This window comes from Sarcophilus harrisii, chromosome 4 (assembly GCF_902635505.1).
Source record: "Sarcophilus harrisii chromosome 4, mSarHar1.11, whole genome shotgun sequence".
Taxonomy (NCBI): domain Eukaryota; kingdom Metazoa; phylum Chordata; class Mammalia; order Dasyuromorphia; family Dasyuridae; genus Sarcophilus; species Sarcophilus harrisii.
The window spans coordinates 355,650,532-355,721,705 of NC_045429.1; the positions used below are offsets into that span (position 1 = coordinate 355,650,532).

The 71,174-nt window shown below is 39.3% G+C and overlaps 5 protein-coding genes across 7 annotated transcripts; all 5 read right to left on the reverse strand.

The window, feature by feature from the left end:
• Positions 1-17,179: 17,179 nt before the first annotated feature.
• On the reverse strand, positions 17,180-19,262 carry S100A6 (S100 calcium binding protein A6). The gene is made up of 3 exons (XM_003768008.4): positions 19,152-19,262; positions 17,957-18,118; positions 17,180-17,434 (listed from the first exon to the last, which is right to left on the reverse strand). Exons 2-3 carry the CDS (start codon positions 18,092-18,094, stop codon positions 17,297-17,299), a joined length of 276 nt encoding a protein of 91 aa, XP_003768056.1. The 5' UTR covers positions 18,095-18,118; positions 19,152-19,262; the 3' UTR covers positions 17,180-17,296.
• A 10,623-nt stretch (positions 19,263-29,885) lies between these two features.
• S100A5 (S100 calcium binding protein A5) lies at positions 29,886-41,539 on the reverse strand. 2 transcript variants are annotated; one of them, XM_031966586.1, is made up of 3 exons: positions 41,298-41,539; positions 33,060-33,216; positions 29,886-31,332 (listed from the first exon to the last, which is right to left on the reverse strand). In XM_031966586.1, exons 2-3 carry the CDS (start codon positions 33,195-33,197, stop codon positions 31,189-31,191), a joined length of 282 nt encoding a protein of 93 aa, XP_031822446.1. In that variant the 5' UTR covers positions 33,198-33,216; positions 41,298-41,539; the 3' UTR covers positions 29,886-31,188. The 2 variants fall into 2 exon arrangements, with proteins under 2 accessions (XP_031822446.1, XP_031822445.1); XM_031966585.1 differs by lacking the exon at positions 41,298-41,539 and adding an exon at positions 33,503-33,939.
• An 87-nt stretch (positions 41,540-41,626) lies between these two features.
• Positions 41,627-45,227, reverse strand: LOC100913525 (protein S100-A4). 2 transcript variants are annotated; one of them, XM_003768009.4, is made up of 3 exons: positions 45,112-45,227; positions 42,611-42,771; positions 41,627-41,987 (listed from the first exon to the last, which is right to left on the reverse strand). In XM_003768009.4, exons 2-3 carry the CDS (start codon positions 42,749-42,751, stop codon positions 41,823-41,825), a joined length of 306 nt encoding a protein of 101 aa, XP_003768057.1. In that variant the 5' UTR covers positions 42,752-42,771; positions 45,112-45,227; the 3' UTR covers positions 41,627-41,822. The 2 variants fall into 2 exon arrangements, with proteins under 2 accessions (XP_003768057.1, XP_031822447.1); XM_031966587.1 differs by lacking the exon at positions 45,112-45,227 and adding an exon at positions 43,785-43,870.
• Positions 45,228-50,680: 5,453 nt separating this feature from the next.
• Positions 50,681-57,416, reverse strand: S100A3 (S100 calcium binding protein A3). The gene is made up of 3 exons (XM_003768010.2): positions 57,343-57,416; positions 53,715-53,860; positions 50,681-51,329 (listed from the first exon to the last, which is right to left on the reverse strand). Exons 2-3 carry the CDS (start codon positions 53,853-53,855, stop codon positions 51,168-51,170), a joined length of 303 nt encoding a protein of 100 aa, XP_003768058.1. The 5' UTR covers positions 53,856-53,860; positions 57,343-57,416; the 3' UTR covers positions 50,681-51,167.
• A 7,162-nt stretch (positions 57,417-64,578) lies between these two features.
• On the reverse strand, positions 64,579-68,714 carry S100A2 (S100 calcium binding protein A2). Its single transcript, XM_003768036.3, has 3 exons — positions 68,581-68,714; positions 67,364-67,512; positions 64,579-64,847 (listed from the first exon to the last, which is right to left on the reverse strand). Exons 2-3 carry the CDS (start codon positions 67,502-67,504, stop codon positions 64,698-64,700), a joined length of 291 nt encoding a protein of 96 aa, XP_003768084.1. The 5' UTR covers positions 67,505-67,512; positions 68,581-68,714; the 3' UTR covers positions 64,579-64,697.
• Between the last annotated feature and the right edge of the window lie 2,460 nt (positions 68,715-71,174).

Genomic DNA, 71,174 nt, shown 5'->3' on the forward strand with positions numbered 1-71,174 from the left:
TATAAAGTGAGCTAGAGAAGGAAATGTAAACCATTCCAGGATCTCTGCCAAGAAAACCCCCAAATGAGATCACAGAAAGTCAGACGTGACTGAAACAATTGAACAACAAAATATGGGTATTTGTTTTGCTTGACTATAAATTTTTATTACAAGCTTTTGTTTTTTGAGGGTGGAAAAGAAGGAAAAGAGAGAAGGTGAATTTTTTTTCATTGAAAAATTCATCTGTAATCTTAAAAATAAATTTTTTGAAAAAATTTCAAAAAGAGTGTAGGCTCTTTGAAGGTAAGGACTGTCTTGCTTTTATTTATCCTAGCACTTGGTAGTAAGTGTTTAAAGTGTCCTGTACTTACTAAAATTATTCAACAAAAGAAATGAGCCACCTTGAAAAACAATAAATTTCTGCCACTGGGCTTCTCCAAAAAGAGAGTTGGTAAGTGTTGTCCAGGATATTATAAAAAGAGTTACTTATCAGGTATGGGTTGTACTAGATTACCAACAATGTCCTTGGCAAAATTGAGATTCTATATCCTAATTATCAAATGGATGAAATACACTTCGTGGAAAGTCTACTGAATACATCAGTATGCATATCTAGGAAGACAGATGGACAATGATCTGGGCCCAAAATGGTATAGAAGAAAGAGATATGTTGAGATTTCATTTAGGAAGTTGTATTGTTTTTAATTTAAAATAATAATAATTCACAATAGTGTCATGCTTAAGGATTTTAACTATTTTAAGCAAGAATTATTATTCTCACTTTACAGATGAAAAAACTGAGAGTAAGAGGTGAAATAAATCGTCCATGATCCAATAGTAATCGGATCTAATAAGTGTCTGATGTGGAATTCAAACCCACATCTCCTGATTTAAAGTCCAGCACTCTATGCCACCTTATTTAACACTGCTTTTAATAATACCAATCCTTACTGTTATTCAGTCCTGCCCAAGTCTTCATGATTCCATTTAGGATTTTGTGGGCAGAGATGCTGAAGTGATTTGCCATTTCTTTCTCAGCTTATTTTATAGATGAGGCTAATAAGGTTAAGTGATTTGCCCAGGATCACACAGTTAGTGAGTGTCTGAAACTGAATTTGAACTCAAGTCTTCAGTGTTCTATAAATTGTGCCACCTAGCTACATACAACTGTTCTCTTGGCAATACTTTATAATTGAATTCTAAAATGATACAATTTCATTGAGAAATTGTATTATTATAGAATACAATTTCTCAATGATCAAAGACTCAGGTAACCCAAAGTGTAGAAAAAATGGGCAAAATAATATAAATAAGCATGGTGAATGAAACAGACTTTGGGATATTTCTAACTATGAACTACACACATATAAGAAATTAGAAGAAAAAAACAGATTATTCAGGAAATATATTGTAATACCTACGGTACCCCCCAGTTGGTAGAATAGATATCTTGGGAAATAACTACACCAAGATTCAAGACATTCTATAGATTTGTATCCCTAAAACCATAGCTTATATGCCTCCTCCAATTTATCTTCAGAAGCTAATCATAAAGAGAAAATGAGGCGTAATAGACTGTTTTTCAGTTATGACTGACTCTTCATGACCCCATTTGGAGTTTTCTTGGCAATGATACGAGAGTGATCTGACATTTTCTTCTCCAGTTCATTTTGCAGATGAGAAAACTGAAGCAAATAGAGTTATTTGACTTATCCAAGATCATTCATCTAGTAAATATCTGAAGACAAATTTGAACAGAGGTGTTCCTGACTCAAAACTCAAGTTTTCTCTCACTGTTCCACATAACTGCTCACGGATAATCAAAAAACAGCTCAAATGCTTTTGGTACAGGATGTATTTCCCTATGGCTTATGGGTATTCACATAAATCAGTCTATCTGTAGCTCACTCCCTCTTAGAAATCTTTTAAAAATCATTTTAATATTGTCCTGAGGCTTTTGAACTAATCTGAAACACAAACTTTATCACTCCTTCTTAATTGTCAGTTCTGTAACTATATCCATGCACTGAAATCTTTCTTCTTCACCTTTCAGACTCCCTTTTCTGATCAGCCTAGGAAGAACTGGACAAAAGCAGAGGATTAATTGACTCATCTTTGATCAGTTGCCTCTTTACCCAGTCTTTCAGTGGATTGTGGCAATAATGGAACTAAGAGAAGGAGAAAATCTTGGATTAGTTCAGCCATGGTAATTATTTCTTGCACTCACCTTTGACCATATGAAAAGGTGAATCATTTAGAGATAGTGGTCAAAAAATAAAAAATAAAATAAAGATAGTGGTCAAAGAAGAGTGAATGGTTTAGAGAAAACAAATCTCTAAGGCTGTGCTAAAAGTTACATGACTTTTATGCTGCTTAATAAAGTTAAAATGTTACTGATCTTTTTCCTGAATCCTGTAACTGTGTTTTATCTTATTGGGAATCATGCCCATTGTTTGAGGCTATAATAAATTATAATTCAAAAAAGGCTTGTCAGAGAGATATTCTCAGGGTCAGGAAGTGAATGCTGTTCTTTAGTTCTCTCTGAAAGCAGAAATGTTCATTTGTTGCTGTTCAGTCATTTCAGGTACCTGACTCTTCATGGCCCCATTTGGGGTTTTATTGGCAAAAATATTGGGGTAATTTTCCATTTCCTTCTCCGGCTCACTTTACAGATGAGGAACAAACCGGATTAAGTGACTTGCCTAGAGTCATACAGCTAGGAAGTAGGTGAGGTCACATTTGAATTCAGGTCTTCCTGACTCCAAAGTCAGTTCTCTGTACACTGAACCCATTAACCCATCCTTCTCTCTCTACTACTTCTGTTTAAAGAGATAAATAAAGGTATCCCTACTTCTGTCCCAACTTCTCCATAAGATATTGCAATCAAGTTTACATTCTGTACAGATGTTACCCTTAGTTGAAATATATCTTTCTGCTTGTCAAGTAAGTCAATGTTTACTGACTAAATAGATTTTTAGGTTCTTTTTATTTTAGTGACACAACTGATTTACCTCAAATTTCTATATTAAACTATTGTCAATAATTATCATGTCCTTTTACTCCATCCATTTTCCTTTTTATGGTTTGGTTTTAAAGCCAGACATGTAATTTCATTATTGTGAGGGTCCCCCCACTTCCTCCCTTAAAAAAAAATTTAATTTAATTTAAAATAAAAAAAAAGAAACTTCCTCCCTGATACAAATCAGTCACGTATCTGTAATTCACAGGCTTATAGTCATAGTTGTGACTTGCCCAGGTCACATAGCTAGTGTATGTATCAAAGGCAGGACTTAAACTAAGATCTTCCATACTCGAAACTCAGCTCTTTGACTTTTAAAAGTAGATAAAGTCATGGCTCTTTTCATCAATGAGGTGATTTGCACATATTTAACCTATACTGGATTACTTGCTGTCTAGGGCAGGCAGAGAGAAAAATTTGGAATGCAAGGTTTTGCAAGGGTGAATGTTGAAAACTGTCTTAGCTTGTATTTTGAAAATAAAAAAACTATTACAAAAAATAAAAACAAAAAAATAGGTAAAGTCAAGGTTGTTTTAATTGAAAAACATTTGTTTTCTCATTCTTATTCTTTCTTTTAGTTTTGAATGAATTTTGTTCTTTGCTCTAACAAGTCACTGACCTGATTATGTAAATAACTCATTCAGAAATGACTCCCACATCAATAATGAGATCTTTCTATTATTATTGATTTGGCATTTATTTATTTATTGAATTTTTAATTTCTTTAATTTGGTGCCTATCATGTCCAATGTTTTCTGATTCTTATATTTTTTTTTAAACCCACAATATTCATGATTTATCGGTATGAGATTTATGTGTAGCTTATAAGCCTTTGGGTTCCATCCACATTCAGTAACTGAAAATTACCCTATTGAGGTCTTCTTCTTCTGCAACAAATATCAACAAATAAGCTCAATTATTTTCCTCTGAATTATATAATATAAAATGACAAAGCATCCATGAAATGATATTTCTTCTTGTCTGTTTATACATGATGAAATCAATTCCTTTATTTGCTTCTCCAAGAAAAATCTGTGAGCCATCTTTTTATTCAACTGCAACTTGCTTTTGGCAATGTCAGGTCTTAAAATAAATATCCATTTGTCATTGGGCACGGATATCACGTTTATAGCTAGTCCCAAAACTCTGCCATTTTTAACAACTCCTAGCCTTCTCCTTACAGAAGCCGAAGAGTACCACATGAGAACGAAAGCTTTTTTGTTTTTAAAATACTTTGAGCCCCACACAGATGATACCAAAGGACTCAACTTTGCACATACATTTAGCATGATATATCTGTTTAAGCCACAAGGTGGCGATCTAAACTTGTTCTGTCCCCTCACTCAAGGGAGCACCTAAGAGAAAGCACCTGGCTATTCTCACCCAGAGTTACGAGATTGCTTAAACTCCATTTGCACGGATAATATCAACCATGTCAACCTTCCTAAACTCTGTGAACTCCTCAGTGCTTTCCCTGATTTTGCATTCCCATCCAGGGGCACAAACACCCCAATAGTGATTATATGAAGAATTAAACACGACTGAATAATAAAAGGATGAAAACGATTTTTCTCCTAAATATCCATCAAACAATGAACATTAATCCGTTTTTACAAAGGGATATTTACTGAAAAGATATAGAAAGAAAAGTATAAATACATCCTGCAAACCTGTACTCTCCCTTCTGTGTTCTTGGCCCCTAAGGGACAACAGGCTCAGATTTCAAGTGGAAGTGGTTGCAACAAAGCATTCACTCTACCAAGTTCAATTCCAGGTGTGCCATTGTCTCTGGGTACAGTCACTCCCTTATTTGCAGGGCAAAATGGCATAATTTCCTGGTCAATCCCCTTCTGCCCCAGTTAGACCAGATCCTGCAGGTCACTCAAGAGTTTCTCTTCCCACCAGTCTTAGCTGCTGGCAAATTCTGATTCATTTTCTGGACCTCCACTGCCTTTTCTAACCATTTGAAGCATAAAAGATTATAGCTATGCTTAATGGGAAGTGAGAGTGGGAATAAGGGAGGGACTCAAAGTTTTAAAAACAAATGTAAAAAAAATTAAATGCAACTGGGGAAAAATAAAAATATTAAGAAAAAAATTTTAAATTAAAAGGTTTTAGAGATTATAGCTAGTGCATTCCCTAAATAACAGGAAAGAAGGGAACACAAAATAGACAGTAAACCAGCCATACCACATATTCATTGCTTCATGTCAGCTTAGCTAGAAACAATAGGCTTCGGGCTTTACTTCTTTGTCAACCCATAAACTTATCAGTCATTTCAACTGTGACCTCTTTGTGACCTCATTTGGGATTTTCTTGGCAAAGATACTAGATTTTGATTGGTTTGCCTTTTCTTTCCCAGCTCATTTTTACAGATGAGACAACTGAGGCAAAGGGTTAAGAGTTGCCTAAAGTTGCACAACTAGCAAGTGTCTGAGGCCAGATTTGAACTTCAAGAGATCAGTCTGATTCCAATTCCAGCACTTAACTCTTCATCCATAGACTTACAGTACTCCTTACCTTTATCACCATCAGGAAAAGAGACCAGTTTGTCTGTTTAGCACCACAGTTCCATTTCATTAGCCAATCAAAAGGTTTTTGTTCACCAACCAGTGAAAAAAGAAAATGCTCTGAATGAGAGGAGGGGTCCTCCATTCCATGTCATCATGAATTTCCAGAAGTAGGTTCATCCCCTCCTTGCTCAAGCTTCCAGAACTAGGCCTGCATTGATCAGTCCCTGATTATACAATTAACAACTCATTTATACCCCCCCACCACTAGATTCTAATCTCTTTTTCTTTCTCCAAATAATTCACTTGGTTGCCTAGTAATTAAAATATATATTTTGCATTAAAAATGAAAGCATAAACTATTAACACCTGAGTAGTGGAAGCAGATCAACAGTTTCCTGTAAAATCTGAATGTTTAATTCCCCCACTGCCTATTACACAGCATGTCTCTGCTCTTGAGAGAAAAGAACAGATTCATCCAAGACATATGTACAGGACCTTTTCCAAGCATTTCTGCTATCAAGATCACAAGAAGAGGAAAATTGTCTCATTGTTCTCTGACTTCCCTATCTCATTGCTGTCATAAGGAACACATTCAACTTCTAACAAGGGCATGTAATGTTCAGCTAGGTACTCTGGAAGGCTACTTGATATCTTCAGCAGGCTGATTCCTAAGGGGAAAGGGATACAGGGCCTGGTACTATCCCCACGCTACTTCCAGACTAGCTTCTTTCTCCTAGTTTCCTGATATAAGGCTCAGATATACACACAGACACACACACACACACACACACACACACACACATATATATATACATATATACACAAAACATTTACATATATATGTATATATATACACACACACATATGTACACAAACATATCCACAGATATTTATAATCATATATATAGAGAGATATATATATTCGTATGCATATGTATTCAAAGTATACTCATATAGATATCCACTACAAAGTGGATATCTATACAAAAATAGCCTCAGATTCTCCCCACTGAGTATCACACATGGTCATATACCTGTGATGTTGTAGTCAAACCCTGGAAATCCTCTAAGAAGACTAAATTTACACAAACACACAAATTAAATTAAAAAGAGTAATCATAGGGATAGGAAAGGAAAGGAGAAAAATCTGGAATACAAAATCTTATAAAAGGGAATGCTAAAAACTATCTTTAACAGAGAAAAAACAAACATTGTATACTCATATAGATAGATATGAACGTATATGTCTATATATATATATCATTATGGATATCTATAGATATGTTTGTGTATGTGTATATATATATATATATGTTTGTGTGTATATATGTATATGTGTATGTGTCTGTGTGTATATTTGAACTTAATTGTAGCCTTTGGTGGGAAGGGAAGAAAAAAGGGAAAAAGTAAAAGTAAAAAGTACACAGCAGATAACAAAAAAAAAATCTACAAGGAAGCAAAGAAAAGATGGACAGTTCTGAACACAATGTGTAGTATTCATTATATAGGCTTTCTTGAAATGGAAATTTATTGCTTTCTATTTTGAATCATCTCATGTTCTGCTGTGCACATGTCAATGTTTTTTTTTTTCTTTTCCTATTTTGCATTTAAGTTTTAAATAATTTTTTTAAAGGGAGGAAGAAAAAATATTCAAAAAAGAAAGAAAAAAAAGAAAACTATCTTTACATCTCATTGGGAAAAACAATACTATTAAGTACAAAAACATAAATTAATGAAACCCCAGAAAATTAAGGGTGTTGTATCTCTCCTTTGAAAAAATCTCTTGAAACAGAGAATATGTCCTGGATCATCCCTGACAGCTGTTTTTTATCATGGAACCAAGCTTTTCTCTTTTCTGCACTTCTATTTGCCTTTGATGTCTAATGATCAGGAAGATTACAAAGGGAAACTGTGGGGGTTGGGGGGGAGGTTGTGACTGTTTTTCAGTTTTGTCTCAGACTTCGTTATTCCTTTTGGAATTTCCTCAGAAGAGTGGTTTGCCATATCCCTCTACAACTCATTTTACAGGAAACTGAGGCAAACAGGATGTCAGCTTTTCCTGATTCCAGGCCCAGAACTCTATTCACTGTGTCATCTAGCTACCCAAAAAGGAAAACAGACCCCACACACACTATACAGCTGGAGTCTACCACATGAAAGGATATATATTATTCTTTATTTTATGGTTGCCATGGTCACTGAATCCATCACTTAGTAGCCTACTGGTAGAGCCTCTGTCTATTCAACTAGCCTGCTCTTCAGAAAAACAGGGGACAAAGTGTTTCCAGGTCTATGCTCAAATCCTTTCCAGCACAGAAGGATCTGCCATTGTTTGCATTGCCTTTTGTAATAACCTTCAAGAAAGCAAAGTCAACTCCACGCTCTGGGAAAACATCAGAGAAGGATTGAGAGCTTTGTTTTGTTTTGTCTTGTTTGTAAGATCTCCCCATTTTGGCCAGATTAGAAGTGGCCCCTATCCCACTATTGATCAGCTTGGAACCTTTGACCTGATCCATTGACCACCCCCACCCCTTTGCTCCAAAAGACTCATAATCTTGAGATCAAATTTAGCACATCAATTATTCATATGTATAATACACTGAAGCTCAGAACTCCAGAATTCAAGAAATTAAAAGCATGGAGTATCGTTCCTGGCCAGATTTGGACTTTGTAGGAGGACTTGGTGTCCAGGACCCGATGATTCAAATAAGCAATCTGTTTTTTAGAAATATGCACAATATGTTTAACCTATATCAGATTGCTTGCTGCCCTGGGGAGGGGAAGAGGAAAAAAAGAAAAATCTGGAATACAAGGTTTTGCAAAGATGAATGTTGAAAACTATCTTTGCAAAAATTTCAAAAAAATAAAATACTAATAAAATTTTTAAATGTAAAAAAACATATGCACATATTCCAAGACAAAAACAAGTCCCAAGGCAGTTTAAAAGTGAATTGCAAGAAGAGAAAAACTGGTAAAAATCCACTATCAAGATAGTTAAAAGTATGGAACTCCTTTGAGGTCTTGAGAGCTCACTATTGATAGTCTTAGAGCTGACTTTATCTCCTCCTTGCCCAGAGGGACCAAATGAAGGGAGTTGGGGGTAGTCACCCCAAATTGTCCCAAGTGTGTTCCTTAACAAATGTGCCCCCAAACATCCCAGCTGACATGTAGAGGGGGAAAGTATAACTTAAGCCTACCCAGTCCCACCCAATTAGTCCTGGCTAACAACAGATCCCCAAGTCTTTTCAACCTCATGAAAAGTTAGTTACCTAGTCAACAGAACATGGGAATAGTAGTGCCTCTGCCTCGTACCTACTAGAATTATTAAAAGAATCAAAGAAGGAAGGAAAAAAGCATTTAAGTGCCTACTATGTGCCAGGTACATTACAAATATTATTTCATAAAGAACTGATGGAATACAGACCAAAGCATACCAGTTTTTGCTTGCTTACTTTCTTCTTTCCTACCTTTCTTTTTTCCTTTCTTTCTTTTTCTTTCTTTCCTTCCTCCTTCTTTCTTTTTTTCATTTTGGTTCATTTTCTCCCACAAAACAAGATAGAAATAAGTTTTACATATTTGCATACATATTACCATATCAGATATATCATCTCAGGGAGGAGGAAAGGGAGAAAGGATAAAATTTGGAATTCAGAACCTTAGGGGAAAAAAAAACTAACATTAAACATTGTTTTTACATCTAATAGGGGGAATAAAAAAACTTTTTTAAAAAAATATATCGCATTTGATCTTCACAACAACCTTATGAGGGAGCTGTTTCTAATGATCCCCATTTGACAGTTGAGAAAACTGAGGCAGGCAGAAATTAGGTGAATTGCCCAAGATCACATAGCTAATGTCTGAGGCAAGATTTGAACTCAGCTGTTCCGATCCCAGCCCTAGTACTTTATCTGCTAAATTATCTGGTATCACTGTTCAAAAACAATCAAATAATTTTTTAAAAATTCATTTTTTCATAAGCTTCTATAACAAAACCTCAGAACTCTCAAATGAGTAGTCCCTCTGGATTATAAGACTGATTTCACCTTATCCTTCACAATTTTTTTTTAATCACTAAATCCATATAGGTTCCTGTAGTATCAGCTAGAACCCAAGGATTATGGTTCACCTTTGTGGTAACACTTCCTGCTGAGTCTCTCTCTCCTCAACTATCCCTCACTTCCCCATCCTCATTCTGGATAGATGAGCTGAGTTATTCAAATTAATCCAGATTGTTCCAAAAAAAAAGTCTAAGAAAGAGAGTGGGAGAGAACTAATTTCTCCCAACATCATCCTGAGCCAAAAGAGACTTAATAGTCCCTGCTATCTTTATAAATGTCTGCTATCATCATCATCATTATCATTATTATATAGGAAAGTCACAGCTCGCTGTATGACAAGTTAATAGAGGACTCCCTATGGAGTGAGGATCCCATAGGATCAAAGACCTCAAGCTGGAACTTTTCATAGACACCATCCATTCCAATGCTCCTTCATGTTACAGATGTAGAAACTGAGGCCCAGAAATATCAAGTAATATATATGTCCAAGGAAACACAGGTAATCAGTGGCAGAAATGGGATTTTCAGTCCTAAGACTCTAAATCCACTGTTCTTTTCAATCAGCAGAAAATCTGGTCAATAGTAGTTTAATAAATGCTAATTGACTTGATGGGGTGCAGCTTCTAAGGGAGATATAGCAATAATCCTACGGTCCCCTAGCCTTGGGAGTGCTATGATAGCTTCACAAACATTACTGGATGTCAGATAACAATCTGTTGGTCAATGATAAAAATAAAGTTTAAGACAATAATGAGGTGCATACCAAATGGCTCCTCAAATCCACCTATAAGCCATAAAATGAGCATATCAGTATCATGAAGCACCTGGTCTCTCTTTTTCCTATAAATTTATCTTCTTGTTCTTGGTTCTTTGCTAAATTCTTTTTTGTTTTTTTGCTGAGGCAATTGGAGTCAAGTGACTTGCCCAAGGTCACACAGTTAGGAAGTGTTAAGTGTCTGAGGTCACATTTGAACTCAGGTCTTCCTGACTTTGGAGCTGGTGCTCTATTCACTGTACCACCTAGCTAGCTACCTTTCTTTGCTAAATTCTTTTAGAACTTAGCCTGTTTTAGGATGATTTCAGAAAGGCCTGGAGAGACTTACACGAACTGATGCTAAGTGAAATGAGCAGGACCAGGAGATCATTATATACTTCAACAACAATACTAGATGATGACCAGTCCTGATGGATCAGGCCATCCTCAGCAACGAGATCAACCAAATCATTTCTAATGGAGCAGTAATGAACTGAACTAGCTATACCCAGAAAAAGAACTCTGGGAGATGACTAAAAACCATTACATTGAATTCCCAGTCCCTATATTTATGCACACCTGCATCTTTGATTTCCTTCACAAGCTAATTGTACAATAATTCAGAGTCTGATTCTTTTTGTACAGCAAAATAATGTTTTGGTCATGTATACTTATTGTGTATCTAAGTTATATTTTAATATATTTAACATCTACTGGTCATCCTGCCATTTAGGGGAGGGGGTGGGGGGGGGTAAGAGGTGAAAAATTGGAACAAGAGGTTTGGCAATTGTTAATGCTGTAAAGTTACCCATGTATATATCCTGTAAATTAAAGGCTATTAAATAAAATAAAAAAAAAAAAAAAAAAAAAAAAAAGAACTTAGCCTGTTTTAATTGACATTACAATTATAATAAAGTTTGCCCCTTGACTTAGAGATGGATCTGAGCCTTCAAATTCTTTTGAGACACCTCACAACACTGGTCTGGAACCCAACATTTTTGGGATCTCCTTTGAGCTTCAATAGATTGGATGACTGCCTTTCAATCCAGATCAATCTCCTTTGACCTGAAATTCCAGCTCTGAATCTTGGTACCTACATATTGTTTATTGTTGTTGTTGTTTACTCATTTTGCAGTCATGTCTGACTCTCTATGACCCCATTTGGGGCTTTCTTGGCAGAGATAATTGAAGTTATTTGCCTTTTTTTATTCCAGCTCATTTTACAGAGGAGGAAACTGGGGCAAATGGGCTTAAGTGACTTGCCCAGTGTCACATAGCTAGTAAGATTCAAAGTCAGAAAGCTGAGTCTTCCTGACTCCAGGCCCAGCTGCCCTCAATCTGGGTTTAAATCTTAAATTCCAACCCTTTTCTTTGGTACCTATCTGGTGTGTGGCAAATCACTTCAAGCTGTCTGGGCCCCAGTTCTCTCTTTTGTAAAATGAAAGATCTAGATCAGATGAGTTTTCACATTGGTATATCGATTATAAATCTATAATCCTTTATGAGTTTCTTTGGACCTCATTTGTTAAAGAAAAAGGTCAAACTTGATCATTTGATTCCTTCCAGCCTTAAAATTCTGTGATTCCCCCACAGTCAGCTGGGTGCATCCCTAAGCAAGCCAGGATTCAGGAGGCAGAGAGAATATAGCTCTCTTCCAATCCCTGGGAGCAAGCAAATGTCTCCAAAAGCCCCAAAATTTCTAAGAGCTGCAGTCCCCTGGGGGAAACACATGGCATCCCTGAATACTCATGGGGTATTCTTTTTCTCTGTGTGTCACAGTAGAAAACTATGTCAGTTTGATAGGTATTCTCTGAAACACAATTGAAACTCTGTTTGGAATAGTGGCCATAATACTTTCTCCTTCAAAGGCCCCATTATAGTTCCTACAAAGTAAGCCTTAATCAAGCCAAAATGTTTCCCATCTGTTTCACTTTTCCACACAGGCAGGCCTGCTCTATCTCCCTTTCCAAATTAGATCCCACAAAGTTTGCCTTCCTATCTCCTCTCTATTTGTGACAAATAAAAAGTTTAAAAGACATATTTCCTGGGTAATTAATCATTTCATTAATCATGCTAGCCAGTAATTAATAAAAGGCATCAGTAGCACTCTCAAATGCCAAAGATATCTCATGGAACACACTCGACCCTTATATATGCCCTTGGAAGTGGGGGGAGCATGTTCCTGAGGGTGTCAATCAACTCTGGTTAATAAGTGATGAGAAGATGAACATTATAATGAGAGATAGACCTGTTCTAATGAGGGGCTGAGGGATGTAGCTTTGATCACTCAGTTCAATGGGATTGGATTTCACCCCCATTTGATTAAATTCTTTGTAAACATTTCTAGTTAGCTGGGGTCTCCCACCCAGTATCCAAAGGCATATACAAGCAATTTGGGCAATCTCATCTATCAACAATGTCCTTCAGAGACTGAATAACCCACAGGCTTCTGAAAAAAACAATCCTGGTACTAATTCAATAATTGATAAAATAATAATTTCTCTCACATTCATCTCTCATTTTTCAGGTCAATGGATCTGTACCATCTCCCTTCAAAGAAATAAAACCTGGGCTTCTCAGACCTAAGTATGCAATTTGTACTATATTAGAATGTAATGTGGATTAGAAAGTAAACTCTTTGGGGGCAAACACTGTTTTTTTTGTCTCTGTACTTCCAGAACTCATTATAGTATTTGGCAATATAGTAAATATGTAAAAAATGTTTGCTGATAGATATGTCCACTTTCTTGACTGCCTTCCAGAGAACTCTAAGCCCTGCTATCCTGTTGGCTCATGGAGGAAACCTAGAAAGTAACAAATTCGCAAAGAGGCAGCATGAGAATATATATGTAGATATGAAAAATGATGGGGAAAGGTAAACTACCTTGAGCAATAGAGAGAATACTATCTGTCCAGGCTCAAGTTTAATTTTTTGTTTAATTAGTTGGTTTGGGTTTTTCAGCACCAGTTCCTTCTTCCTATTACTGCAGCTTTCCTGAGGGTAGGAGATCCCAACTAACTAGAGATGTTTACAAAGAATTTAATCTAATTGAGTGAAATCCAGACCATTTGATCTAATTGACCAGCAAGGTAGATAAAGTGAACAGGGAAGAGGAAGGGGAACAATGGTCCCATAAAAATTTCAGTCTTCAATATGTGTTCTAACTCCCCACTCCATGACATGGGAAGCTTCCTGAGAATAGGACACATGTCTCCTCCCTCTCCTCATCAAATGAATCCTGTATCCCTCATCCAACTGACAACTCCTTAGGGAGAGGGATTATTTCTCCCCCACTGATCTGCAGGCCTCTCAGAGAAGAAACTTCCTCTTTCATCAGCCTTGGGCCAGCAAAGGAACATTTTCCCTTCTTCCCTTTAGCTCTCCCTTGAATTCTCCACACAAGGATTGTTGATTCTCTAGGCTTGATAATTCTCCTTTTCAGGCCCAGATTTAGGGAGCAGAATCAGGGGCAGAAATGGGGACTGAGGTCACCATTATTATTTCAAGTCCTTGCTGCAGGTCCTGGTACCATTGTTCCCCATACCCATGCTGCCTCCAGTTTTCACAGACTACACCTGCAAGAGATCCCTAGCCAGAGTAAGTTCTGAGAAACTTATTTTGTGACCTTCAGCAGAGCTTAGACTTCCTAGATTAGAAGGGAAGAACTAAGCTAGAGGTGCCTAAGCAGGTTTACCAGAATTTCCTTCATGAATAGCTCCTAAGGAGATCAGGATGAGCAGGTAGTTCTCTGACAGTTGCCCCAGTGTCTCTCCATCAATGTCAATGTCTCTCCCCTGATGTCAGTGGTATGTTTCTCAAGCCAGACTGGGGAAATCCAGAAGAGTACTTCTCAGAAAGGGCAGGTCTCCTGGGAGGAGAGATATAGGCAGGTTTCAGCAACTGCCGTTGCTTCACTATTCAAAAATTCCATTTTTCTCCTCTCTTCATAAACAAACCAGATCCTCCTTAGGCATCCTTCCCCAAAGTAAAATGTGACAGGAAAATAAAAATTTGGCAATAGTTAGGTTACAGGTGGCTGATTCAGTCTACTAATAAAGAAGAAATGGGTCAAATCAATATTGACTTTCATTTAACTCATTTTCTGCCCTTCCCAGTAGACCCAATCCCATCCCAACTCCAATTGTCTTCAAACAATAATTATATTTCAGTCTTTCTGTTCCCCTCCTCATCTCAGCTTTCCAGAGTGATTCACATGTTTGCATAGCTGTCAGTTGAGGGGAGAATACATGGCACATACAAGAGGGAGACTGGACCCAGGAGTCCATAAAATGTGAAAGTCTCATTGACCCATTAGCTGTGGAGTCAGGAGAACAATTTCAAATTCTCCTTGAAAGTGAGACTGGGGAGATTGAAGGTCTAGCATAAGGACCTGAGAACACAAATGTTTCCAAACTTAGGGTCAAAGACAGAGGATATGACAAAGACAGAGATCAATGTAGGAAATGTACCTAAGTGTTAGTGATGAATAGAGGAACTGAGGGGTATTGAGTATCAGGGATAGGAGATTCTGGGAGTAAGGAATTAAAGGAGTGTCAGGTATATGGAGATGGACAATGAGATCTAAGGGTCAGGGTCAGAAGATGAGTATAAAAAATGGAGAAGAGAGTATCAGTTATAGGGAAATAGATGTAAGGAATGAGGGCCGAGTGTTAAAGACAATGGATGGGTATAAGAAATGAGGACTGATCTATTTATGGTGGCAAAGAATTGGAAAATGACTGGATGCCCATCAATTGGGGAAATGGCTGCATAAATTATGGTATGTGAATATAATGGAATATTATTGTTCTATAAGAAATGAATAGGCTGATTTAAAAAAAAAAAAAAAAAAAAAAAAAACTTCACATAAACAAATGCCCAGTAAAGTGAGCAGAACCAGGAGAACACTTTACATAACAACAGCAAAATTGTGTGATAATTGACTATGATAGATTCAGAAATTCAGTGAGTCAAGGCAATTCAAATAAACTTTAAATGGAAAATGCCATTTGTATCCAAAGAGAGAACTATGGAAACTGAATGCAGATCGAAACATAGTATTTTCACCTTTTTTTTTCTTTCTTGTGATTTTTCCCTTGTGTTCTAATTTTTCTCTCTCAACATGACTCATATAAAAATATGACATAAAGAAAAAGAATGGACATGTATAACCTTAAAAAATTTTAAAAATTTAAAAAGAAAAAAGAAAAGAGAAAGAAAGAAAAAGGAAGGAAGGGAGGAAGGAAGAAAGGAAGGAAGGAAGGAAGGAAGGAAGGAAGGAAGGAAGGAAGGAAGGAAGGAAGGAAGGAAGAAAGGAAGGAAGGAAGAGGGAGCAGAGAGAAGGAGGGAGGGAAGGAGAGGGAGGGAGGGAAAGAAAGAGGGAGGAAGAGGGAGGGAGGGAGGGAAGGAGAGAGAGAGAGAGAGAAAGAAAGAAAGAGACAGAGAGAGAGAGAGAGAGAAAGAAAGAATAAAAGAAAGAAAGGCTGAATGCCAGGATAGGGGATAGTTGGAGGAACAAAGGACTGGATTGTCAAGCACAAGGAGTAATAAGAGTTATATATCAGAAACAGGGGAAAGATATAAAAAGGAGAACTGAGTGTCAGGAACAATAGATGGGCTCAGTGAGGTAGATGAGATCTAAGGAGTTGGACATCAGGTTGTGGACCAAGATAGTCTACGAGATAGGAGCAGAAGGGAAAGGCTTTCAGGTACAACTTTGCCCCAAGTTCAGGAACATCCTGGTCTAATCCTATCACAGTTCACCGTAGCCTGAGAAGTCCCCAAGGGTAGAGACCAGGACTGTGTATCTCACTCTTTATAGGTCTTGATCAACAATTTCAGGAGGAGTGAGAAAGGAGAGAGCACATGCTGGAGATCACGAGCTCAGAATCAGAATCTTAGTTACAAAGATCTTAGACAAGTCACTTAAGGGTAGACGAAAAGTGACCTTGCAGTCCTCTGAAAGGTGAAAGGTTTGGCCTAGATGATCTCAGGAGTCCCTTGCAGGTATCTGATTCTATAATCCTAAGAGACAAGCCCTTCCCAACAGCCCCATTTGACTGCAGCCTGACCTCACCCCACCTCTTCTCCAACAGCCCACATACTTGGATCGGGTCCAAATTCTGAATTCTCCAGTCCCAGGAAGTCTTCCATGATTAAACCTGCCCCACTCAGATTCTTAGAAAAAGGTTTGATACAATCAGTTTTCCTTGATGATATGTTGCCTGAAAAATTTATGTCTGTGCAGATTGGTAAATGGTTAAATGGTAAACTACCAAGGAGCAGGGCCTTCTCCTTCCCGAGTCCCCTACTCCCAAATGGAGCTATATTACAATAGTAACCCACTCTGGGGAGCTCTTCTAATAGTACAGAAACCAAGGACAGTGGGCAGAATTCAAAAATGAAGGAAAGGATGTTGGGGGGAGGGGCCCAGTGCAGCTAGGTGGCACAAGAGTGAGAAGGACTAGAGTTCAAATATGGCCTCAGGCACCTACTACCTATGTAATCCTGGGCAAATCACTTAGTCCCATTGAGGAAGGAAAGAAGGGAGGAAGGAAAGGGAGAGAGAGAGAGAGAGAGAGAGAGAGAGAGAGAGAGAGAGAGAGAGGAAGAGAGAGAGAGAGAGAGAGAGACAGAGAGACAGAGAGAGAGAGGAAGGGAGAGGGAGAGGAAGGGAGAGGGAAAAAGAGAGAGGGAGAGAGGGAAGGAGGGAGGAAAAAGAGAGAGAAGGAAAGAGAGGAAGAAAGGGAGAGAGACAGAAAAGAAAAGGAAGTAAAGGGGTACAGAATAAAGAGTAAATCAGTGAGAAAACAAATCCAACCATATTAGGTATCAAGAATCATAGAGAGACCAAAACATAGGTTCAGACTTTATTTAATATACAAAACACCCACCATGCACCCATTTACTGTGGCAGGTTGGTTAGGCCACAAGGGGGGCACTCCCACTCCCATTTCCCTCTCTGCGGACTCTTTATTCTCCTTTCAGTAGATCATTATAGAGCAAGGCCAAGGCTCCCAGGAAGGAGAGGAACTCCTGGAAGTTCACTTCCTGATCTTTGTCCCGGTCCAGACCGTTCATCAGTTCGGCAATTTCTTCATCTTCAATTTTCTAATAGGGCAGAGTGGAAAATCCAAACTCTAATTAGGAGAGCTTCTTTTCCATTTGTGGGTTCCCCTCCCTCCATTACTACCCTCAATCTAACCCCCAACCGCAATCCTATAGTCTTCTCCTAAACAGGAGGCACTGTTGCTAGCTAGTCAAGTCATCTGACCCATTCCCCATTTTACCCATTTCTTTTTCTTTTTAATCCCAGGCTCTTTTACATTGTCTCCTGACTCACAATTTCTTAATTAAGGAAATAAAGAATAGGGATCTTAGATCTCTGGAATGGTTGAGAGCAAAGGTTACAATGGGAATTGTCCATCACTTTCAATTATCCCATCCTCTCTACCTGCCTCCAAGAACCAAGTAAGGGCAAAGTGCAATTGGCTCTCCACCACCATCACCTAGCCCTCCCCCACCCCAAATGGGTTCCAGAAGGAGAAAAAGCTGGGTAGGAGAGAGACCCCAGCATTTAATCAAAAAGGGAAAAGAAAGGACTGGCCATGGGGTCAGGGATGAGATACTAACAGCTCCAAGGCAGAGTTCCTTCTGGATTAATTCCTTCAATTCCTTCTTGCTTAAGGTGTTCTTGTCACCTTCCTTGCTTGAATATTTGTGGAAGATGCCAATAATGGTGCAAATAGTTTCATCCAGCATGGAAGCCATAGGTGCCAAGTAGACTTTAGGAAACTGAAAACCACAAAGGAAGGGATAAATGGGTAGAGGAGGAAAGAGTAAAAGAATTATTGTTCACAGGGCCGGACCCCAGGCCAAGGGGATGGGTTTTTCAGTCACTGGGACTCATACCCCAGTACTGGAATAAAAATCTTGAAAGGTGAGAATTTAGAAGGGCTTGGACACCTCAGAGGTAGGTGGAATTTTCAGAAACCTAAATCAGATTGGGTGGATAAGGAGAAGAGTCCCAGATAGCAGATTGGGCTACTCCTTCATCCCGGACTTAGTAAATGAGGGCTTGGATTTGACCATGGGACCATGATCTGGGAAGCAAGAAAGTCTCCCAAGTAGAGAGGAAGGAGTCAGACAGGGAGCAGCAACTGACAGCTTCCAAATTCACAGCCAAGCCCACACACACTATCTGAATTTCCTATACCCAAACAGAACCACATACTTTTAAAATTTTCCAAGATTGTTTAAACTCAGGGGATTTCTCTCTTAGAGAATTCCTTTGGGCAGCTAGGTGATTCAGTGGATAGATCACCCACACTGGAATCAGGACAGACTTGAGTTCAAATCCCTACTCAGACATACTCCACCGAGGTCACACAATTAGTTAGTAGCAGAGCTAGGTGGCTGAACTCCCAAGTGCTATTTTCCTTCCACTACACAGTTACACTGCTATACACATTCATCACCCAGTCAGACACACCTTTGCACATAAAACCAAAAAAATTGACACAGGAATCTACTTTAAGCATGCCCTGGGAGCAACTCTACCCCATCCTAGGAGCTAATACCCTACCCCCTGCTCCTCCCGTGCCCCAAGGCATCAATAAACAGGGCAGGGCTCCCCAAAGGGATATGTAACCTCACAACTCAGGAGTTCTCCGCTGCCACAGGAGTACAAAGAGGCCGAGCTAGGGTGGGGAAGAAATCCATAGGGCCCACCCAGGGGGAGGATGAGAGGCACGTCCGGGGCAGGGAATGATCTGGGCGTCAAGGGAGAGCATGTTGGGCAGAATCGAAAGGGAAAGGGAGAACTCACCGAAGGCAAAGACAAGCAGAGGCGAAAAGAGATGAGATGGGTCAGTGTCCAGCCCCTCTTATAGCGCAACCCCTGGCTGCTGGGCCCCTATCCCCACCCCTCGGGAATAGCGGGCCGGCCCTCCGAGGCCCCACCTTCCCCACGCCCCTGGGAAGGCCCTCTCCACCACGCCCATCCTAGGCCAGGCCTTCGGCCCCTTGCGTAATTACGCTCTTCGCTCCCCTGCCTGAGCCTCCCATCCGAGCACTTCGGGCGCCTTCTAACTCGCACCTGGCAGAAAAGGTGGAACGCTATCCCCGTGGGCAGGAAAGCCGGCTGCGTCCAAGAACTGCAGGCTGAGCCAGCAGAGCTGGCAGTCTGGTCTAAAAGTCTCAGTTTTTCTACTTGTGAAATGGAGTAAAGAAAATCACCCGTATTATTTCCTCCCCATCTATCTTGGTGGTGTTTTTCTGGATAAGTCTACTCTTCACCCCACCCCACCCCCGTCTCCCTCCACCACGGATGCAACTAACAGGACCACTGGACACAAGTCTTTGCGTTGGGGGGTGGGGGGTGGGGTATGTGTGGGTGTTATATGTATGGATTTTGGTGTCCCTATGTGTGTACCGGAAAAGTCTGTGTACCGGAAAAGAAGTTGAATAAAAATTCAGATGCCCTGATCGATGTGGGGTATAGAGAGAGCACTAGGCTTGATGTATGTGTCTGGAGGAGAGCAGAATTCAGAGTTCAGCCATACTAGCAAATGGGAATCTCTTGAAGTTAAGTGTGACTTCAGAGACCCTTGGGGAAAGATCCCAATCAAAAGAAACAGACCACCTTATCCCCAGATATTCCACCATTAGACCTTTGATTTAAGACTTTCTTTCCTTCCTGATAACACCTGCAGGAGTAAGATGTTAAGTCTTTTAGACATTTGACCATAACTGAATATGTCAAAATATTTCCTGAGAGCCAGGCTTTTGTTTTAGTAGGGGGTGAAGAAGGAAGGTGAGATGAGGTAAATAATAACAATCATAACAGCAACAACTAATTTCTATTGTGTTATAAGATTTGCAGAGTGTTTTCCACAAAAGAACCCACTGACCCTAGAATTCAAAGAGGGTTAAGCTAGCAAAGGTGGGAAGTGAGAGGGGCTATCTTTGAAAGCCCATCTTTGAAAAGGGGCCTAACACAGCCCTTTTTGTAGTGGCTAAAAACTGGAAACTGAAAGAATGTCCATCAGTTGGAGAATGGCTGAATAAATTGTGGTATATGAATATTATGGAATATTACTGTTCTGTAAGAAATGACCAACAGGATAATTTCAGAAAGGCCTGGAGAGACTTACACGAACTGATGCTGAGTGAAATGAGCAGGACCAGGAGATCATTATATACTTCAACAACAATACTATATGATGACCAGTTCTGATGGACCAGGCCATCCTCAGCAACGAGATCAACCAAATCATTTCCAATGGAGCAGTAATGAACTGAACCAGCTATGCCCAGAAAAAGAACTCTGGGAGATGACTAAAAACCATTACATTGAATTCCCAATCTCTATATTTATGCACACCTGCATTTTTGATTTCCTTCACAAGCTAATTGTACAATATTTCAGAGTCTGATTCTTTTTGTACAGCAAAATAACGTTTTGGTCATGTATATTTATTGTGTATCTAATTTATATTTTAATATATTTAACATCTACTGGTCATCCTGCCATCTTGGGGAGGGGGTGGGGGGGGGTAAGAGGTGAAAAATTGGAACAAGAGGTTTGGCAATTGTTAATGCTATAAAGTTACCCATGCATATATCCTGTAAATAAAAGGCTATTAAATAAAAAAATAATAATAATAAAGTTAAAAAAAAAAAAAAAAAAGAAAAGGGGCCTAACAGATGGATATAACCAGGGAGGCTAGGAATGGGGGGATGAGACTATAATATAATATAATATTTAAGGGGATAGGCCCTGAAGACAGACTTTGACCCAGAGTAGATGTATTGTGTATGTGAAAAAATCATAATTATAACCATAATCGTGACATCATACCCATTATAATTATAGGAGGGTTTCCCATGACACATTTCATTTCAAGGAACTTTACCCTCTGATTCCTCTTCATTTTCCTGTTTTCTTTAGGAGCTTGGATCTGCAGAGCTAGAACTGATCTCCTTGTTTCATAGAAAAAGATAACAGTAGGTTTTTTGGAGTTAGTTAACTAGGACAGGGATTCAACAGAGGCAGGAGGGAGGTGTAAGGAGGAAGAAGTTGAATAAAAATTCAGATGCCCTGATCGATGTGGGGTATAGAGAGAGCACTAGGCTTGATATCAGAAGAGCCTGGTTTGATTTTCAACTCTAGAACAAAGCTTCTTAAAATATGGTTCATGACCCCATATGACAGGGTTGGTGAAAGCTTAGATATAACAACCTCCCACTGTGGCCTATAAGTTGATAATTGTGTACAGGCTGTGAATGATATTATAAATATTGATAATTAATATTGATTGCTTGTGATTCAATTCCATAAACATTTATTGTGCAGAAAGAAGCAAATTTCAGTCCCTGCCCTCAAAGACCTTACAATATCTACCTCACAAGCTTATTATGAGGCCCCAGTTGGTATCTAGGTAAGAGACTTCCCCTAAGACCCACCTGCCTTTCCTTTAAGTTGTCAGAAGTTTCTCCCTTCTTAAATTTCCTTGTAAACTTGTCTGGTTGTGTTGTATCTCCTGATAGCATTTAAATTCCTTGAGGATAAGGGGCTATATCATTTTTGCTTTCAAATCTTTGTTTACCCAACATATAGCCCAGCTTTAAACTTTCAGTACTGTGATCATGTAATATCTCCCAGCTCCCTAAACATAAAGTACTATTTCATTTAGTAAATATTTGTTGAACTGAACTGTCTTTGAAAATACTGGTCAACATGTGTAAAAAGGTTTGTAGCAGCTCTTTTGGTAGCTCTTTTGGTTTGTAGCAGCAAAGAATCGTAAATTGAGTAGATACCCATTAGTTGGAGAATAGCTGAATAAGTTATGATATATAATATAATGGAATGTTATTGTTCTTTAAGAAATGATAAGCAGACTTTATGTGCTGTTGCTCCTAGGAAGGATATAGCATTAATCCTAAGGCTACCTGGTCTTAACCTTAAGACTACCTGGAGTGCTATAGTTCCACAAACAATGCCAGCTGTCAGATAGCAATCTGCTGGTCAGTAATAAAGTTTCTGAGACAATAATGAGGTACATACCACAGTACTCCTCAACTCTGCCTCTAAGATTACAATTCCATTCTATCTCTAAGCCATACAATTAGCAGATAAATTACATGAAGCATGCAATCTCTCTAAATTTTTCCCTTTATAAATTTATCTTCTTTCTCCTAATTCTTTGCTAACTTCTTTTGGAACATAGCCTGCTGTCAGCAGTATAATAAATCTTTGCCCCTTAATTTGGAGACAAACTGAATTTGCGAATTGTTTCCCCATACCCACAACAACATGGGGACCTGACATTGTTGGGATGTCTTGCACCTCAACATTTGGTAGCCTGAATTTTATGTCCTCTTTGTTAAGGTCGGTCCCTTTTCTCCCCTGTCCTGTAGCTGAGACACTCCAAGCAACTCGGAAGACTTTTCAAGTTGGATCAGTGAGCTCCACACTCAAAAAACTTTGCTTGACTGGGGATGCCTGAACTTGGAAATTCTTGCAATTCTTGGCATAGTTCCCTCCTGGCTAGGGAACATCTGACACTTTTTTACCCTGCTTGGGACCCCAAGGAGATGAGATGCTTTAGGAGTAGGAATTCTAAGGCTTGTGGCAAAGATGATCCATCTCTATCTCTAAGGATTCTCACTTAGGCTGTCTATTAAAAAATAGAGACAAATTAGGTCTAAAAGATCTTAAAATTAAGATATTTATTTTCTTTTGCAATATTGCCTGACCTCAGTATACATTAGAGGACCAAGAAAAATGGCCCATTAATGGGTCCATTAATTATAACATTTTGATTTGACAAGGCAAGGCAGATTGTCTGAAGGTCCACATGTGCAAGTCTCTATGGCCTTGTCCAAGATTCTAAATTAAGACAACACTGTAGGATGCTACTGGTAGAGGAGAATTGAAAGTAGACACTGGCCTCCTAAATGACTCCTTCCTTTCTACTTCTTTAGGGACACAGAATCCACTGTCTGTCCCCTCATGCAGTCCTTATCAGAAGACCCAAAAATTCCTTCCAGGACCATCCCACTATCAAGATTCAGCAATGTTTCTTCAACTTAGTCCCCTTTCCATGGGTCCCCTGGACCCTCACCTCTTAGAGCTGAATTCTGAAACCTCCCTGCATCCCAATCCTCAGTCCCTCCCATCCAAGAAGCCGGATCCCTTTTTCTCTCCCCCAGGATCCTCTGATTCAGCCATCCTTCCTAAACTCTGCCCATTAAGATAATTAGCAGATTCTACTGGTGGAACACTCAGGGTGCATGTGTCTTTTTCAATGTCAGTCCTTTCCCAGATTAAAGAAAACTTGGCTATTACTCTGAGGATCCCACTAAATATATTAGGGAAAGCCATCTCCCTCCAATTTGATTTTACCTGGGGAGATGTACATATCATTATTTCCTCTTGCTGTATCATAGAGAAGAAAAAGAGAATCTGGAATTTAACCCAGAATTTGGGGTTGATATGGCTGAGTCTTCCTCCTCCTCTGGTAGATACACCGTAGGGACTATTGCTGTCCTAGTTGCAGACCCCGGGGGGATTACCAGGAGGGAAGCAGAGATAGAGAGAGAAGGGATCATTTTCTATTCTGCCTCACTGAAGGCATGAAAAATGGAATTAAGAAGCAAATTAATTATGAAAAACTTAAAGAAGTTATACAAGGAGCTAAAGACTATCCTGCCTTCTTTCAGGGGCACCTTGTAGAGGCCCTAACGAAATATAATAACCTAGACCCCACCACTCCAGAGGGGACCATGTTCAGCATACATTTTATTAGTCAGTCTACCCCAGACATTTGGAAGCTAGCCATGAGTCTTCAAACTCCCCAGACACAATTGTTGGAAACAACTGTTGGACTAAGCTACAACAAAAGATCAGGACCACAGGGCTAGGGCTAGGAACAGAGAACAGGCTCAATTTTTAGCTGCTGCCATATCCAGGAACCCTGGGGATTCTTGCTTCAGATGCCACAGTCAGGGCCATTAGTCTCACAACTTTCTTCAAAGAAACCCCCTCAGGCTTGTACCCTAAGTGCAAACAGAAGGGACACTGGAAGAGATACTGCCCACAAAGTGGTCAAGCTGCCTCTTCCCAATGCCCTATCCTCCTTTCTGCTCAGGACCAAGAGTCATGGTGCTCTGGATTTGGCTAGACTCCCCCTTACTCCATCACTATAGCCAAACCCAGGATCACTTTGGACATGGCAGGCAAATCCATTGAATTTCTCTTTGACTTTCTGGGAGCCTCATATTCTGTCCTATCCCAGCACTCTTGACCACACCCACCCTTCCCCTCATAGGGTGATGGGAATTGAAGGAAAACTTAGGAATTGTTTTGAGACCTTCCCTCTGCCTTGCCAGTTTGGTGACCTGTTATTCAAATACTCTTTTCTTACCTTCTCCTCCTATCTTGCCCCCTTTTTGGGACATGACTTGATGGTGAAAATGGGGACCCAATTTTCCCTTCTCTGACCTCCAGGTACATTTTTGTGCTTCTCTTAAAGCCCTCCCTTATATCATCTGAAATCTAGAATAAAGTAGATTCCTCTGTCTGGGACCAAGAAATCCCCGGGAGGGCTACTCATGTCACCCCAGCTTTAGTGTGCCTATGGGATCCCAGCGTGTTCCTTCACAGATGCCAGTACCCAATGAAGACAGAGGCCAGAGAGTGATGGCAACCCCCGATTGAAAAAATTCTTAAGCACAAGTTTTTGGTTCCTTGCCACTCTCTCCCTGTAATATTTCTATTCTCCCCATTAGGAAACCAAATTGGAAAAAAAAAAAAAAAAAAAAAAAAAAAAAGGAAACCAAATTGGGTACAGGACCTCAGAGCTGTTAATGAGGCATTATTCCTATTCATCCCATTGTGCCTAATCCCTATACTATACTGACTCAGATCCCAAGGGATACACAATGGTTTTCTACTTTAGATCTTAAAGATACTTTCTTTTGTATACCACTGTGTAAAAATTCACAAATCCTTTTTGCCTTTGAATGGGCAAATTTGGGGTAACCTAACCAATTAACATGGACACTCCTATACTCCAGGTTTCCAAAGCAGCCCCAACTTATTTGGACAGGCACTGGCTTAAGATTTAAGGGCTGCTTACTGGTAGCTTCATCCAGTGTGTTTACAACATCCTGATCTGCAGCCCAACCCAGGAGGTTTCTCTGGCTGCTGCCATAAAAACCCTTAACTTTCTGGGTTCCAGAGGTTATAAAGTATCTTTGTCTAAGGCTCAAGTTGTCTATTATTTGGGCCATGAATTAACTCTCACTTCTCGTTTGCTCTCCTTGGAGAGAAAATAGGCAATCTTGTCATTCCCTGGACCTGCCTCAAAGAAAGAGCTGCATACTTTCCTGGGCATGGCTGGATTTTGTAGAATCTGGATACCTGACTTTGGGATTATTGCCAAATCCCTCTATGATTTTATTCAAGACCCTGACACACTTCCCCTTGACAGGGACCTTGATCAGACCGAGGTTTTTAAGACCCTAAACTTTTAAGATCCTAAACTTGACTCAGTGTCATGGGGTGACCTTCCTGTCTTGGAGAAATGGCTGTCCTTTTAACTAAGGAAGCCTCCAAACTCACCTACTGGAGGTTCTAACTCCCCACTGGATTCAGAGCATTTTGGAAGCCAAAGGTCATCAGTGGCTTGCTGATAGGAGGCTTACAGATATTAGGCTCTCCTGTTAGACACCCCCTATTTGACTCTCTGGGTGGTATGGGGACCACACTCTCAATCTTACCACCCTGCTCCCTGACAGCACTGAGTCAGGTGACATTATTCACAATTGTGAGGAAGCTGTGAATTCTGTCTATTCCAGTCATCCTGGCTTGAGAACTCCTCTTGACAACCAAGATGGTGAATGATTTACTGATAAGTCTACTTTTCTTGACGGGGAAAGGAAGGCAGGTTACTCTGGGGTGAGCCTCAATAGGACCTTGGAGGCTAAACCACTCCCCACTCCCCAACCTCTGCTCAGAGGTCCAAACTCATTGCCCTCACTAGAGCTCTAGAATTGGGAAAAGAAATGAGAGTGAACATCTATACTGACTCCAAATATGTTTTTGATATTTTGAATGCTCACAGAGTTATATGGAAGGAAAGAAGATTTTTGACAGCCAAACATTTCCCCATTAAGTATACAGGGGAAATTCTACAATTACTGCAAACTGAGCATGGACTTAGAGATGTTTGTTATGTTTTGTAAAGGATACCAGAGAAGGAATTCACTTCAAGCCAAGGGAAACAGACTTGGAGATTCAGCAACCCATGCTGCTACCCATTTGTCCCTGCCCATAGCACCTTTGATTCCCCAACCTCCATACTCCTATACTCCCTTATATAGGTCCTAGGAACAGGCCTTTTCTCCTTCTGAATAGTTTCAAATACCCTCAGGCCAGCTTCTAACCCCAGAGGCAAGCCAGTGGAAACTTCTCTTTGGCCTAACCAGGGAAAAGATGCCCTCCAATCCCTTATGAAACCTATTTTCACTGGTAACAAGCTGGAAGAAACAATTAGACAAGTCTGCCAGATCTGCCCAGTTTGTAAATCCTGAGGGGACTGTTAACCCCACCCTTCCTGAAGCCCATCCAGTGGAGGGATACATACACAGGGGAGGACTGGAAGATAGATCTTACACGTGCTCCTTGCAGGGGCTTAAAATTACTTTTGGTTTTTGTTGACACCTTCACTAATTGGGTAGAAGCCTTCTCTTGTAGAACTAAAAAGGCCCAGAAAGTATCAAAGTCTTTGCTAAAAGAAATCATACCTCATTTTGGCCTGCCCAGCTTTTTACAAAGCAAAAATGGCCCAGCCTTCACTTCTCCAATAACTCAAACGTGGCTGAGACACTTAATATTACTTACCATCTCCACTATGCCTAGTATCCTCAATCTTCTGAAAAGGTGGAGAATATGAATGAGAATATGAATCATATCCTTAACAAGTCTTTACTAAACTGTGCCTGGAGACTCATGAGGAGGATCAAGTGAAGAATCACCGGATTAGAACTAGTTAAAGTCCGTATTGCACCTGGGGAAAATTTTAAGTTTAGCCTCTTTGACCTTTTGTATGTGAGGCTCTTCTTAATCTCTGACATTCTTATAGATCTAGAAAAGGATAGGAATTTGTAAGTATAATTTTCCCCATTATTTCTATTTCATTTTCATCCTATAACTAATCAATGTACTGTGATTTGTACTGATATTTCAGATAGGGGTCTCCTATGTCACTTTCAGCTGCAACATCTTGCCATTTCTATTTCTCGTGTAATTATATCTTTGTATAAAATAAATATTTCTATATTCTAAAAAAAATAAATAAATAAAAAGAACAGCATCAGATTACTCAGTTTGCCACACAGCTTGATACAGTCCAGAAAGCTCCTTCTGAATATGCAAATGGACATCTCTCTAAATCCACAGATCTTCATGCCCAGACTGTCATTCCAGGAAATCCAGGGAACATGGTATATTTGAATTCTTGAAAGACCCAAAATACTGGTCCCCAGATATAAAATAAAAAAGGACCACATAGGATCATTCTGATTACTCCAACTGCAGTTAAACTCAAAGGCCTTCCTAACTGGACACATGTTTCTAGAATTAAAGGTGCTGCTCCTGTTACTTCTCTTCTCGCAGACCTTCCTGTGAGGATCTGAAACTATTATTCTGCAGGACTCCTGGAAACCCTGGAAACATTCGGGACAGAAAAGGATTGAATTAAGGAACTTGCTCCAGGCCATGAACTTCCAACTACTTGTTGGACCAGAATACAAATGACTACTTAATTCTGAGACACAGCATCCTTTGGATGCTGCTACCATCTTCAAGGCATGTGTCTCCCCTCTTCAACCTGCACTCTGCTAGATAGGGCCAGTTCTATACCCCTTATGAGCTTGAAGCAGCTCCTGAAAATGAGACCTACATCCTTTGCCCCAAATAAATTTGGGTCTCAACTTCTTGAAAGGGGAATGATGTGGTATAACTCCTAAGGAGGATGTAGCAATAATCCTAAGGCTACCTAGCCTTGGGAAAGTTGTAGTTACACAAACAATGCTGGCAGTCAGAAAACAATCTGTTGAGCAGTAATAACAAAGTTTCTGAAACAATAATGAGACAACTCTACCTCTAAGATTACTCTTCAATTCTACCATTAAGTCATAAAATTAACAGATCAGTGATATAAAGCACCTGATCTTTTAAACTTTTTTCCCTATAAATTTATCTTCTTGCACCTGGTTCTTTTGGAATTTAGCTCACTGTTAGCAGTGTAATAAATCTTTGCCCCTTAACTTGGAGACAAACTGAGTTTATGAATTATTTTTGCCATATCTGCAATATCAACTTGGGGACCCTAACATTTTTGGAGTGTCTTACACCTCAACAAGATAATTTCAGAAAAGCCTGGAAAGACTTATACGAACTGATGCTGAATGAAGCAAGCAGAACCAAGAGAACATTGTACATGGTAACAATAAGACTATGTGATAATCAACTGTGATAGAATTGGCTCTTCTCAACAATGAAGTAATTGAAGACAATTACAACAGACTTGTGATGGAGCCATCTGCATTCAGAGAGAGGATGATGAGATTAGGCTGATGTAGATCAAAACATAATATTTTTACCTTTTTGTTGTTCTTCTTTGCTTGCTTGTGGTTTTTTCTTTCTTTTTTTTTTTTTTTCCCCTTTTTGATCTGATTTTTCTTGTGCGGCATGACAAATATGGAACTATGTTTCAATGAACTGCATATGTTTAACCTGTATTGGATTACTTGCTGTCTTGGAGAGGGGAATGGGGAGAAGTGAGGGAGTAAATTTTGGAACACAAGGTTTTGTAATAGTGAATGTTGAAAACTATTTTTGCATGTACTTTGAAAAATAAAATACTATTAAAAAAAAAAAGAGGTGGGATGGAAAATGCCATCCATATCCAGAGAGAGAACTATGGAGACTCAATATGGATTGAAGCATGATATTTTTACCTTTTTTTGGGGGGGGGGGAGGGTGTTGGTTGGTTAGTTTTTTCTTTCTCCTGATTCTTTCCCTTTTGGTATGATTTTTCTTGTACAATATGACAAATATGTTTAAAAGGACTACACATATTTAACTTAAGTTAGAGTGCTTGCTGTTTGGGGGAGGGGAATATTAAAGGAGGGAAGGAAAAAATGTGGAAAACAAATTCTTACAAAAAATGAATGTTGAAAACTATCTTTACGTGTGTTTGGAAAAATAAAATGCTATTGAGGAAAAAAAAAGAAAGTACTGATCAATTTAATTGATCACACATTTATTTAGAGATTATCGTGTATCTCAGGACAATGGATAGAACACTGGGTATGAAGTTAGGAAGGCCTTCCCTATTCTTATATATATGATTTTATGTATCAAGCACGATGCTAGGTGTATAGACATATATAAAAATGAGAAATGGAAAATTCTTGACCTCAAGGAATATCTGCTGTACACTAGGAATGGATCAGAGTGACTATGGGGTCACAGCAGCTCTTAAAGACTCTCCAGTAAGAATTAGAAGGGGTTGCAATGCGCCCAAGTGAGGGAAGTATCCACACTTATAGAGGTGAAACTTCAAAACCTTTAAAAGCTGAAGCAATGTTATTGAGGAACATTTCCCTCCTCCTTCTACTTCAAGATCTGTGCCCTGAGTGCTTGCCTCCTTCTCTTAGGTCACAATCACCCACAACACCTTGAAGTAAAAAAACTTTTATTATCATATACAGGAAGGAAAAAGAGAATGAATTGCTTCTGGAATGGGAGGTTGAAAGGCACTTTTCTAGATGACGAAAAAAGCATCCTTCCTTATACAATGGACTGCTCAGACTATAGGAGTATAGAGGTATAAGGAGCTTAGCACAGAGTAGGCATTTAATAAATGATTATTGATTGTTTGACAGAATAAGGCATAATATTGTCAGTCCCTACCAATGTGTTGCTTTGCTTCCTTAACAATGTCTCTTTTTTTAATATGGAGGATAGCATGTAATTGAGGAAAAATAAAATGCTGAATAAATAATTTAATCATTTCATAGGGAGAATTATACAGGAGTAAAGGAGAAACAATGGAAAGTGATGTTGGATCAATGTGTTGTTTTGGTTTCTTAACTGTTTCCTTTTTAAATATGGATGATAGCATGCAATTGGTGAAAAATAAAATAGTAAATAAATTAATTAACCATTTAATAGGCAGGATTATACAGAAGTGAAGAAGACAAAACATTGGCAAGTGACAGGGGGTGGAAAAAATCAATGAATATTTTCAAAAACAATGATAGCAAGAGAAGCAGTATAGTTTAGTGGATAGAGAGGGTTGGCTTTACAATTCTGGGTTTTACTGCACTAGTTTCAAATCCTGCCTCTGACATGCTAGTCAACTTTTGGGGAAAGTTACAACCTCTTAGAATTCTAGACAGCTCCTTACAATTCTAAATTACAGGTAAACTGCTGATCTGCATTTGGTATACCCATAAGATCACAGAGGCAGGAAGGAAAGATGAGACGAATGGAGAGAAGAAGTGAGAAATGGAAAAAGGAAGGGAGGGGAGGGAAAAGGAAGGGAGGAAGTAGGAGAGAAATAGAGAGAAAGAAAGAAAGAATATAGGGCAGAGAAGGTTAGAGTGTACCCTATAGGGAAAAGGAAAAGGTAAATGTCAGCTACCTCTAGGTAACATAGATCTGGAGGATTTGTTAGTCCCATTATCGATAACTGGGGAGGGATAGAATGGGAGTGAAGGTCCCAATGAAGGGAAAGAAACTGCACTGGGAAGGTTATCCTCAGTGCAGTGACCCATCATTCACTTGTTTATTTATTTTCTTCCAAGAAGAAATCATTGTAGGCCATACACAGTGTGGTCAGGAACACAGAATATTCCTTGAAGTCAATCTCCTGATCACTGTTCTTGTCCAGGCTTTTCATCAGTTCATCGATGCCACTTTCCTGCAGTTTCTAAGTGGGAACAGAAAGTGATGATAGAGAATTTAGATCTCCCCCACTCTCTCTATTTCTCTCCCCCCAACACTCCATTCCCATCTCCAGGTTCCAACTTTACCCTCTTTCCCACAAGCATTTATTGTTCCGAAAGCAAAGCCAATTCAAAAATACTAGTCTATCCCCTTAAAAAAAAAAAAAAAAACATAAATTGCATTCTACCACCCAATAGAAAGGATCTGTTCTATAGGCCTAGCACCAGAAGAGAACAAGCTTTTAAAAGAGGCCATCTAATCCAATTCCCTCATTTGACAGAAGATGAAACTGAGACTCGGAAAATTTAAGAGACTTGCCTGAGTTTACTTAAGTAATAAGTAGCAGAGCCAGGTTTTGAATTCAAATTCTGTGACTTTAAACTCAGAATCCTTTGCACTATACCAGATGATACATAATACCATGCCGATTTCCACTCTTTCAATGTGAATAAATAAATGCTTATAATATGCAATGTGGGTGAGTTTGGAGAGTCTGAGAATGATACATGGGAACTAAGGAAAAGCTTGGGCCTGGGCCACCCTATGTCAGAAAGACAAAAGATGACTCTATTATCAGACATCCCACCTCCCCAGTATTCCTAGAAAACAGAAAAGGTAAGGAGGATACAGCCAGGAAGCTGTAGGGACTGGGAGAGAAGCAAGCACATCAATCTTAGGAATATAGATCTAGGATTAGAAAGGATCTCAGAGGCCATCCTCCTTGTTTTCTTAGATATGGCACCTTCTGAGAAGGGGAGAATAGATTATTGTAGGACAAAATGTAATACCAAAGGATCCTAAAGTAAAATTTTTAAATGGATTTAGAAGGGAGGCTCAGTATCTTCCATACTACATCACTATTGTCACTAACTGCGCGTGCCCGCGCGCGCGCGCGCACACACACACACACACACACACACACACAAACTGAATCAACTTCCTCAAGTAAACTCTTCCTTATTCTGTCCTTTTTCCAATTTGAAAAAAGAAATTAAGTCCCAAGGCTTCTCCTAGAATGGTTCTTCCTTCTCTCCTTCCTCCTACCCATAATGTCCTCTTCCTCTTCATTTCCCATGACCCCCCAAAACCTGCCAAATCTGTCCCCAGCACAGTCCATCTTCTTCCTAATACTACATCACACTGTTCTCCAAAAAACATTCCCTTGCTCACCTGAATCCACCCAGTCTGTTCCTCTGAATCCCCTCCTCCTCACCTTGGCAAGAATGCATTTGCCTTTATCTTTCTGTATTTGTGTCTCTTTCTGAGGTCTAATGTTGTATCATGTATCCTCCTATAAGATAGTGTTCCCAGAAGGTAGCAACAATGTTTCCCTTCAGAATAGAAACTCCCTGTGTCTATCTAATCAGAGAGAAAAGTCCCTGAACTCAAGGACTATCCACTCCATATCATAACTATTAGACTGGGAATCCCTTAAAAAGAGAGACTGAGTCTCTTCTCATCAAACTAGGAGACCCCTCAGAGCTAAATCTTATCTCTTCTTCTACTGAAGTTTCCCCTCTTGGATTCAGGACACAGTACTGTTCAAAGGGGATGATTAGTCTTGAAAATCATTGTTAAATCTGTTAGAGTAGAAAATTTTAGAAGGAATGGATGGCAGGAGAATAATAATAGTTTACAACTACAAAGTAATACTTGTGTCTCCTCACAGGTCTTCATACATTAGCTCATTTGAGATAAGAAAATACTCACCTCCCCCAAGCATAGCTCCTTCTTAATCAGTTCCTTCAATTCTCTCCTGCTCAGGGTCAATTTGCTGCCCTCTCTTCCCGAATATTTGTGGAAAGTGGTGACCATGGTGGTCAGGGCCTTCTCAAGAGGAGTCTCCATTTCAGCAAGACTTTTAGATCTAAAGAGCAAAGAGAAAAGAAATACGAGGAAAGAACACTATTCTAAAGAATTTAAGCTAAACCCAGAATGAAACTTCCTCCATATACATTCTCTCTCTCTCTCTCTCTCTCTCTCTCCCCCTCTCTCTCTCTCCCCCCCCCCCCCCTCTCTCTCACACACACATACACACACACACATTCAGTTGTAACAGAATAGACTGGAGCAAGATATAAAATAGAACTCCCCAACTTCCAGGACTGTGAAAAAACTGAAGCAGTTTGACAAAGGAGTGTGCAGTCTCCTACCTGGGATATATTCCCTTTGGGTAGGAGAGCGGCTGGAGGGGACCTGAGAATGGTCTCAAGTGAAGTAGGGATGGACAGCTTGACCTCCCAAAGGAAGTATAGAGAAAAAGGGTATGACTATTTCCTCCCTGCCCCATCCAGTGCAAGGGATGAGTTACTCAAAGTCTCCTCCCATCTATACCCAGATCTCTGATTCAAGAAGTTTCAAAGAGTGGATGTGAAGGACAGGGTAAGGAGAAAAGCCTAACTATGTGAAAATATGAGCACAAAGGCAGCAGAAATGAAGAGAGAACACTAGGTAGGAGGTAGGGGAGAGGTGGTCAGACTTTACAAACTGGTTTTCTGTTGTTGAGACATAGAAAGCTAGAAGAAAGGACACTGATAATGAAAAAGATGGTAGAGGAAAGGAAAGGAGTCAGAGTAAGAGGGATAAAAGGAAAAGAGAAAGAAATATCTTTCCTTCATTCATTTAATTATTCAATAAAAATAAAAAACCTATTAAGGGCAAAGGCACTTTATCATGACAAATAGGGAGCCAGAGTCAAGAAAATCTGTTTCTAACACAATAAGTCCTATATACGTCATTTAATTTCATAATATTCTCTAAGTAAATCTCTAAGCCTTAGGATTTCTTAACCTGGAGTCCATGAACTTACTATTTTATTTTTAAATTCTTTGCAAACTTTATGATTGTTGTTATTTTTTAATAATATCGTTTTTATTTTCAAAATACATGAAAATATAGTTTTCAACATTCACCCTTGCAAAATCTTATGATGAACTTATTTTTTAAAACAATTTTATTAATTCTATCTTAATGTAACTGATTTCCTTTGTAATTTCATGTATTAGATTTCATGCATTTAATGACATGATCCTGAGAAAAGGACCAAAGACCACCAGACTGCTGTCAAGGAATTGGGAGGGCCACACTACAACAACAACAAAAAAAAGCTTAAAAATTCCTGCACTACCCAGAAATGTTTGTGGCAGCCCTTTTCATAGTGGCTAGAAATTGGAAATTGAATGGATGTCCATCAACTAGAGAATTGCTGAGTATACTGTGGTATATGAATGTTATGGAATATTATTGTTCTGTAAGAAATGACCAGCAGCATGAATACAGAGAGATTTGGCGAGACTTACATGAACTGATGCTAAGTGAAATGAGCAGAACCAGGAGATCATTGTACACTTCCACAACAATACTATATGAGGATCAATTCTGATGGAAGTGGCTCTCTTCAACAATGAGATGATCCAAATCAGTTTCAATTTTAATGAACAGAACCAGCTACACCCAGCAAAAGAACTATGGGAAATGAGTGTGGACCACAACTCTTTCTGTTATTGTTTGCTTGCTTTTTGTTTTTCTTCTCAGGTTATTTATATCTTCTTTCTAAATCTGATTTTTTCTTGTGCAGCAAGATAACTGTATAAATATGTATACATATATTGTATTTAACATATTTAACATGTATCAGATTACCTGCCATGTAGGGGAGTGATGGAGGGAAGGAGGGGGAAAATTGGAACAAAAGTTTTTGCAAGGGTTAGTGTTGAAAAATTACCCATGCGTATGTTTTGTCAATAAAAAGCTATAATAAAAAAATTCTTTCATTACCATCCTCCAATTATTAAATGAACAAAAGATATGATCTATGCCTAAAGAGTTATATAATCATACCCTTTAAAAAAAAGGGAAAAGGCCTAAATGTACAAAAATTTATTGCAGCTTTTCTCAGGGCAAAGAATTGGAAATTGAGGGGATGCTCATCAATTGGGGAATGGCTGAATAAATTATTACATGGGATTATAATAAAATATTTTTGTTCTATATGAAATGATGAGCAGAACGCTCTCAGAAGTATTTGGAAAGTCCTCCATGAGGTCATGCAAAGTGAAATGTACTGTGTACAAAATAATAGCAATGTTGTGGGATGATAAGCTGTGAATGCCTTTGCTATTCTCAGCAATACAATGATCCAAGACTACTTTGAAGGACTTATGATGAAAAATGCTGACCATACTCAAAGAAAGAACTGATTGTGTCAGAATACAGATTAAAGGATACTCTTTTTCTGTTACTTTATTTTTCTTGAGGGTTTTTGGGGGGTGAGGGGAAATCTATGTTTTCTTTCACAGCATGACTTATAGAAATGTTTTGCATAATTTACATGTGCCTTCTTAATGGAGGGAGAGCAGTGGGGAAGGAGGAAAGGAGTGAATCTAGAACTCAAAGTTTTAAAAATAAATGTTAAAAAATTGCTTTATATGTATCTGGGAAATACAAAATATTTAAAGGTTAAAAATAAAATAAAGACAATATAAAGTACTGAAGATTTTACCTGCCAAGAGAAACCCAGGAACTATGAAAACACAATTAATTATAAAACACTTGTAACACAAATAAAGTCAGATCTAAACAAAAAAATAATAATAATTCCCATTTTAATGCTACAATTAACAGAGAAGTTGCTGATTTTTTGTTGAAGGGACTTGTTCTCCACATAGATGAAATCACTGGCCCAGACCAAAAAACAAACAGGCAGAACTCTATGCTATCCTGATGCTCAAGAAGATATTTAACAGGAGCCTATGACCCAAACAGATAACTAGACTATGCAGTATAATATGGCAAGCATATCAGAAAGTTGCAAAACAAAGTACTAGATGAAATCCCCACAGAAAGATTATTTGCAAGAAGGGGAATGGCCTCTCCAGGAGAAGCCAGGCTTCTCCTGGAGAGTCGAAGGCCCCTGATTCCGTCATCTTGGGCCAAGGGAAAAGCAAATCAAACCCTAGAGAAGGAGATAGAAAAGGGTATGTCTAGTTGCCATGGCTCAGGCTTGAAAATCACTTCCCCTCTAGGGAGGTAAGGGTGATAATCAAACAGGAACTGAGGTGATTTCCCCAAAGAAGCTGAGTCAATGAGCTAGAATAGCAGGCTGCCTGGGGTTACAGGAGGGAGAGTTCCCCCTTGTACTGGCACTCTCAAAAAAGACGCTTCCTATATCCAATTTGTCCCTACCTGGCTCCCTCCTTTTCCTTTCTTCACCATTTTCATCTCCAATACTCCCCTTTTCTCCTAAATCTTTCTCAGCTGGTCTTGATCCAGATCTAATTACCTGTGTGATCTTAGTTACTGAACTCACTTCGCTTTTCTGGGCCTCAATGTTTTTGTAAAATTCAGGGTTTAGCAATGGACTATGTCCATTTTGCAAATGAGGTTCAGAAAAGCTAATTTCCCAGCGTCACCATTCTACTAATTATCACTCTCAAATGATTCTTGATCCCAATCCAAGTTCTTTTTACCATTAAGCAGGGTTTGCTGTCCCTAGCCTTCCATCCCCTGAAAAGTAACTCTCAATCCTGTGAGTCTCCTAGAAAAAACTCCTGCCCTCCATATAACCACCCAAGCCAAGCTGAGCATGCCAAGTGAAGACTCACCCAATTAAGCCAAATCGATCAGTAAATCTGAGGAGAGGGAAGAAATAGAACCCCTGCTTATTCTCCAGCTTTATTCTCTCTCTTTAAACTCCAGGGAGTCCAGGATGAAAAAGGACCAATGAGAAGAGGAAGGAGACATGGAAAGGCTCAGGCGGAGATCTCCTGGGAAGAGGAACCAAGGACCCCATGGTTTTTCCTTTGTTTACAAGCTGGGTAGAAAGAAGAGATTGGGCTCTGACTGGCACTTTCCCTATTGGGTATTAAACAGCACTTCTCTTCTGAGTTCAATCACTGTGAGTCACAGAAGGAGCATCATGGTTTACTGGGGGAAAGGGTTTAATCTGATGTCAGGTATAGACTCTGGTTGGAATCCTGGCATTGATATTTACTAGCTATGTGGATTTTACAATTCTGTATCTCCAATCCTATGATCTTGTAATCTCTTCAAGCATCTGTTTTCTGATCTGCAAAATGAGGAAAAGTATTATTTGCAACATTTACCTGATAGAGTTGTCTCAGAATAATAGAATCATAGATTTTAGAGTACGAACAGACCGCTAAGGTAACTTAGAACAATCCTCTCATTTTGTTGTAGTTGTTATTTAGTCATTCTCTAACTTGTGTCCAAGTGTCCACATTTGGGATTTTCTTGGCAAAGATACTGCAGGGGTGTGCCATTTGCTTCTTTAGATTATTTTACAGATGAAGAAACTGAGGCAAACAGAATTAAGTGACTAGCCCAGGATCACACAGCTAGAAAGTCTCTGAGGTTGTATTTGAACTCAGGAAGATGAGTTTTCCAAATTCTAATTTCAGCACTTTATTCACTGGATCCTGAAGCCCACACAAGTAAGGTGATTTGTCCAAGATCGTACAGATAGGAAATCATAAACCAAGTTTTCTGATTCCTAATCTAGTGCTCTCTAAATCTAAAACACAACAGAAATGCATTATTATTTCCATATCTCTCAAAGACACATAGAACTTGAAGTGGGGCAGGATATGGATTTGGGTGTAAAGGATGGCTGGTAAGGGTCTGATTGATACATTGAAGGATGATCAGAGAACTGAAACTTTCCAAAATATATGGAGGGGGGGTATTTTTTGGGTTTTTTTTCATAACCTTACCATGACTTCATTGAAAGAAATGTCAACATGGACCCACATTTAACACTGTATACCAAGATAGGATCAAAATGGGTCCATGATTTAGGCATAAAGAGCGAGATTATAAATAAATTAGAGGAACATAGGATAGTTTACTTCTCAGACTTGTGAAGGAGGAAGAAATTTGTGACTAAAGATGAACTAGAGACCATTATTGATCATAAAATAGAAAATTTTGATTATATCAAATTAAAAAGCCTTTGCACAAACAAAACTAATGCAAACAAGATTAGAAGGGAAGCAACAAACTGGGAAAACATCTTCACAGTTAAAGGTTCTGATAAAGGCCTCATTTCCAAAATATAGAGAGAACTAACTCTAATTTATAAGAAACCAAGCCATTCTCTAATTGATAAAAGCTCAAAGGGTATAAACAGACAATTCTCAGATGATGAAATTGAAACTATTACCACTCATATGAAAGTGTTCCAAATCACTATTGATCAGAGAAATGCAAATTAAGACAATTCTGAGATACCACTACACATCTGTCAGATTGGCTAAGATGACAGGAAAAGATAATGACAAATGTTGGAGGGGGTGTGGGAAAACTGGGACACTGAGGCATTGTTGGTGGAGTTGTGAATGGATCCAACCATTCTGGAGAGCAATTTGGAACTATATTCAAAAAGTTATCAAACTGTGCATACCTTTTGATCCAGCAGTGCTACTACTAGGCTTATACCCCCAAAGAGATATTAAAGAAGGGAAAGGGATCTGTATATGCCAAAATGTTTGTGGCAGCCCTTTTTGTAGTGGCTAGAAACTGGAAAATGAATGGATGCCCATCAATTGGAGAATGGTTGGGTAAATTGTGATATATGAATGTTATGGAATATTATTGTTCTGTAAGAAATGACCAGCAGGATGAATACAGAGAGGCTTGGAGAGACTTACATGAACTGATGCTAAGTGAAATGAGCAGAACCAGGAGATCATTATATACATCAACAATGATACTGCATGAGGATGTATTCTGATGGAAGTGAATTTCTTCGACAAAGAGAAGATCTAACTCAGTTTCAATTGATCAATGATGGACAGAAGCAGCTACACCCAAAGAAAGAACACTGGGAAATGAATGTAAACTGTTTGCATTTTTATTTTTCTTCCCAGGTTATTTTTACCTTCTGAATCCAATTCTTCCTATGCAACAACAGAACTGTTCAGTTCTGCACACATATATTGTTTCTAGGATAAACTGTGATATATTTAGCATGTATAAGACTGCTTGCCATCTAGGGGAGGGAGGGTAGAGGAGGGGAGGGAGGGGAAAAGTCGGAACAGAAGTGAGTGCAAGGGATAATGTTGTAAAAAATTACCCAGGCATGGGTTCTGTCAATAAAAAGTTATAATTAAAAAAAAAAAAAAAAAGAAAGAAATGTCAAATGGGGTTTTGGTATTAGAGATGGGAAGGGACATTATAGGGGATAAGAGAAGAGGATAGTAGGGAATTGTCATAAATAAGGGCTGAGTGAAAGGATGGATCCCAAATATCAAACAAGGTTTCAGAAGAGACAGTCCTAAACAGAATTTCAAGAACTGGGTAAAAAAGATTTAGGGTGGGGCAAGCATGGGGGAGGGAGATAGAGGAACTTAAATGTTATAAGTCAGAGAGAGTGGGCATGAGAAGCATCCATTTTGATTAGTCTCTTGTTCCTTTCTCACCAGTCCTTTCCCCCTCCCTTTGGCCCTTCACTCCCACGGGTCAGACATCAGGACTAAAAAAGGAGACCAGGGATTGGTTGCTTGGTGATGGGAGTTTCCAAAGCACAGTTTAGAGAAAGAATGATGCAAAAGGGTGAATTGGTGAGGCTAGGGAAGAGTTGGCCAGATGCAAAGCATCTCTGGGAAAAGAATAAAGGAAGGGGTGAAAGAGATCCTGTCCATAAATAAGACACAGCATCATAAGCCTCTATTGTTAAATATTAAACAGTAATGGGGGTCTCTGGAGAAAACATACTAGAGTCCTTCATTCTTCCACATTTAAGGTGGGGAAAAGGGAGGAAAGTTATAGAAAGGAAAAGGGAGAAATATCTGAGCATAACCATAGCAGCTTCAGACAAGATAGTCCTTAACTCAGAATCAAAAAGTAAATTAAGAACACTGCTCCTTTTAACATCCTGTGCTTCCCATGTGATGTCCAATGAGCCTAAGTGCTTCCTTATTTCTAACTCTAATCCCTCATACAGTGGTTAATGACTTTTTGGTTTACAGCCTTTATATCCAAATTGTAATTGTTCCTCAATTCTTTCCCCATCTCAGCTGACTCCAAACTCAAAATTCTCTGTCTCTTACCCTTCCCCTCTCTAAACTTCAGTTTCCTCATCTGTAAAATGGGGAGGTTGGACCAGAAAATCTTGAAGGTCTCTTTGAGTTCTAGATTCTATGATCCTATGAGACTCTTCTCTAATTTGTTCCTTTGGGAATTCTCTTCTGATCTCTTTTTATCCATCCTTTCTGAGCTCTCACCTGACTTCTCTCTTAGCTGGCACACAATTCTCAGATCAACTTCCAGGACACAAATTTTGTCCTAAGACAACTTCTAGAAGTGCTGTTTAACCTCTGCTTCTGGTATCACTTAGAACATCCCTGGTTCGTGTACCCCTCTGCCCTTGTTTTGGACAGGAAAGGATTAAGCATTTCTATAATTCAGAGCAAATGTTAAAGAAGGAGTGAAAGAAGGGGATGAGGCTTGTGATGCTGGACAGGAGCTAACTAGATGAAAGTTTTTTTTTTTCCTTTCTTCCTTTTTTCTACCCCAAGAAATAGCTATCTTCAGCACACTCTCCCCTTGCCCCCACCCCAATAGGATTTAGGTTCCTCTTTCCCCTGACCCCCAGCATCCACCCCACCTCACCCAGGACTCCTCAACAATATGCCATACTTAGAACCAAGAACAGATGTCATATTCAATGCCATCATGAGTTAGAAGAGGAATTGGGAATTGAGGGAAAAGGAGATATTGGCAACACAGGAAATTCAAGAGTGCAAAAGTTGAATTGAAATCTCTCTCCATATATCTAATTTTGGAGTTCTTTAAGACTGTGATTTTTCAATTTTTCTCCTCTCACCTCTGTTCTCAATGAAGCACACTACCCAAAAGTTCCTAGGGGTGTTATGGAAAAAGCATTAAAACAGGAATGAGATGAAAAGAGTATTGAGCCAGGAATCTTACCTATTTTCTGTCTCAGTCCTCAGCAGAAAAGTGACTAAAATGACCTCCAGGATCCTTCCTTACTTTAACCCTCAGTGAATCTATCTCACAGAGGCCAATGAACTATTTGGTCTTTGGGCCCCTGTTCCCCAAGACTTCTCCCTGAATTCCTCCTTCCCCTGCCCTATCCCTGACAACTGATATCAGCCTCCACCAAAAATTTTAAAAGCCCCTAAACCAGTTTTCAGGAGACTCTGCAGATCTTTCTGCCACTCTAACCCTCTAATTGGAGAACCAAGCCCCTCATCCTCCCAGTATCCTCCAGAAAGATTCCCCAAACACAAAGGACATTCTTGTAATAAACTTTTATTGACTCTACTTAATACCCTGAGTGCTCTTCTGCATCACCCAGGAAGGTAATGTGCCCACCTCAGGCTCCATAAGGATACTATAATCCTGTAGCTCCTCCCCACGTCCCCCCTCCCCCTCCCACTGGAGCTTCCCTCTTTTCCCTCTCCCATCCCCCGCCATCACCACTGCTCCCCTTTATTTCTTCCGGGGCAGCTTGTCAGCATAGCCCTCAAAGAATTCATTGCACATCATGGCAATGCAGGACAGGAAGACCGAATACTCCTGGAAGTCCACCTCGTTGTCCCTGTTGTTGTCCAGATTGCTCATTAGCTTCTGAAAGGCAGCCTCATCTGTCTTTTTCTGAAAGAGAAAGAAGGGGAGAAAAGTTGATGTAACAATTCCCTAAGAGGACTCTACCACTTCATCAAAGGAGCATAGTATTCTAGACTTAAGGAAAGAAGGGACCTCGTCCAGTCCAATCCCCTTATTTTACATTCAAAGGGAGAGAAGGAAATGAGGACTGATTAAATGCCTATGTGCCAGGAACTTTACAAATATTACTTCTTTTGATTCTTGCCTGGGACGTAGGTGCTATTATGATTTTCATTTTACAGTTGAGGAAACTAAGGAAATAGACATACGTTAAATGTCTTGCCCAGAGCCATATAGCTAGGAAACATATGAGGATGAATTTGAACTCAGATTTTCCTACATTCAGACTCATGCTTTTTTAGATGCATAAAATTAAATATATAGTAGTACCAACGAAACCGACTATACTTAGTTATCTAAAAGCATATGTATATATATATTTAAAAACAAGCTCACCGACCCCAAATTGAAAATCCTTCTTCTATAATAAACATGCTAGATAAGACTATGTGATCCCCAAGCATCTCGAGTGGCAGGAACACTGGGGGCAAGAGCAGTAGCAGCTCTGTGGATTCCACCAGCACCACCACAAATACATACACATTACTCACCCCCAAGAAACTAGGGAGCTCCCGTGAAATCAGCTCCTTCAGCTCTGTTTTGTTGAGCTTAAATTTGTCTCCCTCCTTCCCAGAGTACTTGTGGAATGTTAACACCATCACATCCAAAGCCTTTTCCAGAGGACTTGTCATAATGCTGTAGTATGGGGCACCTAGAGAAGAAGAAAATGAATACGGTGTTGATTTGGGGTGGAGTAGATCTGGAATGTGTTGGAACACTTCAAGAATCTGTGAGATCATCCATGTGGGAACTTCCTCCACTGAAGAGTTTATTCAGTTCTGACAGCATAAATTGTAAGTGAAACTTATAGAAACTTAAATGAAACCAGCATTTTTCTAGCCCAATATAAGCTTCTCAAAACTCAACAGTGGGGTGAGAAGCCAGAAAAGTGACCTTAAATCAGAGTTTTTTTTAAGACAAATTGATCTGGAGAGTTAGAGGAAGGTAAAAGGAGTCTAAGAGGAAATCCATACTAGTAATTTTTCAATTTTAACTTATTAAGGTTCTAGATATGATTATTTATATTCATCTGAAAGACCTGAGGCAACACCTGGGATGCCCCACCCTCAATATAGCTCCCTATATAGATAACCTCTTATTCCTAAGGAGATAGTTTTAGGTGGCTCAGAAAAGATTATCAACTGGCAGCTGCTCTACTTAAGCCTCTCAGAATTTAACTGACTTAGGAAAAAATATGATAAAACTGAAAGTGCCCTGGATCTGGAACCATAAGATCTGGATTTGAATTCTGATGCATTACCCTTGTGATCATGATAACTCACTTCCTTTTTCTGGACATAGATAAGAAGAGCCTTAGTGTTCATCTTTCTAGTTCCGCCATTCCCTATCTATCAGCTTTGAGAAACTGCAAGAACTCAACATATATAATAGATAAGCAAAATAAAAATGTTCCACAGCTTACTATTTTTCAATTATAATAAGCACATTCAAAAACATTAATGAATTTTTGAGTGAACTTAACATTGTTACTATAATGTATGAGATGGTAAGGGAAGGCCTAGAAATTTTTTGACATTAAAAAAGGGTCCACCTACTTGAAGTTGGGGACCACTAATCTAGTCTGACATCCTCACTTTTATAGATACAAAAAAAAAAAAAAAATCATAAACATCAGTATCCCACCCCACCCTCTGCATCCTTTACCCTGGGACTGCCAGGATCCCAGCTTCTGTTCCCAAGACTGGATTATTCTGGACACCTCCTTGAAAAACTGATTTCTGGTCTCCTCTCTGAGAAAAGTGTAAATGGAGCAGGATTCACTCCACCTCAAAAGTCCAAATCCCAGAAGCTCAGTTCTAAGTGGAACCTGACTGTTAGCCCTCACTCTATTCTAAGACTAAAACATGGAACAGATAAGACACAGAAACTAATGCTGGCCCAAACAGGGCAACATAATGAAAAGAAGAGTATTCCTGAGATGACTTAGCAGCCTTTAGATTTAAGAATGGCAATTCATAACTATAATCAGCAACCTCCATCCCCAAATCTTAGGAGCACAAAAAGACTGAAGAATACCTAGCCCCACCCTGCATTAGTTTCCCCACATAAAAGGCTGCCCATAAACAGAGCTCCCCTGAATCTCCTATGTGAGGAAACAGGCTTGGAAAGGGCTAGGTCTTTCTGGGCTGCCTTCTGCACACTGCACTTCTTCAGGGTCTGGAGAACAACTATCCCTGTATCCAGTTGGGTTTTAAGGCATCTCGAAGACCATTTTTAAAATCAGTCCTCTATCCCCAGCTCCCTATTCCCTCTCCAGCTTCTTTCCTGAGGAAGTTGTTTCTGCAGTGGCTGCCCCACCCTAGCCTCCTCTCAGTGCCCAGTGCCACAACAACAACAAGCTAGCAATGATAATCTCCAGCTCCGTTTTTCCGCTGCTCACTCACTCACTCATTCCCCAAAGCTCAGCCCTCCCCAGCCCATTTTTCTACTCTGTGCACAGGAGTGGGCGTTGCTTCTGGAAAATGGCCCTGGGACAGACAATGGAAAAAAACAGCCCAGCAGAGGGGAGGGTGGGTAGGGAAGGAGAGGAGGAGGAGGAGGAGGAGGAGGACTGGGAGGGTGGGGGCTACCCCTCTGAAAGGGAAAGAAAGCAGAATAGAGGAAGATATGGGCTGACGAGAAGCCCAGAGAACAGCCTCTAAGCTACTCCGCATGTATATATGCACATGCATAAAACACAGGACTACATGCCTCAGACACACCCTCCAGGTGCAGAAATGAAATATGCAGCCTGCGCATGGAATCTTAGTCATGTGATCTTGCAATCTCTCCCCAACTGGGGCACTCCTCCACCCCACCCTGGCATCTCTTTACAACCTGAAGCTAAACCACCAGCCCCTTCTCACAGCCTTTTTCTGGGATCCTCACATCTGGATCTGCTTCTCACATCTGGCCCCCACTCAGCTCCCTCTGTCTACTGGGCCCCCAGATCCTATCACCCACATCCCCGGCCAAGTCAACCACAACTCACCAAACCAAGGAGAGAGGAAATGCAGAGAGAAGAGAGAGAGGGACACAGTGGGGAGGGCTGAGCTATGGCCTATTTATACCCTCAGCCAAACCCTGCCCGTGGCAGGGGGCGGAGGGGAGCTAGGACACCCCTTCCCTGATGCTGGGTCAGAAGAGACCAATAGCAAGTCCTCTTCACCTCCTGGCTCACGTTGTCTGGTGGGTGAGCAGGGCTTACACGGGATGAGGCGCTAATATGGGGATAGTTTTCAATTATGACCCCACATCCCAGGGAGGGGACCCTGAAAGGAGAGCCAGACAGTACCCACAAGCCTTGAGCCCCCAGGCTCAAGGAATGGGTAGGACTCCAAACCCATCTTATAGGAGGACCTACAATAAAAGGGGGGTATACAGTCTTTGTCAAATTGTAGGAAAAAGGGGAGGGAAGAACACAAGTATGGAAAATTCCTGCAAAGTTAAGAATCTTCTAGAATAGAAGGAAGAAAGACCCAGGGCATGGGACTAAACTGGCACGAGAGAAAGGGGCCACTTAGTCCCTCTGCTTCAGGGGAAGTAAGACTGTGCTGAGGGTGTGGCTATCTTAGCCATAGCCAGAATATATGTGCAAAGGATAGTGGACACCAGGCCAGCTCCACAGAAAAAGACTTGGAGAATGCTTGGGAAATACTCCATGGAAAGAAAAATATCTCCAAGTAGTCTTATTCCTTGGAGTTTGTGACTAAGTGCCTGGGAGGAGCTCAAGGATAGGGGTAAAGGAAGGAAGGTGAACATAAGATGTGGGATGGGGCTGAATGGGGGAAGGATATCCAAAAGTGTACGGAATGAGATCAGAATGAGAAGGAAGGGCTCATGAGTGCCCTCACTAAAGAGACTGAAGGAAAACACATGAGACTGAATATGGGGGTCAGGGGAGCAGAATAGAGGGGGACACGTGAACATTTGGGATATGGGGATATTTGGATGTTGAATTTGACATCTTGAAGTGACATATCAGGAGAGGGGAGTAGGGCTAAACTATCTTCAAAGATTCACTAATTATCAGACTAGGTTGGTATTTCCCCATGCTGAACCCTGACTTTGGGCTGGGAATAGGAGGGGTATCCCAGGAAGGGAGTAGAAAACAGGCCATCAACCTTAATCCTATTAGTGCTGCCATTTCATCCCTGCCAGCTGTCCACAGCCGCAGGCAAATAACAGGCTACCACACCCAGGCCTCACCCTCCACCTCTCTGGTGTTTTTTGTTAGGGAAACACTGGAACCCAGTGGCTTTTCTGAATGCAGGTTTGAGAAGTACCTCAGCCAGCCTCCTCAGAGCCTTTCTCTCCAGCCCACCATTAGAGTCTCTCTCTCTCAAAGACCCCTGAAAAGGGGAAGCCTCCAGTTGAGGAAATGGTAATCTTTATTGTGGTGCCATGAACTCCTTTAGCAATCTGGTAAAGCCCATATTCAAAATAATATTTTTTAAATGTTTGAAGGAATTGCTAAATTTCAGGTAGAGGTTGTTGAAAATAATATGTAATTTCCCCCCCATCCAAATCCACTGGACTTTTTTCTGACTCCTAAGAAGTTCAAAAGGCCCATTCTCCAACCAGTATCTATCCCCTTTTTGGTATTGATGAGGTTCTGGGTAGCTAAGTGGGCACTAAGAGAGAGAGAGCCTGAATTACTGCATACAATCTGGAAGCCTAGATACTCTTCCAGGAAAATTGGGAGGAGCACTGATAAGATCATCTCAACCTTAAGTGGGTCTTTTGTTCTTAAGTAGGCCTTTTGTTCCTTGTCAAATACCTTGCCTGAACAAAATCATCATAACCCCACAGTTACTGTATCTAATCAGAAAGCCAAGTTATGATGTCAACCCCTGAGGTGATTATTTCCCCTATAAAAACCCTACTTTTATGTGAGAAATACTGAAAAGTTGAGTTTCCACAGAGTGTTGCAAGCCTTGAGGCAGTGTAGAATACTGGGTACCACTGACCAAGAGATTTTCATTATGTGAGAGGTTAAAGAAGGTTAAGATTCCACAGAACAATTAAGATCAATAGAAGTCTTGAGTAAACAAGGAATTAGGGAGCTAGGAAGGCATAGGTGAATTCAGCCAATCAGAAAGAGACTTGTGGTTTTGAGAAAAACACAAACTTTTTTTTTAAGTCTGGTAGTCTTTTTGTGCATTATTATTTTTTTTAATAGCTTTTTATATACAAAACATAGGCATGGGTAATTTTTCAACATTGACCCTTGCAAAACCTTCGTTCCAACTTTTCCCCTCCTTCCCCCCACCCCTCCCCCAGATGGCAGGTAATCCCATACATGTTAAATATGTTAAAGTACATGTTTAATACAATAGGTGTATACATATTTATACAGTTATCTTGTTGCACAGGAAAGATTGGATTTAAAAAGAAGGTAAAAATAACCTGAGAAGAAAAAAACAAAAATGCAAGCAAACATTAACAGAAAGAGTGGAAAGGTTATATTGTGGTCCATACTCATTTCCCAGTATTCTTTCTCTGGGTGTAACTGATTCTGTTCATTATAGATCAATTGGAACTTATTTGGATCCTCTTATTGTGGAAGAGAGCCACATCCATCAGAATTGATCATCATGTAGTATTGTTGTTGAAGTGTATAGTGATCTCCTGGTTCTGCTCATTTCACTTAGCTTCAGTTCGTGTAATTCTCTCCAAGCCTCTCTATATTCATTTCTTATAGAACAGTAATATTCCATAACATTCCTATATCATAATTTATTCAGCCATTCTCCATTTGGTGGGCATCCCTTCAATTTCCAATTTCTAGCCACTACAAAAAGGGCTACACATATGGGTTCCTTTCCCTTCTTTAAAATCTCTTTGGAAAATAAGTCCAGTAGTAACACTGCTGGATCAAAAGGTATGCACAGTTTGATAACTTTTTGACGATAGTTCCAAATTGCTCTCCAGAATGGTTGGATCCATTCACAACTCCACCAACAATGTATCAGTGTCCCAGTTTTCCCACATCCCCTCCAACATTCATCATTATCTTTTCCTGTCATCTTAGCCAATCTGACAGGTGTGTAGTGGTATCTCAGAGTTGTCTTAATTTGCATTTCTCTGATCAATAATGATTTGGAACATGTTTTCATATGACTAGAAATAGTTTTAAATTCTTCATCTGAAAATTGTTCATATCCTTTGACCATTTATCAATTGGAGAATGGCTTGATTTCTTATAAATTAGTGGCAATTCTTTATATATTTCAGAGATGAAGCCTTTATCAGAACCTTTAGCTGGAAAAATGTTTTCCCAGTTTATTGCTTCCCTTCTGATACTGTCTGCATTAGTTTTATTTGTACAAAAACTTTTTAACTTAATATAATCGAAATTTTCTATTTTGTGATCAATAATGACCTCTAGTTCTTCTTTGATCACAAATTCCTACCCCCTCCACAGGTCTGAGAGGTAAACTATCCTATGTTCTTCTAATTTATTTATAATCTCATTCTTTATACCTAGATCATGAACCCATTTTGATCTTATTTTGGTGTACAGTATTAAGTATGGGTCAATACCTAGTGAGAAAAGCACAAACTTAAGATAATAGCCCATTTGGCCCAAACTGCTCCTTCTTCCTGAAGAGGAGAGGAGCCTGCTTCTGACCAGAACATTAAGAGGATTCCTTAAGATTCTTCTTTAATAAATTTTCCTCAATATCTAGTTTTCAGTTAGAAATATAGTAACATTATACAATAAAGTCCTAATAATTTCTCTTGGAATTTTGCTAGCCAATCAATGGTAATCCAGTCTTATGGAATCTTTCTCCTTGTAACTAACTCCTTTTGGGGGCCAGTTCTGATAAGTATCACAATAACTAAAGCCTATTAGGACATTTTTAGGGTTAGCCAGACATTCAGTATCATAACCCCCCACTTGTCACACCACCATCTTCTGCCTCAATGGTGTCTATATTTGGGGGTATATTTTGAGATTAAATGTTAAGATTATAGGGATACAGTCAGACTCCCTATGCTGGGCTGAAAATGTAATGCTGGAGAAACTGAGGCAGGAGAGAGATTAGAGAGGTTTTTTTAAAATATTTTATTAGTTGGAGAGCATAATTGACTGGACAGGACTCTCGTCTCAAAGTATCCAGCGATGAATGTGAATTCTCAATGACATATATAGCCACTTGCCTCAGCTACAGGGGTAGACCAAGACAAGGATGGAGTCAGAAAACTGAGAGTGGGAAGTTTCAGGACCATAAATTTGGTTCTAGCAGGATGGGGGAAAACTGGAAGCCAAAGTCAGGATGTCTGAATAAACAGAAGTAAAGATGTCAATGAGGTATCTGGGATAGTCTTATCTTTTGGAATATTTTAGAAGGGTAGTGTCATAAATTCTTGAGGACAGAAGGAGTTAGGAGTTAGGAAGTCTGATCTCCCTCTTATCTTGAGTCTCACATTGACAATTTATAACCAGAGCAAATGGTCCTCAGTCTTAATGGACCAGAGTGGGGTTTTACAACTAAGAGAGTTGAGGCAGAACAGTTAAGGAAACTAAGACAGAACAATTCAGGGAAACTCAGTCAGGACAATAAGGGAAACTAGTGCAGGGAAACTGAGGTAGAACAGTTCAAAGAGACTGTGGCATAACACCAAAATAGTGGGGTTACACACTCCTATTGTGTGTAATATGATGGGGGTACACAGGGTGATGCCCCAAAAGTATATTGAGATTATGGGCAGATAGTATGAGGTGTCCCAAAAGAATTTGTAGACTTAAAACTTCTTCAAATAAAGAAGCAAAGATGTATTATGCTATTAACAGCAGGCTAAATCCATAAGGGTTTTTAGCAAGGAAAGGGAGTTTTAGCAATTACAAGGGAAAGTCACCTTTAAGAAGGAAGATGGTGGGCTAACCCTAAAAGGGATTTAGCACCCTAAAAAAAAGTGTTGGGGGTTTACAAGTAGGTCTTTTATAGGGAAATTTTCCTCAGAGATTGATATCATAACTTGACTTTCTATTTGAATGTAGGAGCTGCAGAGTTTTGTCAATGCAAAGAATTCAGCTAAGAATTCTACCAGACTTCCACTTGCAATTTGGGACTTTAATAAAGTTCCGCTTGAACAAAAAGCCTAATAAAAAAAAATCTATTTATAATCCTATCAGGGCTCCTCCCTGCTTGCTTCAGGGAATAGCTAGGTTTCCAGATTGTTTTCAATGATTCAGTTTCTCTCTGTCATCACCCATTTAGCTACCAGGACCTCTTCAGTCTCATTCTCAAATCTAACCACAAGCCCTTTTGCTGCAGCTTCAAAACCATTTCCTCTTCTTCTAGATCCTTCTTCCTCTAAATAGTGAGACTAAAAGAGAATATTAAAAACATTTTCTTCCATCTAGTAATATCAACAAATTCTTCTAGCAGCCCCTCAGCTTTCTTTTCACAGGGGATCCAAGTTTCTCAAGAGAACAGCTGCAATTTGAGGTATTAGGTAAAACATTTGGAGTTTGGTTATAAAAGAAGCCCAGTCCCAACCCTATTCTCCATTCCCTTTAAGAATAGCCACACCATCCCAAAGGGTGCTGGAACAACAGCCATTTTTATTGAGAGATCATTCACAATGGTGAGCATATTAACAATGAAAGGAATTCCAAGTCCAGTATCTTGTTCCTACTAATCCCACCATCTCTCTATATTGGCTCTTTACCTCCCCAAAGAACTTTTTTAATGTATTCTTGCATTATGACAGAATACCACAGATCCAAGGGGAAGGCTAAGGGAATGCAACAGAGATGGAAGATGAGAAGGGAAATTTCTTTCCTAAGGGTTATAAATCAAATTGAAAGCTGAGACAGATCAAGGCATGTCTAGATTATGAGACCTCAAAGATTTGGTGGTCCAAATCATCCTCAAAAAGAGGATCTGGTCTTCAACAGAACTAACAAGTGACCATTCATTCTCTATAAGACAATCTCTAGGTAGACAGGGATATAACATCTATCTTAAAGTTCTTTCCCATGCATCAATTCACTTTATTGTTCCCCATCCCTGATCCATCCCACTTATGGGGTTGCTAAGGACAAGGAGGTTTAGGGGGACAGTCTCGGAAGTACTCATGACAGTAGAGGCAGAGACAAGCCAGAGCGCGGACGTACTCAGTGAAATCCACCTCACAGTCCTTGTTAGTATCCATCAAGCTCAAAAAATTGTTGTAGTCACACTCCCGGAGCCGCGTCTAAAAATATGTAGAAGAGAGAAAGAAGGCGATCAATACAGGAAGAAAATCCTAGCTTTCTCACATTAGCACCATGACATAAAAGTAGAAGTATTAGATTAGATATTAAGAGAATTGGGCCCCCCAGCTTTTCCACTGAGCCCCTGGGTGACCTTAGGCAAATCATTCATCAGTGTCTCTCATCTGGATCAATGTTCTATTTCATCTACATTGTACAGAAAGATAACATCTCATTGTCAGAAAGTTCTTTCTGTGCTCTAATCTAGGAACAAGATATTTGTTCATGCTAAGCAGAATGTCCTTCATTTTTGAAAAAATGGCCCCAGGAGCATCAGCACATTGTTGGTGTGTGAGATGGGTGCTAGACCCCCTTTCCCAAATTAACTAATCAGAGACATCTTCAGGTACAAAGAGAAAACACTTATTTAATCCCTGCAAGGAGAGACCCAGACACACCTGGGAGCCATCCCAACTCCTGCCCTGTGCTCCTGAACCTGACCAATGGGAAGTAGGAAAAGACGCAAGCCTTTTCATTGGATAGATTAAAATGATGTAACCATCCTAGATCAATGGTCACCAGTGTTGTCTGCCTCCCACAGGTCCCATTATTTCCTGCAACTTCCTGTTACTTCCTGCAACCCAGGGTTCAAAGCCTGGGAATAGGGATCATGTGACTTTCTGAAATCCAAGACCCCATCCTCTCACTCTGGGTACAGGGATCATGTGACCCAAGTCCAGTCTCAATACTGAGAAATTCTTCATCCAATCAGTCCCATTCATTGATGGAGTTGTGAAATGATCCAACCATTCTGGACAACAATTTATCAATAAAACTGTGCATAAATTTGAGTCCACAACTAGGTCTGTATCCCCCAGAGAACATATAAGAGGGAAAAGGACCCACATGTGAAAAAATGTTTGTAGCAGCCCTTTTTGTAGTAGCAAGGAATTGGAAATTGAGTGGCTGCCCATCAATTGGAGGCTGAATTAGTTATGATATATTCATGCTGTGGAATATTATTGTTCTACAAAAAATGATGAGCATGCTGATTTCAGAAAAGCCTGGAAAGAGTTACATGAACTTATGCTAAGCGAAACAAGCAGAATCAAGAGAACATTGTATACACAAACAAGATTATGTGATGACCAACGGGAATGGACTTGGTTCTTCTCAATAATGTGGTGATTCAAGGCAATTACAATAGACTTGTGATGGAAAAATGCCATTCACATCCAGAGAGAGAATTATGGAGACTGAATATGGATTGAAGCATAGAATTTTCACTTTTCATTTGTTTTTTCTCATGGTTTTTTTTTTCCCTTTTGGTCTTGATTTTTCTTGTACAACGTGACAAATATGAAAGTATGTTTAAAATAATGCACATATTTAACCTGCATCAGATTATTTGATATCTTAAGAAGGGAGGAAGTAAGGGAGAAAGGAAGAAACATTTGGAACATGAAGTCTTACAAAAACAAATACTGAAAACTATCTTTATATGTATTTGGAAAATAAAAGATAATAAAAATTAAAAGAAAAAGAAAAAGAAAAAGAAAACTGGCCCAAGGAGTATGGCTAAGTCATTGGAGGCTTTAAAGATTACACTATAAATTCCCCAATACCATCATAAACTGTATTTTCTGGCACTAAAAAAAAAAAATGTACTATGCTAAAAATTTATTTTTAAAAATATCCTTCATTCTATTCTATCATTTGTCATTATTAATTAATAATAATCTCATGTCTATATAGCACTTGAAGATTTAAAATTCTTTCCTTATAACAGTGGTGGCAAATTCAAATAGAAATGGATTTCAAATGGCCACACATTAACTTAGAAAACCACAAATTAATACTATCTACTTTTTTTTTTTACTTTGTTAATCATTCCTCAATTACATTTCAATCTGATTTGTGCTACATTTGCCAGTTTTGTGGGTTGCTTGCAAACTTGGCTACAATTTTTATCCCTCTTCCTTAAAACATTCTTCAAAGTAACATTTCTTTTTCCAAAGGATATTTCATCACATTGTACTTGCATTGATAACTCTATTTTCTATCCTGTGTTTTGCATAAACACACATATCTATGTGTGCTAAATCATGATGAGAACTCCTGCTTTGGGGGAATTTCAGTTCAAGCATAATGAATTTTATTCCAACCTTTTTTTGAATAAATGATTAGAATAAGATTATGCAGTTAAGTTTCAAAGCTGGGCTTGGAATCTGCTTCTCCTGACTCCCAATCCACCATTCAGAAAAAAAGACTTGATTCCTGCTCCTTCCTCCCATCCTGCACAAGATTTCCAGCTCAAGGAAAGATAAGTCATGAGATGTAAAAGTTCACCCCCCCACACACACACACAACCTTCAATTGTCTTTTACCGGGGATAGAGCAGGCAGCTCCTTCAGCAGCAATTCTTTCAGCTCACATTGGGAGAGTTTGTACTTGTCCCCTTCACGATTTGCATACTCTTGGAAGGTAGACACAATGGCAGCCACAGCTTGCTCCAAGGAGGTCGGCATGGTCACTTGGGGAAAGAGGGCATAATTATTTTACGGCCAGAACATATGAATACATATCACATCAGGGGATACAGCAAACATTTATTAAACACAAATAGTATAGTAAGGCATTGAAGAAAATACACAATGTAGATAAGACAGTCCCTGCAATCATGAAGTTTACTATTTAGAAAAGGGATAAAAAACATTAATAAAGACTTAAAACATAAATGCAATCTATAATACACTGTTTCCTAAATACATTAGAAAATTAGATAACACATGCTATGTTCACTTTTTTCTCCCTTTTTCTTCTGCTTTTTTCTTCTCTCATGATTTTTCACTTTATTCTGATTTTTCTCTCCCAACATGATTCATAAAGAAATGTGTATAAAAAATCAATATACATGTATAACCAGAAAAAAAAAAGAAAATAATAAAGGGGAGAAAATATATAAAAAAAAGTTTCCTACTACAAAACTATAACCTCTACAAGGGAATATATAGAATCTTAATCATCTTTCCATCTCCCCTAGAAACAGATAGCTATGATAGAGTCAAGAACAAGGGAAGTCCCCTTGAACTTCTCCTTTCTATATATCTCCTCAGTCTTTACCTTCTCCCATTCAGTCCCTCATTCTCTCAATGAATCCCTAATATTTACTCTCACTTTGGTTTGCCCTCCCTCCCCATCCAAATTTCTTTAAAACCACAACTCAAATACTTCCATGAAATCTTCCTTAGCATGACAAAATGGAAAAGAACTCTGGCTTTGGAGTCACAACCTGGGTTTAAATCTTGCCTCTGGAGGTGCCTAGATGTCATAGTGGATTGTGTACTAGTCCAGAAGTCAGCAGGACCTGAGTTCAAATCTAATTTTAGACACAACATTTACTAGCTGTGTGACTCTGGGCAAGCCACTTAACCCCAATTGCCTCACCAAATAAATAAATAAATATATCTTGCCTCTGTCACTCACTATCTATCAAGTCACTTAACCTCTTAATCATTCAGCTAGGAAGTGGATAGAGCACTTGAGGACCTGAGTTCAAATATGATCCCAGATATTTACTTACTGTGTGATCCTGGGCAAATCACTTAACACCAATTTCTAAGTGTGTGTGTGTGGAGGGGGGGGGGGGGGGGGGGGGGGGGAGGAATGTAATTGGGAACTATTTAACAAAATAAATACGAATATAATAAGACAAAAATGATCTTAGAAAATGTTCTAAGTTAATATGTGGCCCACAGAGATCCTTAACTGTGGGTTTATTAATCTTTCCCTTTTCTAGTTGAATATGACACTGCTATGCTGGATAACAAGACTGAGTTCCAATAGGATCCTGGCAGACAGATTGGTTGGTTGGAGGGTTTCAAGCAGAAGTCATATATGACTATTGAAGATCAGAGAGTCAGAACTGAAAGAAAGCTAATCAAATTCTTATTTTGGGTGTTGTAGCCTTCTACTACTCTGCTCTGCTAGGTGTGCTACTGTGGTCCCTTCCAGATCAGTTTTAACGATTCTGTGATCTCTTTTCTTGTCTCTTTAGATTCTGTTCTCTTTCAAGATTCTCCTGCCTACCCCCATGGCTCTAACACTTATAAAGGAGTTTGGCTCATAGTTTTGGGGCACTCCATTAGAGATCTTATCCTTTTTGTTATTCAGTCATGTCTGACTCTTTGTACCCCATTTGAGGTTTTCTTGGCAAAGATTTTTTAAAAAGTGGTTTGCTATTTACTTCTCCAACTCATTTTAAGATGAGTAAACTGAGACAGACAGGATTAAGTGACTTGCCCAGGCTCATACAACTAGTAAGTGTCTGAGACAAGATCTGAACTCACAAAGATGACTTCCTCACCCCAAGATCCTACCTCCCCAACTCTGCCTGTTTTCACCTAGTGAAAACCCCATCTCAATAGGAGCCCTACAACATCCATTTCCCCAGGGACTCCTGAAAAGAAAAGGGATGTTCAAAGTGAGGCACTGGAGGTGTTGAATCCCATTAGTGTTTTCACCCTTGGGTCCTTGGAATAAAGCCAAGGAATGAGAAAGATTTAGAAATGCTGAGTATTCCCAAAGTCTGCTCTCCTTCCTCAATGATCTCTTTCCAACCTCATGAAAGCTGGATGGTGCTGTGAAAAGATTCTTGTACAGAGTTGCTAGAGATTAGTTTCTAGTTCTCTTCCCACTGCTCCCTTAGAAGTGGGTCTCAGCTGCCTCATGTGTGAAATATGAATAATGACACTTTACCTGCCTGAATTCAGGATATTAAAATAGATCTTCAAAGGTCCCTTCTAGTCCTAAGACTTCAAACTCTATACCATGTAGGGAAACTATCTTTCTGACTTGAGCTACTTTGAAAGTATCTTGGGAGATGGGTTACTGTATGGGGCCACCCTTCCCAGCCCATATTAAGGGATAGCTACCCAACTGGGAAATCCTTTGGGGAACAACCATTTCACCAATCCCATGCCAGGAAACCCCAAAGCTAGCCAGGAAAGTAGTAGTCATTTCCATTCCGCACAAAGTGACTCATACCCTGCTCCCTAAGGGAGAGAGAGATTTCTCTGACAAACAGCCTAGTGCCATAAGCTTTCTCACTCTCCCCTGATCTGGCCCATTCACTGACTTCTACAGAGGGATCTCTAGTAAGGCAGTAGCCATGAGCAGGATGGAAGGAGGGGCTTTCTATAACTTTTTACTGTTGCCAGATGATGCAGGATTTCCTAGGACCTAGAGGAAAGTTGGAGGGGAAAGGGAAATTGAACCTCAGGGATCTCTTGGATCAGTCCTATATCTTTCAGTCAACCTCTCCAGGCTCTAGCAAGGAGTCCACAGATCTGTCTCAACCCATCCTTGAGCTCTCCCTAACTGAACAGGGAAAGAGAGGGGAAGGATCTATCTAAAAGTAGCAACTGACTCTGGACACTGAGCCAATATTTTTTCACAACTCTGCTCACCATGTCTTCAGATATGGCATATGGTCAATAAGTATTAATTCTTTGGTATGAATCAGGAAGCCTGAAAGGTAATATGCCACAGTGGGCAGAGTACCATTCTTCAAGCCAGAAAGACCTGAGTTCAATACCTATCTCAGACACATCCTGGCTGTATGACCTTGAATACATCATTTAACATCTCAGTGTTATAGGCATTCTCTCCAAGACTAGAAGATTCATCTCTTAAGTCATTGAAATCACAAATTCAGTCCCAATCTCCATCTTTATCCTTCTCTAACCTCGAGAATACAAAGACAAAACCCAAAACATTTCTTGATCTCAAAGGGCTTATTTCCTACCAAAGAAGCCTAGAGAAGTTGTTTTCTGAGACCATCCCTCCCATATCCCCAACATCTTTTCCAAGTTTGTCCCCACTAGAGCAATCAATTGCTCTGCCTCTCCACCCCCTCACCCCACAAAATCCCTTGTCCACCATTAAAGTGGAGTGATAGTATGGCAAAAGTATCCTCTACAACACACTTCTCTTCACTCCAACCAGAACACTTACCACTGGGCTAGCTTCTCAGCTGTGGTAGCCAATGGATGGGGGGCATCCCTATTTGTAGGCTCCTGCCTGGGAAAGAAGGCAATTACAGGTGACCAGACTAGCAAGGATAGTGTTTAGCGACTCCCCCCCAGGGGCACTTTTTATTAGAGACTCACACCTCTTCCCTGGCTACCCTCACACATCAAAGAGCTCATTCTGCCAACCTCAGCACCATCCATTCTTGGGTCATCACTGAGCATCCAAGTCTACCCACAGCTCCTACTTTGTTCAGATCTCATGGAGTCATCAAGTCTGGTCACCTTCTTCACCACATAGACACAGGCAACCAGTGACATCTCTATGGTCCTTCTCATATATGTATGTGCCCACCCATCAAGGATAGTTAACCCAACCAGGGATGGTTATAGTTGAAGATCAGCTCCATGGAAATCCATGAGACCCACATTCACTGACCAACTTCATCCCCATGATCAGCAAATCTCATGCAGAGGCATACATCCCATTAGAAAATAAATTTCTGAAGGACCAGATCTGGGGTGGGGATAGTAGTGCCTTTTGATTTCTTTTATTTAGCTTAGCATAGTGCCTGACACATAGTTAGTGCTTAATAAATATTCATTGATGGAATACAGGTATATTGGGGCATCCTGGGAGAGCATTCCTATGACTTCACATCAGTCTTACTCCCTATCTCATGAGCCAGAGAGAATCTTTCCTATTTTACAGAAGAAACTGCAATCCAAAGTGGGACAGAAAGTTGATTGCCCAAGACTTTCCTGCAAAGTGTAGGAGGAAAGAGAGGGCTGGGAGAGAATCTAGAGTCCCACAACTCTAAGGAAGCTCTAATCCTAGAGGAGCCAGACAAGTTAATGATACCTTGACCTCATCCACAGCCCCCAGGCCCCAAACCCTTCTCTGTGTCATCATCTCCTTGAAGCTAAAACCACCCCGGAAATAGTAGTAGGAGGGGCAGAGAAGAGAAAGGGAACAGCTGATTATCCCTGTTTTATTGCCAAGGAAACATTGGGAGAAAGGGGGAGAGAGATGGGAAATATACAGCAAAAGAGGAAATCACACTAATTCAATCTAGATCAAGGTTTATTCAGTTCTGAGTAACCCTGGTATTGACACTAGATTGTTGATCAGCCTGAAACAGGCTTTTTAACTCAGTTCCTTCATTAATAAAGTATATATATAGATATAGATATAGATATAGATATATACACACACACACATGAATGCATGTACACATGCATATCTATATATGTATATATATCCATTTATATAAACATAAACATGTGCCTATTTACATGTACATAATATTCACATGCACATATATGTATAGACTTATGCATATGACCCTCACAGAGATTAAATCAGAGTGAAGTAAGTAAAAGGGTGAAAAAAAAAAACTTTTGGAAAATCAGGAATGGCATAAAGCAGGAGGAATACTTCTCAGAAAAAAGTTTCACAAACTGTAAGAATGGTGTCAACTTCCCTTCTGCTCCCACTCTCATTTCTCAGTTAGACATCCCAAGATACAGTTCTACCTCTATACACCAGATTTTTGGGGAAAGAGAACCATAGTTCATAAGGAAGTTTTAAGAGTATATTCTTATATACTCTATAGTACTATAGTATTTTGTACAGTGGTTTCCTTTACTACAATTTCCCAGTCTGGGGTGTTTGCACTGCCCACAAGATATGGCAGGTTTATCAAGAAAGTACAAGAAATTAGTGGCAAATGATAATATTAACTAATTGAGATATTCTAAAAGCAATAGGAAAAAAGTATGGATTATAGAGAGAAGAGTAAGGATGTGGGATTAGGATAGGAAAGATAGAGAATATATTTGAAAAATTTGAAGTTAAAAGAATAATTTCTTCTAACTAAATTGAAATGAAAGAGGTTTGTATACAAAATCTTTTTCAAAGTGACCCGGGGGAAAAAAATTCAGCAACAATGGCCCTGTGAAAGATAAGCTAATTGATCTCTGAAATAACCAGCAAGTTCAAATTCCCAATCAATGAAGTTACATTTTTGGTTTACCTTTGGAGAAACATAGCTCATTCTTACTAGATGATCACAATTCATTCATAACCATCTACTTAGCAAATTAAGATTCTTACTCAAATCCAAAGCAAAAAACAAATCAGAGGCTGAATATGGCATGTGAGTATCATCTTCAAAAAATAAACTATAAACAAAACTGTGGGTTGACAAGAAACAAGAATTGAAAGTCTTATTAGTTTAACTGAAGAACATTTAGTAAATGTACGATACTTAAAAATATTGTTTTGTATGGAATAAGGTTTGCTTTATTGGGAAACATATACTTATGTTTAGAAGAATTCACATGTTTAACCTATATTGGATTACTTGCTCTCTAGGGGAAGAGCAAGGTGGGGAGAGAGAGAGAAAAATTTTGGAACACAAGGTTTTACAAGACTGAATGTTAAAAACTATCTTTGCATGTATTTTGAAAAATAAAAATCTATTACTATAAAAATATTTAGAAAATTTTTAAAAATATTATCCTCTTTAATTTCTTATATGCATGTGCATGATGAATTCAGGAATGTATTTCCTTTTGCATTGAATGTGGAGGTGAGGTACAAACAAGGAAGGCTTAATGAAAGCAAAGGGATACTCTTTGGTGCAAACCTCTATTCTCTATGAATGAAAAAGGTAGCTCTTCTCTACTTCCAGCAGCCCCAATCCCACAAAATACTCAGGAAAACTACCTTTTTCCTTTCACTACTGAGAGGACAGAAAACAGAAGACAAGATTGAGAAGGAAAGCTAGTGATAAACAGAAGATATGAAATTAATGTTACCAATTAAGTCACTATCTTAGACAATTCTCTTCTCTTGGCCAGAGGACTAGAGAGACTTTTTCTAGACTTCAATCCCTAAGAAACTCTCCTCCCAACCTCTGGGTTAAGTAGCAAGTACAATTAATTCAGGGCTAAGTCCATTTAATTCATTTTAACAATCATTTATTAATAGCTTATTATGTACAACTAAAATGCCTATATTTGTTGACTCAGAGATTCCACTACTAGGCCATTGATAAGAAGTTGCCATATACAATAAAATATTGAAAGCAATAATTTTCATGGCAGCAAAGAATTAGAAACAAAATAGATGCTCATTGATTGGGGAATGGCTGAATAAATTGTAGTATTTGAATGTAATGGAATATTATTATGCTATAAGAATTGATGGATTTGATAAAGACAAATAAGAATGGAAAGATTTACATGAATTGCTGCTGAGTGAAATAAGGAAAATAAACAATATATATGATGACAGAAACAATGTCAATGGAAAGAACAACTACAAAAAAGGGGGGGGGGGGAATGTTGCAAAATTACACAGAATAAGAATGGCTCAAAAGAGAGATGATTAGACATGCCCCATTCCCAACCTCCTTGCAGAGATGAGCGGTCTATGAAGGTGGTACATAGAACATATTTTCAGACTTTTCTTGATTTATTGATCAGTTTTGCTGATATTTCCCCCTTTTTTCTTCTTTTGGTCTTTAAAAATATTATTTGTCATGTAGAATGACTAAAGGAAAGAATAGTAGGGGAAATTGTATTGATTGAATTTAAAAATTAAATTTAATTAATTAAATTGAAACATTTAAAAATGTTATTTAAAAATAAAATAATATTTAAAAATAAAAATAATGATTTTTTTAAATAGCTTACTATGTGTTCGATATTATGCTAGGCAGAGGGGCTATAAGAAGAAAAAAATGGGCACTTAACAAAAATATTGATTTCTTCAACCTCTTTATCTGGTGACTAACATGGGTATAGAGACAGAGAGTTCCACACTCAAAGCTAACCCCTAACCCCTTCATTTGCCCTTCTACATTCTAGTAGGGAGGAACAACATGTACTCAGAGAAGTAAGTGCAAGGTAATTTTCAAGGATGGTGGCCAAGCACAAGAAACCAGGGGAAAGACACCTTTTATAGGAAGCAGTACTTAGATTGTGCAGACCCAAAAGCCTATAACCATCTCCTTTTGGAAGAGAGATTCAAAGACTTATGATGTCATTGCAGGAAAGTTTAGAGGAGGAAAACCTCTCTTAGACCTGCTTGCAGAGCAGTAGCTAGTTTTGGAGTTGTCTGGGGAGTCTAGGATGGTAAGTGATTTCTTCTGTGCCACATAATTGGTAAGTCTTAAACAAACTTGGATCCATATCTCCTGGCTCTGAAGCCAGTTCTCAATCTGCTACTCTTTCTTATACCATTTTTTACACCGAGAATAACCACTCATTACACTCAGCCTTAAACCAAGTCCTCTCTGAACAATGTATCTGTGTGGAATATAACTCTAAGACTGCTTTCCAAATATTCATTCTCCTTAGAAACTAGAGCAAATTTTACTGACTCCAGAGGGGCAAGGAAAGAATCAATTCCCCCAAAGGATGGCCAGACTCCCTTCACACAAAGTCAGCTTCATGTCCAGATACTCAAGGTAGCCAATGTCTTTCTCCTGTCTCATCTAGATCTAAGAGCAGCAATCAGTACAGTTGACCTTACCGGGAGAGGGAGAAGGAAGGGGAGAAGGAAAGATGATATATGAAAGAAAAGAAGAATTAGCATTTTAAGAAGGCTGGATCAAATTAAATAACACTCACCATCACTACACACACACACACACACACACACACACACACACACACAAGTAGAGCCTTAGGGTAGAAGACTGGCCTTGAAAAAGAAAAGAAATAATTTTCTTTCTACATGTGACTCATTGGAGAGAAGTCAACTATTCATCTGCCACTGAGTAGGGGGAAAAAAAGGATCTAGGAACAGGGAGAAGGGTCCTACAACCTTGTACAATGGAATCTAATCTATAGAAAAAAAGGATTAATGGTAGGGTTATGAAAATGGAGTATAGGAAAGGAGGAAGAGGAATAGGGGAAAAGAAGATAATTAAGTCTTAATCTGCTTCAAAGTAAAGGACTGAATTAAAATTACTTCTTAGAGTAAAGGGCTATTTATACCTCAGGAATACAATTATGAACTTCAAATCTCTCCCTCCTGACATTGTCTCAGATAAGGAGATTCCTCCCATCCTCTCACCACTATACCTAAACCTCTGCCTTTCCCAATTCCTCCCCCTTATACCTATAGACCTTTTCCCTCCCCAACGCTTCTCAATATTTTTCTGCCATCCACACATTCCAATTCTTCTCCCTAGTAGTCTCTCCCATACTTGTTCACCCACATCTCTACTTCTTCTCACATTCTCCCCCCCAATATCTCCCTACTATCACCTCTTTCTCCAATAACTCACACATACCCAAACCATCTTTCTCTCTCCTCTATCAAATAAAATATATTTCTTTTCATGACCTCTCTGAATAGGGAATCTTCACCCCTGTCTTCTCTTATTCTGTTCACTGTAATTGAAGATTATCCACAAAGAGAAGACATATCTACATATCATACATAAGACTGCTCAAGAAAACACATGTAGCCATGGAAGATGTCCTAGGATGAGCTTCCCTCTTCCATCAGGATCCAAGGACTAACTCATAGAAGGGCATTAGATTTAGGATCATAGACTACTGAGGTCACCTCATCCAACCCCCTAATTTTATAGATGTGAAAAATGAGATCCAGAGAGTTTCCCCAAAGGCACAAGATTTGCCCAAAGTTATGGAAGAAAAAGAGGAAGACCTAGAATTTCAACTCAATTCTCTGATTCCATTTTCAGCATTTGCTCTATTCTAACACATTGCCTCTGTCTCATATGTTCCATTTGGTTCCAGAGGGCAGAATTAGAAGCAATTCTTTGGAAGTTAAAGGGAAATAGATTTAGTTGCCTTGGGAGGGAATGGCTTCTTTCTCACTACTGTCTTCAAGTAAAGCCTGGTTGATCCATTTATCAAGTATGTTGTAGAGAGGATTTTCAGTCAGTGGAAACTCAAAAAGTTGAGTCAGTAAGTCAGTGGATAAATATTATTTTTAATTGTCTACAGACCTTCTAAGAGCCTAAGGTCATATGAGGCCTATGTGAGCAAGGACAAAAATAGGAGTTGTTTACTTTTTTGTGTCATGGACCCTTTAGAAGTATGGTGATGCTTAATGGAACCCTTCTCAGAAGAATGTTGTTGTGCTTTTTTTAATTCATAAAATAAAATACATGATTCCAAAGAAAATCAATTATATTGAAGTAAAAATATAATTTTTTGCCATCTAAGGTTATAGACCCATTGAAACCTATCCATTGACCATGAAGCAGAAGGTTAAGAAACCTTAGTCTAGAAATCTGGCAAAAAATATCAATTTCTTCAACTTTTTCATCACTCTTGATAGCTAAGAAGTTTCTGAAGAGACCCACAGACATCAGGAGAGAGGCTCTAATCTCTCCCAAAGCTAACTTCTAACCCTTCCATCTACCTAAATCAATGCTGACTGAAGTCCAAAGCCCAAGAGTATTTCTAGAGCTGGAAAGAGATGATTTTTTTTTTTGGCCAAATACCCAGAGGGTATTAGAGAAGCTAGGCTAGGAGCAATTAGTGTGATTAAATGTTAAAGATGTAGAGTGGGTGAAGGCAGTCTCTCCAATGTGTGGGAACAGCTTCTGAAGCTGACCATAGGAAAAGTCAGAAAGGATTCAGAGTCCTCAGATACTGTTGTGTGTGCCTGTGATCTGAAAAAAAATCAGTGGAAGAGTTTTCTGAACTTACTGATGCACTTTGTAGGAAAGAAAATGAATTAAGAAAAACCCCAAAGAGGATACCTAGCAGATGACAGACCTAGTTCTTTTCCTGATTCTACCACAAAAACCTGAAACTTTCCCCAAGAAACATGGTTTCTCTTCACTCTGAGGGCCAACTATTAAAAAAAAAAAAAAAAAAGAGAACCAGGCAAAGGGCAGCGCATAATATGCATATAGGAACTAATGCTACTCTCTTCCTCTATCCCCAGAGTTTTTCCTTTCTCCCACCTCACTTTTTAGTCCTCCTACACACACACTCCCCTCAAACTAATACAGGGTAGGGAGGGGACAAAAGCAAAATCATTGTGAAGAGGGACTGAACAGTGAAACGGGAGATCATATTTCATACTAAAGGACAATCTGAACCCCGACTGGGAATTGAAGCTGAGAGATCTCTCCAAGGGATTTGGGATAAATCAAAGATAACTGGGTCAGCCCTGGGGCCATCTTGGTTCAAAGGCCAAGGATGGAAGAACTCAGAATGTCACTTTGCAGCCATAATTCTATCTTCAAAGTAGCCTTTATTGAATATAAAACAAACAATGTACTGAGCCCAGGGCTAGAGAGATGTCATGGAAGTAGGCTAGAGCAAGCAGGGTGTGTTATTTCAAAGAAGGTCAATATCCTTGAAAAATTCATTGCATATCATGGAGATAAAGGACAGAAAGACAGCATACTCCTGGAAGTCCACCTCTTGGTCACTGTTCTCATCCAAGGTCCCCATCAGTTTCTTCATCCTTTCTTCATCCATTCGCCCCTAAAATACAGAGAAGATTTTGTCATTCTTGGGAAAACAGACTACAACACTGTGGTAAAATATAAAAGAAAAAAATTAGATTGGAAGTCAGAAGCCCTAACTTTACATCTTTTACTTTCTACCTGTGTCTTTGATTGGGCCTATTTTCTCCTCTGTAAAATTTAAATTGGATTAGGTGACCTTTACAACCTTTCCAGTTCTAGATTATCTGATCCTGTGAGTTTTCTTGCACTCCATTCCTCAATTATGCATCTACTTATACCCACCTAACACCTTTATCTATCCAGACAAATGAGAAAGAATGGGTATTTCTTTGATTTTATTTAAAGCCCTTCATCATCTGGCCCCAACCTACACTCCAGCCCCAAATTTACAGTCCAGACAACTTTCTTTTTTTTTTTTTTTTTTTTTTAAATTTAATAGCCTTTTATTTACAGGATATATACATGGGTAACTTTACAGCATTAACAATTGCCAAACCTCTTGTTCCAATTTTTCACCTCTTACCCCCACCCCCTCCCCTAAATGGCAGGATGACCAGTAGATGTTAAATATATTAAAATATAACTTAGATACATAATAAGTATACATGACCAAAACATTATTTTGCTGTACAAAAAGAATCAGACTCTGAATTATTGTACAATTAGCTTGTGAAGGAAATCAAAAATGCAGGTGTGCATAAATATAGGGATTAGGAATTCAATGTAATGGTTTTAGTCATCCCCCAGGGTTCTTTTCTGGTATAGCTAGTTCAGTTCATTACTGCTCCATTAGAAATGATTTGGTTGATCTTGTTGCTGAGGATGGCCTGATCCATCAGAACTGGTCATCATCTAGTATTGTTGTTGAAGTATATAATGATCTCCTGGTCCTGCTCATTTCACTCAGCATCAGTTCGTGTAAGTCTCTCCAGGCCTTTCTGAAATCATCCTGTTGGTCATTTCTTACAGAACAGTAATATTCCATAATTTTCATATACCACAATTTATTCAGCCATTCTCCAACTGATGGACATCCATTCAGTTTCCAGTTTCTAGCCACTACAAAAAGGGCTGCCACAAACATTCGTGCACATACAGGTCCCTTTCCCTTCTTTATAATCTCTTTGGGATATAATCCCAGTAGTAACACTGCTGGATCAAAGGGTATGCACAGTTTGATAACTTTTTGAGCATAGTTCCAAACTACTCTCCAAAATGGTTGGATTCGTTCACAACTCCACCAACAATGAATCAATGTCCCAGTTTTCCCACATCCCTCCAACAATCATCATTATTTTTCCTGTCATTTTAGCCAATCTGACAGGTGTGTAGTGGTATCTTAGAGTTGTCTTAATTTGCATTTCTCTGATTAATAATGACTTGGAGCATCTTTTCATATGACTAGAAATAGTTTCAATTTCTTCATCTGAGAATTGCCAGACAACTTTCTTAAAGACAAATGGGGTTAAGTATCAGGGTCATACAACTAGTAAATGTCTAAATGCAGGTCTTCTTGATTCCAGGACCAGTGCTCTATCCATTGCATCACCCAGCTATCCATATGTGAAAAAATGCCTATGCAATAAGTCTTCTATTCCTAAAAGCAGATTCTTCATCTCAGATTTACTTCCCTCCCTTACCAGAGATGTTTCCTTCCTGTCCTTGGTAGTTCTGGTAAGCCACCTCCTTCCACTATAAGAATAATTGTAAGCTCAGGAAATGATTAAGGACCAGACCAAACTAGGTAGGTAAATCTTCTGAATGAGGAATAATAAAAAAAAAAATCTCAAAAAAAAAAAAAAAAAAATCTCATCATATATTCAAGGCCAAAAATAATATGGGAATTTTCTTTCATTTTGGATCATTTGTGCCAGCAGCAGGAATCACAGAGGATTGTTTTATTTGTTGGCCTCTGAATTCATAGAATTTCTTCTTCCACCTCCTCTTCCTTCTAGCCTAGCTCAGGTGCCACTTCTTCCATGAAGCTTTTCCCAATTCCTTATCCCCTAGCTGAAAGCAATGACATTTTCCAGTCTTCTAAAAAAAACCTTTCCACTCTCCCTAGATTCATATTTATTTGTGCACGTCATATTTCTCCTTTCACTATAAACAAGAAAATCCAGCCGCAAACACTTGACACTTACGAGTTGTGTGATCTTGAACCCTGATTGCCTCGAATAAATAAATAAATAAACTTGAGCAAGGTTTTTGTGGATTTTTCATCCCATTAATTAGCACAGTATTCTCTCTGTAATTATGAACTTAAATGAGTGAAATGAATTAATAAATAAATTGAGTAGAATTAGTTTGGGCTCTTTCTGTACCTCCTACCCCACTACAGCCACCACCACTCCATTCCCCTTCTAGACAAAGCCTGAGAGAATTTAAAGAGAGACACAGAGAGAGAAACAGACAGAGAGACAGAGACAAACAGAGACAGAGACAGACAGAGACAGAGACAGAAAGAGAGAGAAAGGGGAGCGGGGTATAAATTGACTGCCAGAGCTCCAGAAGTAATGGCAACCTACTCACTCCCATAAAGTTGGGGAGCTCATTCTCTAACAGTTGCTTCATCTCCCTCTTGTTCAGCTTGAATTTGTCACCCTCTTTGCCAGAGTATTTGTGGAAAGTAACGATCATCACAGACAGAGCTTGCTCCAGGGGACTGGTCATCTTGGGATCTGGGAGAGACAAAGATAACAGAGCAGGGGTCCTCAGCACAAAGTACTTTCAAACCTCTCTAAGAACTTTCCCCCCCATCCAAGCCCTTCTAATCTCCTCTATTCCTCAAACAATACACAATCTTATCAGCTTTCTTTCTTTCATGTAGAAGCTGTGGCTCTCTCTTCCTCATCAGATAGGGGCTCCCAGAGGGCAGGGTCTATGTCTCTCCCAGCAAAGGATGAGTTAAGTGGGATTAGAATTGTGTCAACTGCCGTGGGATAGCATTTCTTTAAAACTTTCATCCAAGTCCTGGGTGAACAAGCCCAAACCAATCCAGACAAGTTAGATGCAAGGGTGTGTAGGCAGAAGAATCTGGTGGTAGGGACAGAGACACAGGGAGGCCTCATCAAGCCAGTTCTGTTTGTAAGGAGGGGGAGGGACCAGTAGGAAGAAGAAATGGGCCCTGTATCCCTGTCCTGTTACCTGTCAGGGCCCAGCTTCATCCCAAACATACCAAATACTTAGCCCCACTCCCGACCACCTTCACCATCCTTGCCTAAAGCCTGAGCCTATTTCAGTAGTTTTCTTTTAGTCCATGAGGATTCAGTATTCTTTTAAAGCTTCCTCTTGATACTTTTAGGCTCTAGCTATGTCAATGACTATATTTGCCTCTAGCCCACCAGCATACCCAGCATTCCTCAAATTGAGATTTTAGAGTGAGAGAAAGAGAGCTAGAAGCTTCCCCAGCTTGAGGAGTTTCCATGATAGAGAACTAATATTCCAGGGGCTTCAGGCCCCAAGTTTCAGAGATTTTGCTATCCCAGGCAAAGATCTTTTGTTCTTCAAAAGAAACTGGCTAAGAAGGTCTTTGCTAGCTGTGATCTGGAATGAGATACTTCATAGAGGGGCCCAGACTGAGACCCCACAAAAAGGTTTTAAAGAAATGAGAGACAGAAGAAAAGAGACAAAATGATTTTTTTTTAATGCTAAATGGAAAAAGACAGAGATGAGGACCCCCCCCCCCCCCCCGCCTTTTCTTTATTTCATTCCTTTCCCTCTTATATTCCCAACAGCAAAGAAATTACCTGGTTAGATAGCAGGAAGGATGTCAGGCAGGAGTGAGAAGAGAACAGGATTGAAGTGTTGAAGATTTATACAGCAGCCCTGCTGCTCCCTACTTGGCATTTCAGGGAAAACCAATCTGTCCTAACTTGATCCTTGCAGCAACTTGGCTCCTGGCCACCCCACCTTTCTTTCTCTCCCTATCCAGAATCAGCCAGTCAGACATTCTTAGAGAAGTTACCCAGGGTAAGCTGGAAATAAAGACTGGCAGGGAACAAGGAAATCCCCCAAGAACCAGGTCTGAAATGGATCCTGCCCTGTTCCACCTGAATTTTTTTTCCCCAGAAAGGAGTCATCCATTTATTCTGGCCCACCTAGGAATGAGCCCAGTCAGCTGAAAGAAGGTGGAGAGTCAATTAGTCTATTAGCATTTATTAAATGCTTCCACTAACTGTAAGGTGTGACTGATTCTTCAACGGGACCTAAAAGTTTATTTCATATATGATATATGTGATGGATATAACTCACAAAAACTTTCACACCTTTCCATCTAGTGACAAGTAGTTTAGGGGGATTTCCTTTTTTTGAATTAGGTAGATCTGGTAAAATAAATAGATAAATAAATGAATAAGTCAAATTGAGAAAAATATTCTGAAGAGATACCCTACTCCCTATTATCTCAAATTTCCAGTTGAGATGGGCAAGAAGAATGGGCAAGAGAAAACTAAAAGGAGTCAAGAGTGAGCCACTTATACAGTCCAGCTTTGAGATAACTATGTGGGAGCTTCCTGCTTTTTTTTTGGGGGGGGGGGAACCAGAAGAGGCAGTTAATAGAAATACTAAGGTTCACAAGTCATAAGTCAGAAAGTAGGAAAGAGCTTTAGAAAATAATTAAACCAATTCAATTTTGAAGGTGAGAAAACTGAGGTCCAGAGTGAATAAGAAATTTAGCTAATAGATGCCCATCAACTGGGAAATAAATAGACAAATTATGGTAGATGAACACAATGGAATATAAACAGAGATGCATGAGAACATTAGCGTGAACTAAGTGATATAAAACGAAATAAGCAGAGCTAGGAAAATGATGAAAATAATGTAAATAGGATGAAGAACAACAAAAGAGAAATGAATGTTCCAAAATTATAAAAAGTTTAACCTCCAAGAATACATGTCACTATGTCACCCACTCTTTTGCTGGAAGGAAAGGGAGTCAATTTCCCATAGGTATGGAAAATTACATAAAATTTCAAGTTTTTTTCCAGTGTAATGACTGGCTTTGCTGAATTTTTTTTTTCCTTCCCTTCTTTTTCTTTTTTAAAAAAGAATTTTTTATTACAGAGGATGTCTCTCTAGGAGAGGGAAATAGGGAGAAATCTAGGCAATATAAAAGCAAAAAATATCATTAAAAACCTCTTGACTCCAACTTGAAATATTCTTTTTCTTATCCTGAATCCTTCTGTAGGATACTTAGATCCTTGCCACATCCTTCCCCCCACTACATGTCAAATTAATTCCCAAGACACTGACATGAAGTTAAAACTTCCTAGTTTGGCATTCAAAGCCCTTTTTACCTTATTGGGGGGGGGGGAGAAGAGGAATTTTTAGAGGCATCACCCTATTTTTTTCAGTTTTATCTCATGCTATTTCCTTCCATATATTCCAGCCAAACTATATCCCAGCCAAATTGAGTTTGTGCCTTCCTCTCTGATCCCACATATAACTGCTCTTTCACCACCTCTATACTTTTGCTCATGCTATTCTCTATACCTGGAATGCCCTCCCCTCAAATAGTCTCATAGTTCAATTCTCATTCTTCCTGTAAAGTCCAATTTAAATGCTATCTCTTCCAAGAAATCTTTCCTGACTTCTACAATAAGTAGTGTTTCTCCTCCTCTAGTTTCATATAGCATTGTGCACCTCACTATAATTGTTACCTATTATTGTGTATTGAGAGGCAACCTAGTGATCAGGATGTACTCTCTATCAAACAAATAGCACAACTTTTCATTTCATCTTTAATTATACTGACTTCAGGAGAAAATTCCTCATACAGGAGTTCCTGTATACCAATGAAATCACAGATCTGGTGGAAAATAAATAAATAAAATTTGTAAAAAGTACAATGAATTGTGTTTCCTGAGTTTGTGTCTTATCCTCATATGAAACCATAAGCTCCATGGAAGCAAGGTCTATGTCATCATTTCTAAATTTTGTATCTTCTCCAATCCATAGCTCAGTGTATTGCATACAAAAAATAATAAATGTTTTTTAAGTGTAGTGTGGTACCCCACTTCCCCAGGATCCAAAGGGAGATACACTAGACTCTATATAGAATAGGACTCTAGGGACCATCTAGCTCAAAGTGCCACTAATGGAGAATCCCATCTACAACATACTCGATAAATTGGTAAACGAGGATTTATTTGAAGACACTAGTGAGGGAGAACCATTCCCTCTCAGGCAGCCCATTCCACTTCAGATAGCTCTAAATGTTAATAGGATTTTTCCTAACATCAAACCTAAATCTACTTCCAGTGGGTTGCTTCTAATTCTGCCCTCTGGAGCCAAATGGAACATGTGAGTGAGAGAGGCAACATTATGCAATAGAACAAGC

Excerpts from the sequence above, each read along its gene's own strand:
- S100A5 (XM_031966585.1), bottom strand. The coding sequence starts at position 33,639 with ATGGGGCAGGGAGGAAATAGTCATACCCTTTTTCTCTATACTTCCTTT. Across the intron at positions 33,217-33,502 it reads CCAAAGGGAATATATCCCAG|ATCTAAAAGTCTTGCTGAAA; the intron begins GTAGGAGACTGC and ends TTTGCTCTTTAG. Across the intron at positions 31,333-33,059 it reads AGGAGCTATGCTTGGGGGAG|AAACTGCAGGAAAGTGGCAT; the intron begins GTGAGTATTTTC and ends GTTCCCACTTAG.
- S100A3 (XM_003768010.2), bottom strand. The coding sequence starts at position 53,855 with ATGCCGACCTCCTTGGAGCAAGCTGTGGCTGCCATTGTGTCTACCTTC. Across the intron at positions 51,330-53,714 it reads AGCTGCCTGCTCTATCCCCG|ACGCGGCTCCGGGAGTGTGA; the intron begins GTAAAAGACAAT and ends ACATATTTTTAG.
- S100A2 (XM_003768036.3), bottom strand. The coding sequence starts at position 67,504 with ATGACCAGTCCCCTGGAGCAAGCTCTGTCTGTGATGATCGTTACTTTC. Across the intron at positions 64,848-67,363 it reads AGCTCCCCAACTTTATGGGA|GGGCGAATGGATGAAGAAAG; the intron begins GTGAGTAGGTTG and ends TCTGTATTTTAG.
- LOC100913525 (XM_003768009.4), bottom strand. The coding sequence starts at position 42,751 with ATGACAAGTCCTCTGGAAAAGGCTTTGGATGTGATGGTGTTAACATTC. Across the intron at positions 41,988-42,610 it reads AGCTCCCTAGTTTCTTGGGG|AAAAAGACAGATGAGGCTGC; the intron begins GTGAGTAATGTG and ends TTTCTCTTTCAG.
- S100A6 (XM_003768008.4), bottom strand. The coding sequence starts at position 18,094 with ATGGCTTCCATGCTGGATGAAACTATTTGCACCATTATTGGCATCTTC. Across the intron at positions 17,435-17,956 it reads AGGAACTCTGCCTTGGAGCT|AAAATTGAAGATGAAGAAAT; the intron begins GTTAGTATCTCA and ends CTGCCCTATTAG.